Source organism: Triticum aestivum, chromosome 1D, assembly GCF_018294505.1.
Source record: "Triticum aestivum cultivar Chinese Spring chromosome 1D, IWGSC CS RefSeq v2.1, whole genome shotgun sequence".
In the NCBI taxonomy this organism is placed as follows: domain Eukaryota; kingdom Viridiplantae; phylum Streptophyta; class Magnoliopsida; order Poales; family Poaceae; genus Triticum; species Triticum aestivum.
In genome coordinates, this window is record NC_057796.1 from 42519527 (window position 1) to 42591615 (window position 72089).

Genomic DNA, 72089 nt, shown 5'->3' on the forward strand with positions numbered 1-72089 from the left:
TATTGTTAATTCTTATAGAAATCTTCCAGTGCCAGAGTTTATTGAAATCTGTTCAGTAAAACCATTGTACTGTACCTGTAATAAAATAACTACTCTACTGTTGCACTAGCCACTGGATTAGTGTATATTTGTAGTATTCGAAATTTCGAATGGTGTTGCATTAGCGTATGGACATAAATAAAGGGTGGCAAGCTTTCCCAGATATGTGCTCAAGAAAACTACTACCTGTTTTTCTAAATACTAGTAGACGTTTGGGTACTTTAAACTGAACCGCAAAAACCTCTTATATTAAGGAACAGAGGGTGTAGAGTTCACTCAAATTATCCCGGTAAAGCTAGTCACACCTTTGTTAAAATTAATGTTCATTATGTTATCGGAGGAGGTCTGTAAGTTTGTCTCTAATGCCTGTCGACTACATACCTGACATCATGATGTAATGTTAAGTCATTTCCTTTTGTACAGTGTCACTGAATTGTCAAGGCGGTGATGGCATTTTATTTTAGTTGAACTGCACAAAATATGCTTAAAAGAAGAGGAAAGGTCAGGAATCGATCATTCTTTCAGAAAGAACTATATATGCCTTTCTGACATCAGCCTCTGTTGCCTTATTTATTCCTTCAAAAAGGTGGTTAGAAACAGTCTTGCTACCTTTTCCCATTAAGAAATTGGAATGCTTATATTTGTGAGTCTATGCTTCAACTAGTGCCACTTTTATAGTAATCACACTTTCAATATCTATGCAAACAGGGATGCTCGAGTTTAGTGGAACTGCACAAAAAGTCCAACTGGTTCAACATTAGGAGCATGTTTTCTCCCAAACCTTTATATCCAATTGGTGGCACTATGAGCTGTTCATTAAGAAGGTACATGGTTTGCTACTATCTTGCTACTCTTTTTGTACTGTCATTAGATAGTAATACTAGTGGTTTGCATGTGAATTTATTGGCAGGGTGGACCTACATTGGAGGTGCAGGACATGATTCAATGACTGGATGCTCAATTTCGGTTGTATCGATTTCACCTCTTCCATCACTGCGAACATGGATATCCTTGGTCTGATGAAGAATAGGCGCTATATTTCTGCTCTGAACAAGCAAATCAATTCAGTATGAAATTGTCCAGGGCAAAACATGACTGTATCAAATTGTCCAGTGCAAAACATGACAGATCTAAGCGGAAGAGACATGTTTAAACCGAAAATACAAGGTGGGGTATATGTTTACTAGCTGCTTGATATTTGTGCAGACAGAGATGTCTGCCCGTTGCTATTTAGCAAACACACAAAGTGACCGCAATTTTGGTTGAACTGCACAAGAGAATAGTATAGTCACTGCATGCAGTGCCATTTGAAAATAGACACAGAAAGATTGGATAGTCACTTCATGGACTGCAGAAAAGTAGTACTGTACTATTTATTGGCCAACACTAGGTGCTTCATTGCTTTGGTCTGATTATACAATGGGCATCATTTTGCCTAAGTTAAAGTTTGTATTCCGAAAATAGTCTCGCCGTGTGATCAAGAGAAGACCAAATCATATTGCAGTGGATGTTCCTCCATCATGTGTGGTTCATTCCCATGGTTCCAGCTGTTGGTGAAACCACTTACGTTTGCAAGAGGAATTGTAGACTTCACAAACAAATTTGTCATTCAGTCTGTACTGAATGTTGGCCAAGAGAAGCATCCATGTTAGTAGGAAGAACATATGTTTTTTCTAGATCTTTGCTTTTGGAGCTACATATTTGTATATGATCTGTGAATCATTGAGATGCATTAACATGTTGATCTTATGTATGGGAATCGTACTAGTTGGTTTTAGTTGTGGCTGATCTTTGCTTTTGGAGCTACATATTTGTATATGATCTGTGAATCATTGAGATGCATTAACAGTTCCTTATATCTGTTCGCTCAGTGTTTACAAGTTACCGATCGATCACTAGCTAGCCTACTAATGCGCTCCTGGCTATTTTAGTTGCGACGCAAGATCCGAAGTGGCAGTTTTTTGAATAGAAATGCCTACCTCTGAAGAAACTGACAAGCTGCTCTGAAGAAAATGCCATGCGAATCTGAAGAAACTGCTAGCAAAAACGTTCGCAAATGCCTTATCTCCCAGCTAAAGTTCATCAATTAATGCCCTCGGCTGCGACTCGTTGCATGCTGCTCCGCGTACTGGCTGCGAGCGATTTTGAGTGCCCGCATGCAGCCGGCCGTAATTAAGGCAGCTAACTGATGCGAAAAAAGATGCGCTTTAATTGTTGCGGGCCTTTTAAATCCGTGGAATCATTATTGACAAGGAGGGAGATGATTCGAGTGCACTCGTTTGACCGTAAGGCCGGCGTGCGACCCAGCACGGATGGGACGGGACGGCACAGTCAGAATTTCAGTTTCTCTAGTTTTCCACGGCAAGCTGGCGCGCTAAGCCATGCCTGCTTCATTATGCATTGAATTCCGATGACCGTCGCGCTACCTTCCGCTTATAAGTACTGTTTCTCGGCCTTCTATGGTGGCACCGTGACCCAACTCTCCCTATCCTCATAAGCCCCCACCGGCCCGACGTTGCTCACCACTTATCCTCACTCTCGCCATGTCCGCCATGCCCCCGCCCGTCCGCAATAGGCGTGGCTGGAGGCGGTCACCGCCGGAACTAGTGTTCGGTTTTTCACCAGAAGGCAGACGGAGGGAGGAGGCATTCTATCGGTCTTTAGATGGCAATGCTGAGATCGAGGACTTGTTGGAGCGTGACCGCCTGGCGGAGGAGCAGGAGTTGTTGGAGCGCGACCGCTTGGCAGATGAGCAGCGTATCACCGATTTGCGCCGCCAGCGGGACATGGAGCAGCAGCGCACCGACGCTCTGAGTCGCGAGTAGAGCGCCCGCACGTGGGCCGACTACGTGGAGGCCGGCGCCCGGCAAATAGCCCTGGAGGCTGTCGGGCACGCACGCATTCGCGACGCTGATTTTTACTACCAGCTCGTCAAGTGGGTTTCCCGCTTAGAAGCTGAAGCTTCGGTGGACCACGCCGCATGGAAAGGGCCAACGCGCGCGAGCAACGTGCCCTATCGCACCTCTGGCAAGTCCGAGGCGAGGCGGAGGACGCCGGTGCCGGCGTTTAGTGTGTACCGCAGATGGCGGCCGGCATCGTCTAGTTAGCTAAGAGTAAGTTAGTACTTGTACGCTACTAGAGTATTAGTGGAAGTAGATAGTTAACTTGGCTATGATGGTTGTCAACGTGGAAGTTTAGTACTCTATATGTGGATCAGACCTGTTACTTTGCTCTGAATGTTAAACTTTCCGTTTGAACATATGGAATGGGCTGTTATTTTTTTAAATGGGTTGTATTTGTCCTCCACGGGTTTAGAGGCTGACTTGTGGGCCTACCAAGTTGACGCGTACACAACCAGGAGATGATTGTACGTGGAGAGGATGACAGCAGGGACCCGCCAAGGTCATGGCAGTACGCAAGCAAAGTGCCTCCTTATTTCAATCCAATAAAAAATGGCTCCTCGTAATGGATTTCTGACATCTGGGTCCCATGCCATTGTCAACGTAGTCAATAAACGAGAGAGTTGCATAACGAGCGGCTGACATCAGGGACCCAGCAGCTAGCCCAGTTATTTTTGTTTTGGGTTAATTTGATAAATGCCACTCCAAATCTGGTGTTTCTAAGAAATGCCATTGCAATTTCCAAACTTTGAAAAATGCCATTTCATGCCATCCCCAGTGGCATTTTTCGAAGTCTGGAGTGGCGTTTTTCAAAGTTTGCAAATTGCAGTGGCGTTTTCCAAAGTTTGCAAAAATTGCAGTGGCATTTTTCAAAGTTTGGAAATTGCAGTGGCATTTTTATGAATCGCCATATTTGTTGTGGCATTTATCTAATTTGTTTTTGAGATGGAAGCAGGGTGTCAACTGGGCTGTGCGGGGCACTCTGGCATGTCTAGACAGCCTTCTCTTTTATGTTTACCACAGACCAGCCCAGTAGTTTTTTTTTCTTTCTGAAAATGGCTAGCCCAGTTTTTTTGTGATTTGCCAAGTAAGTCGCTTTGTCAGGCCTATTGGGCTGCAAATCTTTCAAGACGAGGAGAGCTTCATTCGGCTGGACGAGAAAATAGCCTATCAGTAATGAGAAATGAGCTGTACATTTTTAAAACACACCAAACCGGCAATTACTTTCAAATTTCTTTTTTTCATTTCAAGATTTTAAATTGCATTAATTTTGATGCGTGGACAATTTGTTGGATTTTATATTGATATACATTTATTTTTAAAATCAGTTTGAATGTGACTCGAAATTTCAGGATTAAAAACAGTTCGGACCGCACCGAAATATGCAACATTTCGTATAATTTTTTAACTGTGGCCGCAATATGGGTTGTAATGCTAACAAAAAGAATATGGGCTCCAAAAAAACCTTCAGAATTAGCAAATGGGCTGTAAACTATTAGAAATAATGGCAGATGGGTTGTATGCTGTTTTCCACAGATTTGAGGCTTTCCTAAAAATAGGTTGACGCACAAGCAGTGACTGTTGGATGTCCATCCAACGGCCGTCGTGCTTCTTCAATCTCTGCTCTTCCTGCTCCAGCCGCTCAAACAAGTGCCGGCGGGACTGCCTGCTCCCTCCTCCCCGCGGCCGGCTGTGCTGCCGCGCAGGCTTCACCGCCCCACCATACTCCCATCGCTGGCCTAGCCATCCCTCTACTCACCCACACCTGTTGTTATTCTCCGGCGACGGCAGACGAACCAGTAAACCCTCGTATAGTCGTACTCCCCTACGCGTGGGAAACAACTGCTGAGTCTTCCCTGCCTCCGTGTCGTTCCCTTCCTAGGCCTAGCCGTCGTCCACCGCCCTGGTGCTCCCGGCGCGGCCTGGTCAACGTGGTCAACGACCGACATGCATCTGAAGTGGACTGTACGTGGAGAGGCTGACAGCTGGGTCCACGGCCGCATGCAAGGAAATGCCTCCTTATTACGCGCAAAATAATGATTCCTCCACCTGACATCTGGGACCCACCGAAAGGGCCTCTGTATTTCGCGAAAAAACGTTACCGCCGCTGACAGCTCGGACCCACCAGCTATATCTTCGCACGCAAGGAAGTGCGTCCTTATTACGCACAAAAAAATGAATACTCCCCCTGCTAGCTGGGACCCAGTATAGTGGCAGGCTGACTTGTGGGCCTACTAAGTTGACGGGGACGGAGGGCTTTGTCAACTTAGTCAATATGCACGATTCTAGCTCCAGTGACCGTATGATGTCCATCCAACGGCCGTAGTGCTTCTTCAACCTCTGGTCTTGTTGCTCCAGCCGCCCAAAGCAGCGCCGGTCGTGCCGCATGCTCCTGCCTCCCATGGCCGGCTGTGCTGCCGCGGAGAACTCACCGCCCCTACTATTCCCACTGCTGGCCAGGCCCTGCGGCGACGACGGCCTCACACCGCAGCCGAACCAGTGAACCCTCGTACTCCTCTCCGCGCGGGCTTCCACTGCGTCTTCTGTGACACCCAAAAATTTTAATTGGATTTTTCAAACTTTTAATTTTTATTTGAGGAGGGTATTTAAATTTTCTTCTAAAGAACCACCCTCTCAAAAAATTTCTTTTATGGCAAGTGTTCTATTTGGATCCACCCAAGACTTGATTTTGGTCTTGGAGGTTTTTCCTTTTATTTGGACTCAAAACCAAATGCTTTTCACTTGGGAAATTTCTTTTGAAAAATCTTTTAAATAGCCCCATGGCTTTTTGAAGTGATCTTTTGCCCTTTCAAAAATCTCTCTTGCCATGACCTAAGTGGAAATCCACTCCCACAAACCTTCCCTCATCTTTGGATCATGATTTGCATCAAATCCAGCAAGTTGAACCTCCCCATATGATTATTTTCCATTTAAATCTTATCAAAACAATTTCTGCCCTCCATTCTAGCTATTGGAGATTTACAAAGGAGCTACCATTTCTGTTTTGATTTTTGCCTCCAAACCTTTTCCCCATCCTAGTCCTTTGAACCCTCCACCTAGATCCATGAAGATCCACTGGTCTTCAGTTCAAAATTTTCAAACTATACTTGCTGCAAGTTTGGACCAGATTTGCCAAATTTGATGAAATTCATTCAGATCCTTCTCCAAAAATTCTGGGAAAAATCAGGCAGCCTCTGGGTGCATTGAGAGGTCACCTCACCAAGTCCCAGCCCCAGGAAAATTTTTCTTCATGCCAAATCATTTCGTCGAACACCTACTGGACACTGTTGCTGTCATTGTTCAGTTAAGTTCAGAGAACAGTTTCAGTGCACTGTCGTTTTCTTCAGTGTTCGTTGTCCATCTCGCCAGTGACCGCGTTGGCGCCTTACTCCCCGTCCCCTCCCCCTTGTCTCTGCACCGCACGAGCGCCTGGATGCTTGCGGGCGACGGCGACGTGCTGGAGGTGGTGCGCCGCCCCGTGACCGACGCCAGCGGCGGCTTTGCGGCCGCCAGAGAGAGGCGCGGCGCAGACGGCGCCACCCAGCGCCGCCCAAGCCACCGGAGATCGCCGCGTGGTCTTCCACTCCCCAGAACGCGCTGCCACTCTCGTCACGAACCGCTGGGCGCGGAGCGCGCTCTCTGCCGCCGTCGTGCCCGTGAGGCCACCCCACCGTGGACCGGCGCCATTACGCCAAGACCGACCGGGATTAGCAGGGGAACAGCACCAGTACATCTCACTGATGCTGCCTGGCCACCTAATCCCCCGGCCAAGCAACTGCCTCGCCGTAATTGCTCGCCGGAGCAACCCCGTTCACGGCCATCCCCTCGAGCCGCCTATAAATAGAGACCCCGAGCTCCAGCTAGTACCCACACCACCTCTACACCCCACCTAGACCCTGCCTAGCCACTGGGAGAGCCCCGGGGAAGTCGCCTTCCTCAACTCCGGCCGCCGCGACCCGCCACGGGATCCAGCTCGATTCGCTCCCATCTCTTGCCAGTAACCCTCTAATGCATCCCTACTTCTGACCCGCGCTTCAATTCGAAGTTTGCAGCACTCCACCGGAGATCCCCACCATCGCCCGAGCCGCCGTCCGTCGGAGAAAGTGTCGCCGTCGACGTGGTGCTCTCCGACGTCCAAGTCCACCACCCACCGACGCGGAAGGACACGCTGAAGCTCTTGGTACACTCCGATCTCCCTGTCTCGCCGTGGTTCGACGCCGGCGACCACCGCAGTCTTCGGGCGCCGGCGAACTTTTTAAACCTGACATGTGGACCCCCCCTGTCAGCCTCTATTCTCTTCCCCCGCAAACCGTTTTCCGTTGGCGCCTTCGGGCAAAATACGTTTTCCCTTAGAGCTGGCGCGTTCCTTTCCGAAGCGTTTTCTGTTTTCTCAGTTTAACCCCTGGAACTTTTCTGTTTCATTACAGATGAGTCCCTGGACAGAAACCCTTATAACTTTTTAATAAAAAGTGATTTTTGAGTGATTCTTTTTCTGACAGTCTTAAAATTTTGTCTAGTTTTTTATGAGATTTATTTGGAAAAATTTTGGAACAACTTTTATGCACGCGTTGGTTTTCACGTTAGTGCCCGTTTTCGTTATGTCGTAGGTTCCGGGAGAGGTGACGGAGCCGCGAACTTCGCCGAGCTAGGCTTCGACTTCTCCGAACCAGGCAAGCATGTTTGAACCTTTGATATGATAGGTGTTTTGCATGGTTGCGTGAAAGGTTGTGCATGGCATATGAGCATCGGTGGGTATCACGTTGCATGTGAGGCAACTACCCGTGTGTTCCAAAGTTACTGAGATCTCTGATGAGAGATGGCCTAGTCATGTGGTGACATGAAGGGCAGTGAGGTGGTATTGTTGTAGCATGCCAGCCTTGCGTCTTCCGTTTAAATTCCGACGTTAACGTGGACGGAGTCACGTTATCGTTCTTTCCCCTTCCGTGCTACCACATGTTTTCTGCCAGAATGCGGTTTAGTAAGTTGGTAACCTCTTTCCGTGTACACACCAAACAGAGGGGCCGGGATGATGGTTCCATGGCCCTGGATTAAAGCCAGTCATCCGGTCAGGGGGCATGGGTGTTTCCGGTTGGGACCGAGAGGGGGGGCACCCCTTAGAGCGCGCGTATAGAAATTTGATCCCATGCTACGCGAGGTTGTAGCCTCCCCGTCTCAAGGTTTTTCTTGAACGTTGCCGAGGGTGATTCCTGGCTTCGGAATGTTGAATGGGTGTGTACTGGTTAGATGTGTGTCTTCCAAAACACCGTAAGCGGAACTAGTCCCCGTGACTACTGAAATCCGTTGACTATGGTTAAAGTACAAACTCTGCAGAGTCAAATCCTTCCGAGTCATCGTATCCTTGATCAAGTAGAGTGATCAGTATATCCATATCTATCTTCGTGGAAATTTATCCCCGGTGAACAAGCTCAATTGGTAAACCCAGTTTAATTGTTATTCCTGTGGATGGACTAACCTTTTCTTTTCGTACTTGTAATGATTTATATTCTCGAACTACTGAATTATTGAGCTATGGTATAAGCCCTTTATGTGATGTCGCTCAGACGTCCGACTGTGGCATGATTATCTTTTACTTTCAATATAAGCCCTTTATGTGATGTCGCTTCAGACGTCCGACTGTGGCACGCACTGTCATTTATTTTTCCATCATAAGCCCTTTATGTGGCGTCGCCCCGACGCCCGACTGCGGCATTATTATTGTTCTTGCATTTTCCTCTCGAGGAGTCATTCAGACCCTCGTTTGGCACCCAGTATTTTTACGGCATTGTACTTCTTGCATTTTCCTCTCGAGGAGTCATTCAGACCCTCGTTTGGCACCCAGTATTTTTGCGGCATTGTATTCCTTGCACTTTCCTCTCGAGGAGTCATTCAGACACTCGTTTGGCACCCAGTATTTATTTTGGGATTTCGGGAGGACTACCGCCCGACTTCTCTTTTATTTCCCGTGCATTATTACCTCTATGTCTGAGTGCACTTGTTAACCTATTCATATGCATCATGCTTACATTTGTTATATCTTATGTCCGAACTGTCTTGCGAGTACTTTCATAGTACTCACCTGGCTTGTTGATTTGGCCAGATGTTGACGAAGGCGATCTCTTGGATGAAGAGTTTGATAGCGAGTCCGACGCCTAGAGGAGTCCCAGTCAGTCCCGTGCGATCCTGGATATTGGTCACTTGTATTATATACGCTTCCGCCACCCGCAATAAAACTCCTCGAGCTTCACTCCGACACTCGAAGAGCTATAGTTTTCAGGAGTCATATCACCCGCTCCGCTGTGATATTTCCACCACCGTTGTTATCGTGAGTTAGTAGTAATGCCACCTTATCCGCCGTTATGTTTTATCGGCGTGCATGTAATAAACCGTTGAGCAGTCTCCGCTCAACCTTGTATTATATTCAGTACTCCTGGTAATTTTCTTCTGTGACCAAGATATTGTCTACCAGTGAGAAGGAATTCTTCTTCACTGGTCCGTAAAAGGGATTGGTCTCTCAATAATTATTTTACTGAAAAACCGGTCGTGACATCTTCCCCGGCTGCGCGTCATCCCGTTCCTAGGCCTCACCGTCGTCCACCGCCCTGGTGCTCTCGGCGCGGCATGGTCAACATGGTCAAGGAACGGCTTCCATCGGACATGGACTGTACATGGAGAGGCTGGCAGCTGGGTCCACAGCCGCAGCAAGGAAGTGCCTCCTTATTACGCGGAAAATAATTATTCCTCCACCTGACAGCGGGGACCCACTGGACGGGCCACCGTATTTCGCGAAAAAAACGTTTCCCCCTGACTGCGGGGACCCACCAGCTACATCTTCGCACGCAAGGAAGTGCGTCCGGGCAAAAAAAACGATTCGCCCCCCTGACTGCTGGGACCCACAAGCTACATCTTCGCAGGCAAGGAAGTACCTGACAGTCGGGACCCACCCAGTCGAAGCGTACATAGCATTGTCATTATGGTCACGAATGTGTACGTACATACTGGTCGATGTAGAGGCGCACACGTGTCGTAGTAGAGGCGCGCACGTGTCGTAGTAGAGGCGCGCACGTAGCATGTACACGTACCTACAGCGGCCAGTGTGCAAGAAAGAAAATACGGCCACGTACGTACATACGGGCAGGGTCTCGAACGCCTACTCACGCATACGTACGGCCAGGGCTCGTGTACATGGCTGGGTCGGAACGGAGAAACAACATCGTCGTCGTGTTCATGGGGAGCCAACCGGCTGGGTCGGAACGGAATGCGTCGTCGTGTTCATCGGGAGGGCTTGGACGGAACAGCCGATGGAAACGAGGCCTGGCGTACCACAGAACGGAGGAAACGGCCTTGTGTTCGACCGGCCATGTTTGAAACAAGATGCTGTTCATCGGGAGGGGTCTGGCGTACCGCAAAATGGAGGAAACGGACCTCCTACGGTCGAAACGGGGGTCCTGTTGATCGAGAGGGGTGTGGCGTGCCGCAAAACGGAAGAAACGGACTTGTGTTGGAGCGCTACGGTCGAAACGGGGGTCCTGTTCATCGGGAGGGGTGTGGCGTACCGCAAAACGGGACTCCACGGGACACTGTTCATCTCCACCGTCGACCCCCTCTAGCCTCCACGGGCTACTGTTCATCCACCGTCGACCTCCTCCAGCCTCCACCTGCGACTGTTCATCCACGGGCTCCTGTTCATCCAGCCTCCACCACGCGCTACTCCACCGGCTACTGTTCAACCAGCCCTCTCCACGAGCTCCTATTCAACCACCCCTCCACGGGCTACTGTTCATCCAGCCCTCCACCGTCTACTGTTCATCCTGCCCTCCACGGGGTGGTCCTGTTCATCCTGCCCTCCACGGGGTCCTGTTCATCCAGCCCCAACCGGCTCGATCGATCGGGGTCCTGTTCATCCAGAGGCAACACCACGGGGTCCTGTTCATCCACCCCCACCGGGAACTGTTCATCCAAACCCCCCCCCCCCCAGCAACGCTCACTGTTCATCCAGAGGCAGCATCGATCGGCTTCAGTTAATAGCCATCGATCGATCGCTCGGGTTCAGTAACGCGTAGCCTGCAGTGCAATCACTCGGGTTCAGTTAGAGCCCAACGCCTCGCTCGGGTTCAGTTAGAGCCAACGCCTCGCACACACGCGCGTACGTGTACGAGAGAAACGTGCATCGCTCGGCCCCCGACCTCCCACCATAACCGGGAACTCCCCGAAATTTTCCTCGCCCTCGCTTCTACCACGGTTTTTTCCGTCATGGACGGCCCAAAGAATGTCATGCAGCTGCATCTCCGGCCCGCCCAGGACGAAAAGCCCATTTTCTGTCATGATTTTTTGTCATAGAAATAGGAGCCCACCACACCTATGATGATACCGGGTTTTGTCACAATTATCGTCATAGAAGTGTCATATGTATGACAGAAAAAAATTCGTTCGGCCCAAAATGTCACGGATGTGTCTTTTTTTTGTAGTGATAGTCTTGAATAGTGGAGATACAAGGTGCATGACATGTCCTTCCCACACACACCAAGCAAATGGGTTCACAAGCACACTCAATATGCAAAATGAATAACCAACACTTGTGACATCCCATGGTGAAGAAAGAAAATGATAGCTTTGTCAAGAGGAGGGATACCAATCGAAATGGCAAAAGCCTCATCAAGACAAGCAAGAGAAAAACAATATCTTCACCACAACAGAGTGCATCAACATGCAACGATATAAGATCCGCACTCAAGGTAAGTCCTTTCACATAACCACCAAGGAAAGGTGGACGTGAAAGAATAAGGATATCAACTATAGATGTAACTCCTCTCAAGTGTATAAGATTCTAGGTGGATGAAAATCATGATGATATCAATCCAAAAGGAAGGATATACACACCAAATAGTTACAAAAAGGAAAGAACAAGATATCCACAAGGAATTCATAAATATACCAATAAGAAATTTGCTTGAGAGCATAGCACATGGCTAGATATGGTCTTATTGTATATAAATGAATTCCAACCACACGAACATCAAAGACATCGCAACTAGCAACAAGAGATCATTGTTGGGATGCTTTGAGAAAGGAAACAAGTATCACAAGATATGAAATGAATATCATGCCAAGATGCAACCTACACAAGGTTGAATGCAAGAGAGGAAAGCATGAATAGATACTTGTTACCAAGATAGCATTGGAAGGATGCAGAAAATACCAATTGAAGGTATTAGATAGTAGTTCATTGAACATCCTAGCTTGACTCCAATAAGCACATGGTGACACCACCTTCCTTGTGAGTGAGTCGAGCGTCCAATGTTTCTCTAATTGTTCCTAGAACAACAACACAAACAAAATGGTACCCAAACTCATTGGGACCAAAGAGTTAGAGAACCAACAATACATAGGACAAACTCCACATAAATATGTGCATATAGATATGAAAATGAATTTCATGCACATCTCATCCAATTGATACTAGGTGGAGTTTCCCCTATATATTGGGTCAAAGAAAGAAAGCATACCAAAGAAACTACATGAAGTTAATATGCATGCTCAAGACTTTCAAGAACCGAAACCAATTGACAAAGAAATACCAAGTGAAGAAAAGATGCCAAATGAATAAATCATCACTTGGAGGATATCCATAACAGATACATCGAGGAATGAGATATCCATTGATACAGACTAAATAAAAGATATCGAACTCCCAAAAGAGAGAATGGTTCCAAACAAACCAAGCTCTCTACAAAGTTTCATGATGGCACAAAGTACCAAAAAGAAAATGAATTGCCTTCCACCAACTCACACTTGATAAGGATCACAAGATGAGTGTTTTATAGAAAATATGATAGCTCCCCCAAGATTAGTGCATTATAGAGAATTTGCATTTGAATACAAAATGCACTAGGTGGGATCGCCACTTTCACTATATCTAGAAAACACTAGACAAGATCAAGAAATTAACAAGATCCATGACACGTCCATTTTGCATCATGCTTTTATATCGATATTTATTGCATTATGGACTGTTATTACACATTATGTCACAATACTTATGCCTATTCTCTCTTATTTTACAAGGTTTACATAAGGAGGGAGAATGCCGGCAGCTGGAATTCTGGGCTGGAAAGGAGCAAATATTAGAGACCTATTCTGCACAACTCCAAAAGTCCTGAAACTCCACGAAAGTCATTTTTGGAAATAATAAAAAATACTAAGCGGAAGAAATATGTCAGGGGGGCCACCACCTGTCCACGAGGGTGGGGGCGCGCCCTACCCCCAGGGCGCGCCCCCTGCCTCGTGGCCCCCCTGTTGGCTCTCCGGTGGCCATCTTCTACTATATGAAGTCTTTCGTCAAGGAAAAAATCATAAGGAAACTTTCGGGACGAGACTCCACCGCCACGAGGCGGAACCTTGGCGGAACCAATCTAGGGCTCCGGCAGAGCTGTTCTGCCGGGGACACTTCCCTCCGGGAGGGGGAATCATCGCCATCGTCATCACCAACGCTCCTCTCATCAGGAGAGGGCAATCTCCATCAACATCTTCACCAGCACCATCTCCTCTCAAAACCCTAGTTCATCTCTTGTATCCAATTCTTGTCTCCAAGTCCGGGATTGGTACTAGTAGGTTGCTAGTAGTGTTGATTACTCCTTGTAGTTGATGCTAGTTGGTTTATTTGGTGGAAGATCATATGTTCAGATCCTTTATGCATATTAATACCCCTCTGATTATGAACATGAATATGCTTTGTGAGTAGTTACGTTTGTTCCTGAGGACATGGGAGAAGTCTTGCTATTAGTAGTCATGTGAATTTGGTATTCGTTCGATATTTTGATGAGATGTATGTTGTCTAGCATCTAGTGGTGTTATGTGAACGTCGACTACATAACACTTCACCATTATTTGGGCCTAGAGGAAGGCATTGGGAAGTAATAAGTAGATGATGGGTTGCTAGAGTGACAGAAGCTTAAACCCTAGTTTATGCGTTGCTTCGTAAGGGGCTGATTTGGATCCATATGTTTCATGCTATGGTTAGGTTTACCTTAATACTTTTTTTGTAGTTGCGGATGCTTGCAATAGAGGTTAATCATAAGTGGGATGCTTGTTCAAGTAAGAACAGCACCCAAGCACGGTCCACCCACATATCAAATTATCAAAGTACCGAACGCGAATCATATGAACGTGATGAAAACTAGCTTGACGATAATTCCCATGTGTCCTCGGGAGCGCTTTTCTCTATATAAGAGTTTGTCCAGGCTTGTCCTTTGCTACAAAAAGGATTGGGCCACCTTGCTGCACTTTATTTACTTTTGTTACTTGTTGCTCGTTACAAATTATCTTATCACAAAACTATCTGTTACCACTTATTTCAGTACTTGCAGAGAATACCTTGCTGAAAACCGCTTATCATTTCCTTCTGCTCCTCGTTGGGTTCGACACTCTTACTTATCGAAAGGACTACAATAGATACTTGTGGGTCATCAAGACTCTTTTCTGGCGCCGTTGCCGGGGAGTGAAGCGCCTTTGGTAGGTGGAATTTGGTAAGGAAAAATTTATATAGTGTGCTGAAATTTACTGTCACTTGTTACTATGGAAAGTAATCCTCTGAGGGGCTTGTTTGGGGTATCTTCACCCCGACCAGTAGAGCAAAGAGTTGCTCCTCAACCTACTGAACCTACTGAAAATGAAAATGTTCCCTTTGAAGTTCCTTCGGGTATGTTAGAAAAACTGCTAGCTAATCCTTTTGCAGGAGATGGAACAAAGCATCCTGATGAGCACCTAATCTATGTGGATGAAGTTTGTGGATTATTTAAGCTTGCAGGTATACCCGATGATGTTTTAAGAAGAAGGTCTTCCCTTTATCTTTGGAGGGAGATGCATCGACATGGTATAGGCTATGTGATGATACGGGGTCATGGAACTACAAACGATTGAAATTGGAATTTCATCAGAAGTTTTATCCTATGCATCTTGTTCATCGTGATCGCAATTATATATATAATTTTTGGCCTCGCGAAGGAGAAAGCATCGCTCAAGCTTGGGGGAGGCTTAAATCAATGTTATATTCATGCCCCAATCATGAGCTCCCAAGAGAAATAATTATTCAAAGTTTTTATGCTCGGCTTTCTGATAACAATCGCACCATGCTCGATACTTCTTGTGCTGGCTCTTTTATGATGAAGACTATTGAATTCAAATGGAATTTATTGGATAGAATTAAACGCAACTCTGAAGATTGGGATCTCAACGAAGGTAAGGAGTCAGGTATGACACCTAAGTTTGATTGTGTTAAGTCTTTTATGGATACCGATGTTTTTCGTAAATTTAGCACTAAATATGGACTTGACTCTGAGATAGTAGCTTCTTTCTGTGAATCTTTTGCTACTTATGTTGATCTCCCCAAGGAGAAGTGGTTTAAATATCATCCTCCCATAGAAGTAAAAGTAGCTGCACCTACTAAAGTTGAAGAAAAGACTATCACTTATAATGATCCTGTTGTTCCTACTTCTTATGTTGAGAAACCACCTTTCTCTGTTAGGATAAAGGATCATGCTAAAGCTTTAACTGTGGTTCGTAAAAGCAATATTAGAACTTATACACCTCCTGAGCAAATCAAAGTTGAACCTAATATTTCTATTGTTAAAGATCTCTTGGCTGATAATATTGATGGGCATGTTATTTATTTCTGCGGTGAAACTGCTAGAATTGCCAAGCCTTGTGCTAAAGATAAACATAGACCTGTGGTAGGCATGCCTATTATTTCTGTTAATAGGAGATCACTGTTATCATGGCTTATGTGATATGGGTGCTAGTGCTAGTGCCATACCTATTGACTTATACAAAGAAATTAAGCATGATATTGCACCTGCTGAGTTAGAAGATATTGATGACACAATTAAACTTGCCAATAGAGATACTATTTCACCAATGGGAATTGTTAGAGATGTTGAAGTCTTGTGTGGGAAAACTAAATATCCTGCTGATTTTCTTTTTCTTGGTTCCCCACAAGATAGCTTTTGTCCCATTATATTTGGTAGACCCTTCTTGAACACGGTTAATGCTAGGATAGACTGCGAAAAGAGTGTTGTTACTATTGGCTTGGGTGATATGTCTCATGAGTTTAATTTCTCTAAATTTAGTAGACAACACCGTGAAGAAGAATTGCCTAGTAAGGATGAAATTATTGGTCTTGCTTCTATTGCCGTACCTCCTAGTGATCCTTTAGAACAATATTTGCTAGACCATGAAAATGATATGTTTATGAATGAAAGAAGGGAAATAGATGAAGTATTCTTTAAACAGGAACCTATTCTGAAACACAATTTGCCTGTTGAAATCCTAGGGGGTCCTCCTCCACCCAAGGGTGATCCCGTGTTTGAGCTTAAACTGTTGCCTGATACTCTTAAATATGCTTATCTTGATGAGAAAAAGATATATCCTGTTATTATTAGTGCTAACCTTTCAGAGCATGAAGAAGAGAGATTATTGAAAACTCCGAAGAAGCACTGTGCTGCTATTGGATATACTCTTGATGATCTTAAGGGCATTAGTCCCACTCTGTGTCAACATAAAATAAATTTGGAAGAAGATGCCAAACCAGTTGTTGATCATCAACGAAGGCTGAATCCTAAGATGAAAGAAGTGGTAAGAAAGGAAATACTAAAGCTCCTTGAGGCAGGTATAATTTATCCCGTTGTTGATAGTCAGTGGGTAAGTTCTGTCCATTGTGTCCCTAAGAAGGGAGGTATTACTGTCGTTCCTAATGATAAAGATGAATTGATTCCGCAAAGAATTATTACAGGTTATAGGATGGTAATTGATTTCCGCAAATTAAATAAGGCTACTAAAAAGGATCATTACCCCTTACCTTTTATCGATCAAATGCTAGAAAGACTATCCAAACATACACATTTTTGCTTTCTAGATGGTTATTCTGGTTTCTCTCAAATACCCGTGTCAGCCAATGATCAATCAAAGACTACTTTTACTTGCCCTTTTGGTACTTTTGCTTATAGACGTATGCCTTTTGGTTTATGTAATGCACCTGCTACCTTTCAAAGATGCATGATGGCTATATTCTCTGACTTTTGTGAAAAGATTTGTGAGGTTTTCATGGACGACTTTTCCGTCTATGGATCCTCTTTTGATGATTGCTTGAGCAACCTTGATCGAGTTTTGCAGAGATGTGAAGAAACTAATCTTGTCTTGAATTGGGAAAAGTGCCACTTTATGGTTAATGAAGGTATTGTCTTGGGGCATAAAGTTTCTGAAAGAGGTATTGAGGTTGATAAAGCCAAGGTTGATGCTATTGAAAAGATGCCATGTCCCAAGGACATCAAAGGTATAAGAAGTTTCCTTGGTCACGCCGGTTTTTATAGGAGGTTCATTAAGGACTTCTCAAAATTTCTCGGCCTCTGACTAATTTATTACAAAAAGATATACCATTTGTCTTTGATGATGATTGTGTAGAAGCATTTGAAATACTTAAGAAAGCATTGATCTCTGCACCTATTGTTCAGCCACCTGATTGGAATTTACCCTTTGAAATTATGTGTGATGCTAGTGATTATGCTGTAGGTGTTGTTCTAGGGCAAAGAGTTGATAAGAAATTAAATGTTATTCAATATGCTAGTAAGACTCTAGACAATGCTCAGAGAAATTATGCTACTACTGAAAAAGAATTCTTAGCAGTCGTATTTGCTTGTGATAAGTTCAGACCTTATATTGTTGATTCTAAAGTAACTATTCACACGGATCATGCTGCTATTAAATATCTTATGGAAAAGAAAGATGCTAAACCTAGACTTATTAGATGGATTCTCTTGCTACAAGAATTTGATTTGCATATTGTTGATAGAAAGGGAGCTGAGAACCCCGTTGCAGACAACTTGTCTAGGCTAGAAAATGTTCTTGATGACCCACTACCTATTGATGATAGCTTTCCTGATGAGCAATTAAGTGTCATAAGTACTTCTCGTACTGCTCCATGGTATGCTGATTATGCTAATTATTGTGGCTAAATTTATACCACCTAGTTTCACATACCAGCAAAAGAAAAAGTTTTTCTATGATTTGAGACATTACTTTTGGGATGACCCACATCTTTATAAAGAAGGAGTAGATGGTGTTATTAGACGTTGTGTACCTGAGCATGAACAGGAACAGATCCTACGCAAGTGTCACTCCGAAGCTTATGGAGGACACCACGCTGGAGATAGAACTACACATAAGGTATTGCAATCCGGTTTTTATTGGCCTACTCTCTTCAAGGATGCCCGTAAGTTTGTCTTATCTTGTGATGAATGTCAAAGAATTGGTAACATTAGTAGACGTCAAGAAATGCCTATGAACTATTCACTTGTTATTGAACCATTTGATGTTTGGGGCTTTGATTATATGGGACCTTTTCCTGCCTCTAATGGATATACACATATTTTAGTTGTTGTTGATTACGTTACTAAGTGGGTAGAAGCTATTCCAACTAGTAGTGCTGATCATAACACCTCTATTAAAATGCTTAAAGAAGTTATTTTTCCGAGGTTTGGAGTCCCTAGATATTTAATGACTGATGGTGGTTCACATTTTATTCATGGTGCTTTCCGTAAAATGCTTGCTAAGTATGATGTTAATCATAGAATTGCATCTCCTTATCACCCACAGTCTAGTGGTCAAGTAGAATTGAGTAATAGAGAGCTCAAATTAATTTTGCAAAAGACTGTCAATAGATCTAGAAAGAATTGGTCCAAGAAACTTGATGATGCATTATGGGCCTATAGAACTGCATATAAAAATCCTATGGGTATGTCTCCGTATAAAATGGTTTATGGAAAAGCATGTCACTTACCTCTCGAACTAGAACATAAGGCATATTGGGCTATTAAAGAGCTCAACTATGATTTCAAACTTGCCGGTGAGAAGAGGTTATTTGATATTAGCTCACTTGATGAATGGAGAACCCAAGCCTATGAAAATGCCAAATTGTTTAAAGAAAAAGTTAAAAGGTGGCATGACAAAAGGATACAAAAGCGTGAGTTTAATGTAGGTGATTATGTATTGCTATACAACTCTCGTTTAAGATTTTTTGCAGGAAAACTTCTCTCTAAATGGGAAGGCCCTTACGTTATCGAGGAGGTCTATCGTTCCGGTGCCATAAAAATCAACAACTTCGAAGGCACAAATCCGAAGGTGGTGAACGGTCAAAGAATTAAACATTATATCTCAGGTAATCCTATAAATGTTGAAACCAATGTTATTGAAACCGTAACCCCGGAGGAATACATAAGGGACACTTTCTGGAACGTTTCTGACTCCGAAAAGGAATAGGTATGTGGTACGGTAAGTAAACCGACTCCAAAATAGTTTTTGAGGCAATATTTCTCCATTTTGGAATATTTAGAAAAATAGAAAAATAAGAAGCAGTCCGGGAAGGACACGAGGCCTCCACGAGGGTGGAGGGCGCGCCCTACCCTACTGGGCGCGCTCCCTACCTCGTGGGCACCTCGTGTGCTCTCCGGACTCCGTTTTCTTGCACGATACGTATTTTGGTCGGTAAAAATTCATTATATAATCTCCCGAAGGTTTTGACTCCTGTATCACGCAATTATCCTATGTTCTTGTTTCGAGCTGTTTTTCTGACAGATCTAGATTATCATGACGTCTCCAAGTGCCCCCAAGGACAAGTTCTTCGAGAGGTCATCAACCCTTACCTCGCGGAGGTGCTGCGACACCCTCAAACCATTGAGATGCGTGATGGGTTGCTGCACATCCGCGATGTTGAGGGACCGAAGGGGACCGGAAGCATGGAGACGAGGCTCGAAGCAATGGAGCAACAAGTTTTCAAGTGCCAGGGGATGGTGGAACGTGGACTTAACTCCAACCACATGATGATCGCGGAGTTCACCAACAACCACAAGCTGGATGCCAACAACATTGGGGATACCATCTTCAAGCTTCACGAGAAGATTGAGCACCTTCAAGCCCAAATCTATGACCTGCAAAACCAAAACTGTGAGTATGAATATAGATTCAAAAGGATGAGTTTGGCTGCAGATTTGAGGATCCCGGAGACTCGATCATCCTTCTATGACGGTGAGCCTATGCCTTGGAAGATGGACGACAAGCCCGCATCATCAACAACCCCGCCACCTTCCTCACCAACAAAGGAGACATAATCACACGGGTATGGGCACTCCCATTAGCAACTGCCAAGCTTGGGGGAGGTGCCCCGGTATCGTATCACCATCACACTCCTATCTTTACCGTTTTTCTTAGTTCGATCCTATTAGTAGTACCTTGATCTAGTAGAATAAAGTTTATGGCATGATCTAGTTTTGAGTTTTGCTTTATGATCCCTCTTTGTAATCGAGTCCGTGAGCTATATATAATAAAGATTAGTGTTGAGTCAAGGGCTTGATTATTTTACTATGATCTTGAGTGAATAAGAGAAAAAGAATAAAAAGAAATAAAGAGATCATATTGATCTTATTGAGAGTAATGACTTCACATAGAAAGAGTATGATGATTAAAAGTTGTTGAGAGTTGGCAAACATAGTTTTGGTCATCGTTGCAATTAATAGGAAGTAATAAAGAAAGAGAGGTTTCACATATAAATATACTATCTTGGACATCTTTTATGATTGGGAGCACTCATTAAAATATGACATGCTAAAGAGTTGATGTTGGACAAGGAAGACAACGTAATGGGTTATGTTTTCTTATATCTGAGATAAAGTATATTGTCATGGATCATCCAACATGTTGAGCTTGCCTTTCCCCCTCATGCTAGCCAAATTCTTTGCACCAAGTAGAGATACTACTTGTGCTTCCAAAAACCCTTAAACCAGTTTTGCCATGAGAGTCCACCATATCTACCTATGGATTGAGTAAGATCCTTCAAGTAAGTTGTCATCGGTGCAAGCAATAAAAATTGCTCTCTAAATATGTATGATTGATTGGTGTGGAGGAAATAAGCTTTATACGATCTTGTGATGTGGAAGAAATAAAAGCGACAGACTGCATAATAAAGGTTCATATCACAAGTGGCAATATAAAGTGACGTTCTTTCGCATTAAGATTTTGTGCATCCAACCCTGAAAGCGCATGGCAACCTCTGCTTCCCTCTGCGAAGGGCCTATCTTTTATTATTATCTTCTACCTTATGCAAGAGTCATGGTGATCTTCACCTTTCCTTTTTACATTTTATCCTTTGGCAAGCACAGGGTGTTGGAAAGATCCTGATAGATATATCTAATTGGATGTAAGTCAGCATGAGTTATTATTGTTGACATTACCCTTGAGGTAAAAGGTTGGGAGGCGAAACTATAAGCCCCTATCTTTCTCTGTGTCCGATTAAAACTCCGTAACCACAAGTATTGCGTGAGTGTTAGCAATTATGAAAGACTAAATGATAGTTGAGTATGTGGACTTGCTAGAAAGCTCTGACATAGACTCTTTCTGATGTTATGATAAATTGCAATTGCTTCAATGACTGAGATTATAGTTTGTTAGTTCTCAATAAAGTTTCTTATTCATACTTTTGCATTGTGAATATATTATTACTTGAGCATAAGAAATCATATGACAATATTCATATATGTTGCTGTTATGAGAATAATCATGATGCCCTCATGTCCGTATTTTATTTTATTGACACCTCTACCTCTAAACATGTGGACATATTTATCGTTATCGGCTTCCGCTTGAGGACAAGCGAGGTCTAAGCTTGGGGGAGTTGATACGTCCATTTTGCATCATGCTTTTATATCGATATTTATTGCATTATGGGCTGTTATTACACATTATGTCACAATACTTACGCCTATTCTCTCTTATTTTACAAGGTTTACATAAGGAGGGAGAATGCCGGCAGTTGGAATTCTGGGCTGGAAAAGGAGCAAATATTAGAGACCTATTCTGCACAACTCCAAAAGTCCTGAAACTCCACGAAAGTCATTTTTGGAAATAATAAAAAATATTGAGCGGAAGAAATACGTCAGGGGGGCCACCACCTGTCCACGAGGGTGGGGGGCGCGCCCTACCCCCCCAGGGCGCGCCCCCAGCCTCGTGGGCCCCCTGTTGGCTCTCCGGTGGCCATCTTCTGCTATATGAAATCTTTCGTCAAGGAAAAAATCATAAGCAACCTTTCGGGACGAGGCTTTGCCGCCACGAGGCGGAACCTTGGCGGAACCAATCTAGGGCTCCGGCAGAGCTGTTCTGCCGGGGACACTTCCCTCCGGGAGGGGGAAATCATCGCCATCGTCATCACCAACGCTCCTCTCATCGGGAGAGGGCAATCTCCATCAACATCTTCACCAGCATCATCTCCTCTCAAAACCCTAGTTCATCTCTTGTATCCAATTCTTGTCTCTAAGTCCGGGATTGGTACTAGTAGGTTGCTAGTAGTGTTGATTACTCCTTGTAGTTGATGCTAGTTGGTTTATTTGGTGGAAGATCATATGTTCAGATCCTTTATGCATATTAATACCCCTCTGATTATGAACATGAATATGCTTTGTGAGTAGTTACGTTTGTTCCTGAGGACATGGGAGAAGTCTTGCTATTAGTAGTCATGTGAATTTGGTATTCGTTCGATATTTTGATGAGATGTATGTTGTCTAGCCTCTAGTGGTGTTATGTGAACATCGACTACATAACACTTCACCATTATTTGGGCCTAGAGGAAGGCATTGGGAAGTAATAAGTAGATGATGGGTTGCTAGAGTGACAGAAGCTTAAACCCTAGTTTATGCGTTGCTTCGTAAGGGGCTGATTTGGATCCATATGTTTCATGCTATGGTTAGGTTTACCTTAATACTTTTGTTGTAGTTGCGGATGCTTGCAATAGAGGTTAATCATAAGTGGGATGCTTGTTCAAGTAAGAACAGCACCCAAGCACCGGTCCACCCACATATCAAATTATCAAAGTACCGAACGTGAATCATATGAACGTGATGAAAACTAGCTTGACGATAATTCCCATGTGTCCTCGGGAGCGCTTTTCTCTATATAAGAGTTTGTCCAGGCTTGTCCTTTGCTACAAAAAGGATTGGGCCACCTTGCTGCACTTTATTTACTTTTGTTACTTATTGCTCGTTACAAATTATCTTATCACAAAACTATCTGTTACCACTTATTTCAGTACTTGTAGAGAATACCTTGCTGAAAATCGCTTATCATTTCCTTCTTCTCCTCGTTGGGTTCGACACTCTTACTTATCGAAAGGACTACGATAAATCCCCTATACTTGTAGGTCATCAATCTACAAGTGGTATGGAAGACAAAGGGAGTTGATACATTCATTGGCAAGAGATAAGGCAAAAAGAAGCAAACACCAACGTGAAGATGATCAATAATTTTTACCACACATAAGTGTACCAATTGTCAAAAGACAAGAAGTATTTGAAAATAATTTCCGGTGGTAGATATCAAGGATATTCGACATCATCTTCACACCAAACACACAAGCAACTTGCAACTTTTAGAGCTAGCATGCCACCTAGGAACAAGATAATCGACAATATCAATGCTAGGTGACAATATCTCAAATGTGCACATTTTCTAGGCTTGTAATATGCACATAGCATATTACTCCCCCATAATGTAATACCAATTTAGAAACATTAAAACTATGCACTTTTCCTGCCCTCTCAGGCTATTAGCGTTTGTATCCGTTGGATCAGCATTTCTGGGCATTCTCGGCCATCAGATCACACATCCAGTCTTCCTATCGATCTTAACGAGAGCTAACCTTCTTGGGCCGCTGCTCTGGTGGCTTTTTTGGGCGTCTCAGATTCAATTGGGCCTGCTGGGCCTATAACAGCGCCTTCATTCGCCTTCCTCTCCCTGACCTCTCGTCTCTCTCTCACAACAGAAATCCCCATCTGTGGAACGATGCCTCGTCTTCACCCAGCCACCGTCATCCTCTCACGTTTTACCAATTTACCCTCAAGATGCAACAGGGAGGGGCTGCACTCTCAGATCGGTCGAGGCGCTACACCACCGAGGCCAACCAGATTTGTTTCTATGTCATGTAGGTGGCGCTGCCGCCGGATCCAACCTCGCTCAAGCACCCGGGAGGAGGTATGTTGAGCACCTCCTGTCAACCCTAAACCGATCTGGTGGTTGTTAATCCACGGTGCAAGGAGCTCCTGCAGGCGGTTTAGAGGGGCTGGCATGGAGACGAGGGGAAGGGTGCGTTGTCAGGTGACCACGGCGTGGTTCCAGTGTGTCGATGGTGACATCACTGTAATTAGTTATGTAACATGAAGCTTTCATGGATTTATTTTTGAGGTTTGATCCCCCCTTTATTCCATCTTACCTATTTAAACAATTTAACAGATTGTTGATTTGGTTTTTGTTCTGCAGGAATAAAGTTTGACACAAAACATCTTGTATGAAGAAGATTTCATTGGTGTTCCACGTACTGACGTGCAGCAACAGGTAAGGGGAAGAGGAGGTTCGATGATGGTACGAATGGCAATGGCGGCAGCCTATGTTCCTTGTTAAGTCTTCACATCGCTTGTTTTCTTTGAACCATTCGGGCTTTGATTTATTCAGCCATGTGCATGTCATGTGTTTGATGCAATGCACAGGAATAACCATGCACTCGGTGGACTTTTTGTGTGTGTGCGAGGATTGTGTGAGGAGTAGAAAGTGGAATCACTATATAGATAACATCAATCTTCATAACCGAGTGTCGCAACTAAGCCGCATGTGAAGCTATCATAAATTTATGTTCTATAGGTACAAACGTGTCAGCACAAAACTTATCAGAACTGATCAATTCCTTCCCAAAGGTACCTAAGTTCTCAGTATATGTTTGTCGCATGGCTTTTTTCAGATCTGATATATTTTTATACTCTTCGTGCAGACGGATAAACCTGCCAATCAACGCCTCCCAGGGACTGTTGAACATTTTGCTTCTGTATCCGGTGACGAACTGAACCATGGTGCTCACATACGAATCCACACTGGGGCACTTACCACTCCATACAATCAGGTACCAATGGATTTTGAAGCCGTCACAAGGGTTCTCTCTTTGCATCTTTCCTTGGCAAGTTCTTTTTTATGCGGGATTTCCTTAGCTATGTCTGTTCTCACTTCTTCCTACAGATAGGTCAATCTCACAATGAAAAACATACAAGGACTCTTTGAACCACAGTTCCTGAAGCTTATACAGAACTAACTACAAAAGGTAGAAGGGTACGTCCTACATCCAATTTCCTTGAGAATGATCGCAAAATCTTCACTCAAAAAAAGAAAAGAAGCCACTCTCGGTGAATCAGATGCAGATCCTACAACCAAATTACAACTGGTGTAAGCTGTCTTTCATGTCCACAATCGCCACATCGTGATTGCATACTGACTAGAAATAACTTCTCATATGCTTTTTAGGTGGCAGCAAAAGGATATGTATTGAGGCGTGTACTGTTAATAGAGATCACAAGTGCACTTTGAGTGTCTACTGGAACTCTTCATGAATCCACCATCGATATAAGAGCTTGGACTGAGAGAGAAGTACGCCCAAGTGAGGGCAATGCTTTTACAAATAAGTAGAGATTCTATGGGGACACTGCACCCACCACATACTACTTTTAAGTATCTTGACCTTTTGTTGATTTGTGGCTGCTATTATATGAGCAGGCCAAAGTTGTTGATTTTAGTAGGTAAGGCCAAAGCCAAAGCTGTTCCTGAAACTTACGTCGGAGGGCTTCCTCTTTCTAGAGGAGAAAAAATGGCAGAGTTATTATTTTTCATAATGTGCATGTTCCGAAACAAGAAGTGAGTGCTCCTGTGTAGGTTATTTTCTATGTTATATATTTATATTAAAAAGTACTTGATGGGATCACCAAAATAAAGATAATTAGCTTAAAAATCCCACAATAATTAGAAATATCCGACCTTTAATTTGGCGTCCATATTCCCATGTAACAAAGTACAACCGTTAGATCTTCATAATCCAGGTGGGACCATGAGGACTTCACGTTCAATTTCACATAAATCTCTGAATTACAACATTAACATTAGAGTTGAAATAAATTACCCACCATTACCCTTATGTTTCCTAATACCCCTTGCAAAAAGATGGAAAGAAAACAAGGTTAGGGTTTCTATACCATGTTCTCACGCATGCCTTTTCCGCATGGGGGAGATGATGAAGCAAGTTGAATCGATCCTGTCCTCTCCTAATCGATTAGGATTATGAAGCTAACACCATAGCCAGCTAGCTAAATCCAATGCCCTGAGTGATTCACACGTACGCATGCACATCAGCCGACAAAATTGATTGATTTCCTGCTAGCTAGCCAACTCTGATGCCCGCCGGCAACCCGGCCACCATGTCCTTGCGCACCGCCTTGAAACGTCAAAGCAGCATGTCCATCTTCTCACCAAGAAGCAATAAATACCATGCTGCAATTACCGGCAACCATATCAGCAGTCACAACTCACAAGGCCCATTGGCCCAAGCGCCACCGCCGTTGAAAACTCCCAGCACCATGTTCGTCCTCTGATCGTCATGATGGGTCAAAGTGCAGCCGCGGGCCAGCGATTCTCTGCTATCTTTCCCAAATTGGTGAGATTCTCTTCTAATTTTGTCCCACCAATTGATTGCTCACAGGCCTGATTTTTACATCTTTGTTATGCATCTCAGATCATCGTTTTCGAGTTCCATGGAGTCCCGTAGCAGATTTTTCATTCATGTGGAGAAACTAAAATTTTGATATGGAACAATACCAAGGGCCATTACTTACTGATCACCACCAATATGTGCTGTGTTTGTGCATGCACAGGCTGGAAACAACAATCTATCTGTTTGACTGAAGAACTAGAAGGTACATACAAGCTTTTGATAATTTCTGCTGTCTGTCCAAGCACTCATTGAAGTAAACGACCACCCTAAATTAATTTGCTAGCTTAAGCCTCCGGTTGCTTGGAGACTGCGAGAGAGTGCCCTTTCTCTTTTAGCATGATTTGGACAGCTGCCAGAGTTTGTACGGGATGCTTTCTAATGCCACGTATATCTACTACTAATAGATCCATCAGATCAATGCTCCCTCCGTAACAATAATATAAGACATTTTTGGACACTTATTATTTATCTTATGCACACACACACATGTACTATCTATGAAATCAGTACACATCAACTTTTTAATGAATGTATTTATCTAAAGCATGTAGAATTCTAGATACGTGCCGTATGCAAACCAATGAGAGAGACGAACACTCTGCGCCCAATGAACTTGTGTTAGCAGTTAGCACTACACATCTGAGCCAGCCCATAGCGTCACATACGCCCGTCCGCCACAGTGCCATTGGCTACATACGTTTTCATTCTTCCATTGTTGTTAGGAATAATCGTAGCTAATATATTTCATTTTATTCCTCTATACACTACCTGACATAATTATTATCCTTTTAGTAAGAAATCAGATTATTCAATGATTCCCTTTATGATGATATTAAAGCTCAAATAAATTATATGGCCTCTTACTGATTGCATATTGTTGGGTACCTTATGCTTATTGTGCTTATAATGTCCTCCCACGAGCAGCTTCTTATAAGATACTTCAGATGCACTTCTATTTAGTATAATACATTCTTGAGCTTTAATTTATCACCTGCTATATAGAGAGTAGTCTGGCGCTGGCACTGGTGGCCAACCAATTCCGGTGACTGAAGGTAATGAAAGGTATTATATCAGGTTGGAAGACATGGCTAGGATTATGATCTCCTCTTACACATCAGTAGTCAGTCCATTTTCCTTACTACTCCACCTGATTCATATTACCTGTCGCTCAAACGGATGTATCTAGCACTGAAATACGTCTAGATACATCCGTTTGGGCGAGAAGTAATATGGATACGAGGGAGTAATGTTTTCCATAAAGAAAAGCCTTCACTACTGTTGGCAACCATGGCCTCCATGAGTAAAGTTATTTTTCTTTACAAATGTTCAGGTTCAAGCATGCATGCAGGATGATGTTGAGTTCTACTCTTCAGGACAGGGATCAATACGTTTGCCAGGGGCCTGTGAATTCCTATTTAATCGGGTCAGTGTAGCCGGTTGTAATTAGTTGTCTCTCTCCAAATTACTTCTAATTAGTTATACCCTCTTGCATCGTCTCTATTGTCAAAGCCTTATCCATCATTGGATTCAAAACTAACTGTTACCAAATTACTAGTAATATTTTGTACACGCTGACTCACCTTGCCAGGAATTTCGTGCATTGCATCCATGGCTGCAGCATGACAGTTGGACCTAACCATCAGCGCGAGAGGATTAGGAAAAACGGATCTGAGCCATGTTTGATTGAAGGGCAAGTTAATCTTTATGATTTATTTGCATCAGATGTTTTTTAGCACAAATCAATAACCTAAAAACAAAGATATTAGAAAAATAAACTTCAACGGCTACTCCAAATGTGGCATGTACTGTTTTCCAATATTCTCCTTCAAGAATACTCCAAACTGTACAAATATCATACAATTATAGTACTCAAGATTTTCGTAATACACTTTAATGCCTGCACCAAGCTTATCATGCATTTTTTAAATTCTCTTTCAGGAATGCACCGAATCGCTCACTAATCATACACAATTATATATAGTACATAAAGTGTGCTCTTAATTAGAAAATCATTAGAGAAACCAAAAATTATTTCTGGTGAACCATGCATGCAGAAGATCACTTCGTGTCGTCTTATGTTTATAGATGAGTTCTCATTGAATGTTTAGTTTATTCAAAAAGCAATCCTGAAATCCACGAGCAAGTACCAGCCATGGATTTATGTTCTAACTGAAAGATTTCTCATCCGTGTAACATTTCGGCCCCAAGAATACAAAAGGTGACGTGGCTATTGTAATCTCAGTACTGAATTTCAGCCATCTACATTGAGCTGGAATGCTTGGTTACACTTGCACGTTTCTAGGTTGTGTGCATCTCCTCATGCAAAGGCTGGTGTTTCAACCTCCTTTTCATTACAAAGAATAACAAAATTAGGAAATCACGATACCATATAAATAAAAAAAATGGACAGCTTCCTTGCCTGTTCAGCGCATAAAGAAAATTTGTGGCACCGAACATCATCAGGGGAGATCGCAACAAACCAGCCATTGTATTAAACTCCACACATTGGATAAAAATCGTAGAAGTCCATTGGTAAAGAAGATGAAGGGGATTCCACATTTGTACGATACATAGATTAGCAGATGTGTTATGGCCAGCTGTTTAATAACACATAAATTTTTTTTTACTTCAAAATATTCTTAGTGAACATATGAGCTATTCCTTAAAATACAAACATTTTCAAGTTCGTATTTCTATCCTTATTATCTATTTTTAATTATTTGTATGTATGATTTCCTCCTCTGGAATTAAATGCACAGCTGATAAAAGGAAATCACCAAAACTATATCTTCTCCATGTAAACAATTAAGTTGACTTTATATTATAATGTTATAATCTAATGTATGATGGATAAATAAATGAGAAATACAGTTAGTATGGCATGCATAATGAGAAGGTAAATGATAAATGAATACCATATACATAGAAAAATCAATAAATACGTTATCATTATTTAACTTTATGAAAGTCTAGGCCGCGCATCGAGCGGGCCACTGTGCTAGTTGCACAAAAGTTGGATGATGGAGACGAATCAGGCGGGTCTGTGCTTGTGCTTTAACGTACGTACTTGTTTCCTCCACCAATATCTATTTCTAACCAATGCATCATGTACTGCAAATGGATTGGGACTAAGGTGGATAGAAGGAAGGGCTCACCATTGACAATATTCACCCAAGGAAAAAAATCAAGACGGAGTCTAATACTCTGGCACAACAGAACTAGAGGATAGGACTCACGTGTACCTTCCCCCAACACACTGTAAAACAATGCGTCAGGCGCACACCTAATTGTAACTATTTTGGAGATGGTGAAAATTTCTACACCCAATAAGGATATTGATTTTCATGATAAAGAGTTAACGGTTGGTTTTCTAGACTGGGTATGGAAGTCTATGTTAAGCATTATTGTTTTTGTAAGAGTCCTACTTGAAACCTTGCCTTGCGTGGTGCTCTGAGTTGAGCACTTATCTTCGAATACATCTTCCAATCCTGAAAACTGAAACCTGTGTTAGTCCTGGCCCGCAAGTCTATAACTGGTACCACTCTACTTTGCATACCAAATAAATCTCACATTTTCTTTATTGATGAATATCGTGCTCCATTTTTGCATACTGATGAAAACGGGAAATGTTTCCAACTTTGAATACTGACAAAATATGACTATGTTTACACACTTACAACAACATCTATCTATGGTAATACCTATCATTCCATCGTAAAAAAGGACTGGCGCGGCAACGCACGCCATCAGTGATCTAGTAAAAGCTTAACAAGAGGCGATAAGGGAATCCAACTAGAGATAATTAATGGACTATTTAGAATTTTAATTTCTCATGAAAAGACATACCACATAGCGACTAGATAATCTTGTAATATCAATACTAGATGGTATTACTCATGTACACATGTTTTAGGATTGTGAGGTGCACAAGGCACATCACTCCCCCACAATGGGACATTCCATTAATCTCTCACAAGAGCCAGCTAAGAAACAAACAAGATGCACAAAGGCTCAACGAACGACACACATGTACATGAAGTGCAAACCAACATACACATACTTGATTACTCAAGATAAGCAATTTGGAGACACAACATATACAAACACATGCAAGAAACAAAACCAAAACATGCAAAGGGGCAAGTAACTTTCAATGTAAACAATTTAAGTACAAGTTACTGGAAGAAGGCACATTGGATATAGTATAGACACTTGATAACCCAGTTGACTTGGCTTGAGACAATAAGAATGATGAAGTCCCCTTAATTCTTCATAATGTAGCCAAGTCTCCAATGCCCTCCAACAACACCTATTGATCAAATTTGAGATTGTTGGTCCCCAACCAAGTTGGGTCCTAAGAGGTTAGTCACAATAGGCTTGGCAACCCAAATGGTTCTTTTCTTGACACCACTTTGAGCACCAACAAACTTGGCAAACACATTGCCAACCTTATCCTTTCCAAGTGAATAGATATCATCAATAATAATTGGGTTGGATAAGTTACCACTAGTGCATGAAGAAGCAATGTGACCTTTCTCACGACATAGGTAGCAACGCCTACTCTTCACTTTCTTCTCATTTGATTTCTCAACTTGAGTACAACCGGGAACTGTTCATCAAGAGGCAGCATCGATCAGCTTCAGTTAGCAGCAATAGCGAAGGAATCACTCGAGTTCAGTTAACAGCAAGGGATCGACCGGGGTTCAGTAACGTAGCTAGTGCAATCGCTCTGGTTCAGTTAGAGCCCAACGCCTCGCTCGGGTTCAGTTAGAGCACAACGCCTCGCACACACGCGCGTACGTGTACGAGAGAAACACGCAAACCTCCGTGCATCGCTCGGCCCCGGCCACCCACCGTAACTGGGAACTCCCTGATATTTTCCTCGCTTCTAACACGGTTTTTTCCGTCATGAACGGCCCAAAGAATGCCATGCAGCTGCGTCTCCGGCCCGCCCAGGACGAAAATCCCATTTTCTGTCATAATTTTTTGTCATAAAAGTAGGAGCCCACCATATCTATGATGATACTAGGTTTTGTCACAATTATCGTCATAGAAGTGTCATAAGCATGACAGGTAAAAATTCGTTCGGCCCAAAATGTCACGGATGTGTCTTTTTTTGTAGTGGAGGAGGCATAGCTCGCTGGGCGGTCACGGCACGACATGGAAGGCCGCAGGTCGGGCGGTGCGGCGCCCTTGTCATGGCGGGGTTCAGGTTGTGCCATATCTGGGCTGGCGGGGTGCGAGGTCAGCGGCTGGAGCATGGCGGGAGGCCCGGTGGAGCGGCGGTGGTTTGGCGAGGACTTGTAGCGGTGTGTGGCGCGTTCCTGGTGGCGGTGGCGCTGTCTGGAGGCGCTAGCGCGAGCCCATGATCAGGCAGGTGGCGGCCCTATGGACGCTCGGCCAGGATGGAGTCCTGGGGAGCAGCGAGCGGTTGGCCACCACTGGGCAGCATGGTGAGCGACGGTGCCCTCCTCCGATGGCACTGGCATGAAGTGGTGAGACGGACCTGATCGTCACAAGGCCGTCCCTTGGAGCGGGCGATGACCGTCGTGGGCGGTCATGGACCTTGCTGGAGAAGTGGGGTGGCTGCGGTTCTTCTTCCAGGCTGGGTGTTGGTGGTGTGGCCGCGGTTCCCCTTGCTGTGCGACCGGTTGTTGGTCCATGGCTCTGCGGCTACATCAGCAAGGTGCTTGCGGTGGCGGCGGTGCGAGACTAACTGGACGTTGTTGTCAAGTCCTTGGAGGTGTGGAGATGGGCGAGACGCGGATGAAAATCTTGCACGGCTTTCGCTGGGCCGACGGCGGTGGCAACCGTGGTTGTCATTCCCCTCCTTGGAGGTGTCGCGGAGGCGTGTTCGTCATCTCCCTCGCTCTCTTGGAGTAGGTGGTTGTCTCCGGGCGAAAGCCTCGATTAGGTTGGATCGGCACGATGGCGGCGTCCTCGACGTCGTTACTCCGTTGGGAGCATTGTGTTTGGAGACATGGCTACTTCCTCGTTGTTCTACTCCGGTGCTTGCCGCTGTCCTTTCTTGATCCTCGGCGGCGCTATGTACGCCCGTCGCTGGTGTGTCCAAGACGGCGCCTTTCTCGGGTCGGAGCGGGTCCTGCCACCCACTTGCCACTTCCTCTTAGGCGATCAGAGTGGATGGTGCGTCGACAAGTGAAGTTCTGCGGAAGATGATGGTCTTTGGAGGTGTCCGGCGTTAGTCGAGACGCGGTGTTGTGTTTCAATTAGGATAGGCTCTTGCGTTGTAGTTTGCTTTGCGGTGTTGTGTTTGGCCTGTTCAGATGTGGTGTTTGTGCTATTCTCGCTGTTCGTAGTGAGTGTAGTTTCTTATAACTGAAATTATGCTTTCTATAAAACTATGGTATGCCTAGGCGTACTCTCGAATAAGAAAAACATCAATACCTATAAAGCACTAAAGCAGCTTCCAGGTGACTCAAGCCCTCCGTTTTATATTTTTTTCGTCCCATAATATAAGAGCGTTTTTGTAAATAATGCTCTTATATTATGAGATGGAGGAAGTATTTACTTCTATATGTATTTTTACATGAATTTTAAACCCCTTTCATAATAAATTAGTAGACTAGTCCATCTATTTTTTGTAAGTTTAAATTTCGTGAATTTGAAAGTTCGGAAAAGTTGAAGTTGAATTTCGGAAAAATATTCCTTTGAGCCAGAGGAAACAGGGCAGGTAGCCCAGCAGCCCACAACTACTCGTACACCTTCTCGCACACAGCTCTTACCTCATCCGTTACTCAAAAAAATAAAATTTCTTACCTCATCCTCGTCCCCTTCTCTGGTCCTTCACAGGCGGCGACCCATCTCGTTCGCCGGCGGTGACCCATCTCCTTTGCCGCCGCCGGGAAATAAGCTGCACCGTGAGTCCTCCGTTCTGCACCTCCTCTGCCCGGCCCTCGTTATTCTCCTACGCTCCTATGTATGGTTGTACTCAAGGCCTTGCCATATTCTTTATTTCAGATCTGAGCTTATTTCCTCCTCCACGCTAGACCTCTCCCGCCATGTAGCAGCTGCCTTCTCCTAGTGCAGATCACTAGACCGCAGCCCTGCCTGCAGGTGTGCTATTTTCTTCCCCATAAGAAACGATTAAATATCTTATGAGTACCTTGTCCAAATAATTTGCTAAAAAAACTTCAGTGAATTTTATTCTCTGTGTTCCCTATGAGTTTAGGTTAAAACTGTTAAAACTACTAAGCTGCATCTTATTCTTTTGCAAAATAAGTTTGTGTAACTAAACTATTTTGTCTTTTTAAGTGTCTTTGTTTCCTTTTTTCCTTTCAGTGGCAGTAAGTTGACATAAAGACATGGACCTTCACAAGGAAGTCACTGCTGCTAGGTTAACCGATGATCTAGGGCGCATACTACACGTCATCCGGATGATGCCGGGTTGAAATAAGCCGCCTTGCCCGCCGTTGATTAGCGCCAATACAGTATGATTCAAGCCGCCGGATTCACTGATGACTGGACGTCTGGACCACGGCATGAATTCCATCCCAACTTGCACAGCCTTCAGGCACCAACGCCACATCCCACACGTGCATAACTCTAGCGAGCAGCAGCTAGCCGGCTTAGAGAACGTAGCAGCAGCCACGTCGCCGGTCACCTCACAGCAACACGGCGAGCTTGGCATACATCGTCCACGGCAGCAGCGCCGATGAGCTCCAGTGTTGCAGCAACGCCCCTACTGCGATCACCCTTTCAAGCACCATTGATGCTCCATTGCTGCACCGGCCATACTTCGCCACCCAGCTATGCTCCATTGCAGCGTCGGTGATGCTCCGACGGCTCGGCGATGCTCCATTGCAGCACCGACGATGTTTGGACGGTCCGACGATGCTTTATCGTAGCACCGGTGATGCTTCCATTCAACGCCATCGATGTTTCGACGGTCCGACCAATGCTCCATCACGGCACGGATGATGTTTGGACGGTCCGATGATGCTTCATCGTAGCACCGTTGATGCTCCCATGCAACACCGTCGATGTTTCGACGGTCCGACGAATGCTCCATCACGGCACCGGCGATACCCCGACAGCCCGACGACCCTCCATCGCAGCGCCGGTGATGCTCCATTGCAGCGTCGGCGATGTTCCGGTTGTCTGACAAATGCTTCATTCCGACACCGGTCATGCTTCATTGAAGCTCGGTGACCCTCCTGTAGCACCGCACGACGCTCATCCCCTTTCAGCATGGCGGCGGTCAGAGAGTCGGCGATGCTCCATCATGGCACCCACCGACGATGCCCCGGCAGCCCGGCGACCCTTCTTCGCAGCACCGACGATGCTCCATTGCAGCGTTGGCGATGTTCCGGCTCTCTAACAAATCCTTCATCACGACACCAGTGATGCTTCATTGAAGCTCGGTGACCCTCCTATAGCACCGCACGACGCTCGCAAACAACGCCGCATCCCCTTTCTGCATGGCCGCGGTCGGAGAGCCGACGATGCTCCATCAGGGCACCGACGATGCCTCGGCAGCCCGACGATCCTCCATCGCAGTGCCGGTGATGCTCCATGCAGCATCGGCGATGTTCCAGCTGTCTGACAAATACTTCATCGCGACACCGGTGATCGGTGACCCTCCAGTAGCACCGCGCGACGCTAGCAAACAACGCCGCATCACCTTTCAGCATGGCGGTCGGAGAGCCGGTGATGCTCCATCGCAACACCGCGGCTGCACAACATCACCAGAGTTGCAGCTCCATTGTCCACCCCATCTCGGATGCCGTCGCCACAGGAGTCGTCGTAGAGCCGGCAATACTCCATCGTAGCACCGCCGCACACATCCCACCCTCGTCAATGGTGTCTTGTTGTTAGAGCATGCGCCGCCCTGTCGCAGCATCCAACACCACGGATGCTGCTTTGCAAACACGATTTGAAGCTCCGGAGGTCTCCTGCGGCACCAAGCGCGTCCCCGAAGCACCGCTGGACGGCGAGCCCTTGCAGTCGGGCTTGATTAGCGGCTTAGCGCGCAGCAACCGGCGCCTCGTCTGCAGCCTCGTGGCCCAGCCCCGCAACACCAGCGATGCCTGCGACGGCACAACTCCACTGCAGTGCAACTGACCTATGCTTCAATCTCCATCCCGACCCTGGCTGAATCGCGGCCGTCACAGAACCCCCGTGGCCCCGTCGGGCCTCGTGGCATCTATATGCGCGGCATGGGCGGCGGTGGCCGAGGGGTTACAGCAGCTTGCAGCATAGGTGCTCGGGGGTGGGGTGGAGTTGCGGACTTGCGGTCTGCACTGCAGCATGATTTGAGTTGGCGCGGCGGCTACAGCAGATGGCGGCGTCGTTGCCGGAGAGAATAAGAGAGACGATAGAGACAAGGGAGAGGATAAGATACGAGGTTTCTGGAGGGGTTGGAGGAGGAGATGCGCGTGAGGCCCGCAGCCACGTGTCGAGTGGAGGAGGCGACTTACGCTCCCGTGAAATCAATCGGCTGATTTAAAACGTTTCCCATGATCTAGTGGTCGATATCCTCTCGCGGCTGACGTACAAGTCTTTCTGCCGCTGCAAATGTGCTATAAGGCCTGGTCCGCCTTCTCCGCTGATCCAGACTACTGCAAGAAGCTGCCCAAAAAAGTAACCACTGGCCTTTTGTACCAAGGCCACAATAAGTCTGCAATCCCGCTTGTTAGCCTGTCCCAAGATGATGGAGAAATCGATGGAATTCTTTCTGACATGCCACAGTATGAGCATTTGGAATTTCTTGACTGCTGCAATGGTCTTGTCCTCTGTAAGTACAGGAGCAGCTATACCTCTCCAGGCATTTGTCGCTTTGTTGTGTGCAACCCAGCAACACGAGAGTGGAGGATACTTCCTGACACTCATGCTGGAACTGATAGCCGTCGTGATGCAACTATTTTGGCATTTGATCCTTCATGGTCACCACACTTCTATGTCTTCAACTTTAATCAGCATTACCACAGTCCGATGAGCAAACTTGAGATCTTTTCTTCTGATGGGTCCATGTGGCTTGTGGATGATAAATGGGATTCTTATGTAAGTGTTTGTTGGAGATCTCACATATTTCTTGATGGAGTGTTGTATGCGGAGACTACTGGACAAGACGTTTTGGTGTTTGGAGCCTTGGGGTCAATGAGTAATGGCAAACTGCCCTATCATCAGATCATTGAGAAGCCATCTGACACTTTTTATGTGGGTACTTTTACCCATGGTTGCTTTGGCAAATCTTTAGGGAACTTGCACTACGCGATGCCAGATGTGAGTGGTCACTCAATCGTGATTTGGACTCTAGATGAATATGCTCATGATCCAGGGACTTGGTATGTGAAGTGTCATATTAGTATGACAGATGCATTTGGAAGGGATGACTTTGTTTACTATGACAATGGTGGTGATGGTGGTGACAGCCACTGGTTTTGGAACTGTGATTACTGGATTCTCGCTCTCGATTTGGAGAGAGACCTTGTTTTCCTCTCTGACCAGAAGACAAATAAAGTTCTTTCTTACAACATCAGCACTGGGGAACTCAAGGAGATACGAGACCACTTTGAGCGGTTTCAATACCATGTCTATGTACCATGCTACTCAAAACTTCCAGCTCAAGAATCTTCTGTGTAGTGAATGCCGTCTTCTTTTCTGTATGCCAGTGGGACCGTTCCCTGCTTTATGTGCTGAACCACCTTGTAAATTATGCTAATCGGTGTTATAATGTGTGTCCAGGCCAAGAACCTTCCCCTTTTTATTTTGTTTGGATTCCAGGTTTTTCTACTAACCTAAAATGTTCCCAGCTTACTACCTTTTTTAAGTTCAGTATATGTAAGATTACATGTCTCTTTATGCTCCATTTGCCGTTGTGGTTGTTTTTTCGTAAGCACTTCTACTTCTGTTTGTGGATGTAAAGATCTGTTTCTTAGATATGATAACAGATCTTGTTAACACTTGAATTAGCATTACAGCCCTACATTACACCTGGATCTTTTCTTTGCGGGGCAACATGTACACGTGTACCTTATACGAAGGTAAACTTCAGTATAGCAAAGACCTATTCGTACATTTCGAATAGCAGCTGCTGGTGGTTCTCGAGTGCAAGAAGATGTGGTCTCTGGCCGGTTCTTGGGATTTCTGCCAAGCATGCATTCTGCAAGATGCAAGTCAGTCATCAAGCTTCTTCCTGTCCAAGCAATCGGCGTGTACTTGAGCCAGGAGGAGAGAGTTCAACCCATTTTCTGAACTTGAGACCTGTGGCGTTTTTTGATCCACGAAGGACCTGTGCCATTGCTCGCCTGGATGAAAGATCATTAGGAGAAAAAAGAAGAAATTCAGAGCGCGCGCGCACACACACACGAGCCATCATTTGTTGGTCGAACTGAAACCATGTGATAACTGATACTAGTTGTGCAATGAATTAATGGTGCTCACGGCATTCGACAGCAGATGACAGAAACGGCGAGCAATGAGCATGGCCAGTTCATTGTGTCGATTTTCAGCGTAATTTGCTGATTTTTCCCTCTGGCGATGTGCATGTGTTGTGCAGCTGCATATTTTTTTCCTGGGAACGTGTGGCTGCCATTTTTCCCCCTGTTTGTGTGTTCCTGATATCGGTGAGTTCATCAGTTCGTACCATATATCTGGGCATCTGGGGGGGGGGGGGGGGGGTCTGATGTACTCTGTATTAGTAGTTCATTCTGCCCCCCTCCTCTATGCCAACAAGCAACGTATGTACGCAACAAGCGAGAGGATTTAGGGCACGCAGGTCCGGCGGCACGCGGATCCTGTGCCATTGATCTGCGTCAAGATTCACGTATTCGGTGATGTATAGACAGAGTTCGCTTTTTTCCTTTTCTGTATAATGCATTCGTATATAATGCGGATATACCTGTTAGTGTGTTGTCGTATACCAGTTCCGTGGCGCCCCTTTTCCCTTAACGGTGGAAAACAGGAACTAACAAATACTTATAAAACATATGAGAAAAATGATTCATCTTGCCATTGTACTGTTGTTCTTGTTGGTTCCTGTTTGTTCTTGTCTTCCTGTTCATTCATAAACAACATTCGCCTTTAGGCATGAATTCAGTCTGGGAGAGGAAAGAGATCATCTTGTGTCCTTACAAATTGATGGCTTCGAAGATATGAACACTCACAACAATATATTTGGTGCAAAAAAGGTACACTTTTGGACGAAGGCTCCATTTTCTTATGTACTCATTGGTTACGATCATGTTTCTTCAAGAATAACCTTTTAACGTGTCGTATAGTTGACGAATCAGGAAAAGGGCTATAGCTAATATGGACATTAATGGCGCACCACGTATGTGGTGCGCCACTGCTATATACAGGTGCGCCATTAGTGTGTCCTCATTACTAATGGCGCACCAGACACACGGTGCGCCATTACTAGCAAATTTTATTTTTTTATTTTTCCAAAACTATTAATGGCGCACCAGGGCACAGTGCGCCATTACTAGTTTTAACTAGTAATGGCGCACCACACGCTCTGTGCGTCACTACTAACAATTTTTTTTACTTTTTTTTTTTCAAAACTAGTAATGGCGCACCTGTGTGAAGTGCGCCATTACTAGTTCAAACTAGTAATGACGCACCACAACCACAGTGCGCCACTACTAACAATTTTTTTTTGCAAAACTAGTAATGGCGCATCCTTAACTGGTGCGCCATTAGTAACCAGGGTTACTAATGGCGCATTTTTAGGTGGTGCGCCATTAGTAACCTGAGACCAGCTAGATATTTTGAACAACCACCTATCACACTCACTTTTCCCACTTCATTCTCTCCACCTCCTCCTCTAAGCTTGTCTCGGCTGCCTCCTCCTCCTCACCTCATTTGCACCATAGATTCATCCAAATTAAGTGGTTGAATTACCTTTTTTTGATAGGTAAGTAAGGGGAAAGCTTTCTTTATGTTATAGATCTACTTTTTTCTCCCTCCAACAACGTGCACATGCACTTTTTATGGCCTAGCTAGATCTACGTATGTTTGTGGTGTTGCATATGTTTGTGGTGTTGCATATATGTTTGTGTTTGCAGGTACCGGTATTTGAAATGCGATAGTTGCCAATATTTTGCCGGAATGTTGATTCATTTCCGTTTCGGCGAGAATTTGGCACTATGCATTCTTTTTGGTCCTATTTTTAGGCAAAGTCATGCCAAATTTTTCTTGGTTCTAAAATATCGTTTTGCTCTACCCCGCAGGCGACCATGGTCCGCACGATGACCGAAGGCATCGTGAATAGGTTTTTGAGCTCCGCGAAGGCCGAGATGCTTCAAAAGAACGAGACAGAGATAAGATGTCCGTGTCGAAGATGCAAGCTGAAGAGCCTTATTGCGGACCCGGATTCGGGGCAGGTGCTGGACCACCTGCTCTTGCGTGGTTTCATGGATGGCTATCGGTGGCAAGGTGATGAAGATGACTATGAAGTCGTCCATGGGGGCCGGGCAAGAAATGAGGAAGGGCAGCAAGACAACCACCGCGACTAGGGCGGGCGAGAAGACGAAGAATCTCCAGGACATGATCACGACGGTGATGCAGTACACAGTCATCATGTAGAAGATGCCGGACATGATGATGAGGAAGATCAAGACGAAGGGCATGATCATGAAGATGAAGATGCCGGAGCAAACGACGATGGACCATCAATGGGCTGGGTGCAGGACCCTCATATTCAAGAGCTGCTTCTCAAGCAGACGGATAACGCAAGAGCTGCCGCCCGAGAGAAAGCCAAGCTGGATCAGCTGGAGATAGACGCGGTTACTCCATTGTATGAAGGATGCAGGCCCGAGGATACCCGCCTGAAAGTAACGCTCATGGCTCTAGAGATGAAGGTAAAACACAAAATGACCGACGCATGCTTCGACGAGAACATGTCATTCTGGCATGAACGTCTTCCCAAGGGGAACAAGTGCCCGACCAGTTTCGAGGAGGCGAAGAAAATCGTGTGTCCTCTGGATTTACCGCACGTGAAATACCATGTGTGCATGAACAATTGCATCATTTATCGGGACGAGCACGCGGAGTCTACCATATGTCCGGTGTGCGGCGTCACTCGATACAAGAAGAGGAAGGAAGCTCCTCGAAAAGTGGTGTGGTACTTCCCGATCACTCCTCGTCTGCAGCGGTATTTCGCGGACCCTAAGCTAGCGAAGCTCCTGCGTTGGCACGCGGATAGGGAGGAGAAGAAGCGAGAAGATGACGGAAATGATCCGGAGATAAATAAAAAAGACAAGATGCTGAGTCACCCTAAGGATGCGAGCCAGTGGCAAGCGTTGAACTTCGATCACCCGGAATTTGGGGACGATCCAAGGAACATCGTGCTGGGCGCGAGCACCGATGGAGTCAATCCGTTTGGTAGCCAGAGAAGCACACATGAAGAGGAAGTACATTCACATGAGTATGCTAATTGAAGGGCCGAAACAATCAGGGAACGACATCAATCTGTATCTGGGGCTGTTGAAAGAGGAGCTAGACACGCTGTGGAAAACGCCAGCCAATACGTGGGACGCCGCAGAGAAAGAATATTTCCCTATGAGAGCCGCACTGCTCACGACGGTGCACGACTATCTCGGTTACGGATATCTCGCGGGGCAGGTGGTCCACGGATTTTCTGGATGCGTCAGGTGCATGGATTTTTAGATGATGATTGTTAGATGTCCTTGATGTAGCCGGTGTGGTGTGAGAGAACTGGGTGTGGTGGTGGGTCCCTTGGTGTCAGTGAAGGTATTGGGTGGTGCAAAACTCCAGTTGCTTTGGTGCAGTTCTTGATGTGATGTGTGTAGCTCAAACTAGAGTTGGTGCCTGTGCCAAACTCCAAACTGAGCAATTGGCCACTGTGATCCTGCTGCTTTGGATGCTCCTAGTTCTGATATGCTTGTTTTTTCTTCTGGCCACTGGCAGTTTTTATGCTGCATGACACTCCTAGTTCATGGGGTGGATGGTCCATGGCTCATAGCTCAGAAGATGGATATATGGCTATTTAATTTGCAGACAAAATTACAGAATTAGTACATCATGTGTTAGTTGTCTATTGGATATCTGTAGAGCCACTGGATGCATATGAACTGCACTACTTCCTGATGTCTGACCAGTGTAAAATAACCAGGAAGTGCAATGTAATCAGAGGGCATAGAATGCTCTGTTTTTTAGGCAAATGCTAGTAACTTGTGCTTTCATATCCTAGAAAAAATAAGAGATCTTGAAACGAATGAATACTACCGGCGCCAAGCCAGTCGTGCCGGTGCCAAGCCATGGCAAGACCCCTGCAACGCTACCGGACATGCCGGACATGCATATGGCACAGGATCCGGACATGCATATGGCACAGGATCCGGACGACGACGACGACGGCGGTACATTTACCAACGTCGATAAGTACTTCAACGAACATGGGTACGGTGACGAATTCTTGGGGCCTCCTTCTCAAGAACCCAACCCTGCAAAAGACGATCTAGCTGGTACCGCGGAGAAACCCAATTGCAACAGGCGTCGTCTGGCGTTCAGTTCTCAGGAGGCGCCTCCAGCTGCCGCCTTCACCGAGCCTCAAATAGCCGAGGTGCGAAATATTATCAGCCCCAACACAGTCAAGAAGGCGGTCTCTGAGCAGAACTCGATCCCATTACAGCAGAAGAAGAAGGGACGGAAAATAAAGACTAACAAGGGTGCGAGCCAGCCGGCACCGAGTACGATCCGTGCTCAGGACTGGCCACCTTCACCTAAGGATATCTCGAGGAGGGTGCATGTGGCGGGTAGGCCGATGCTACCGACTAATCTGCTCAATGCTACAACCGGTGCTATGCGGAGTCTGCATGACAGTGTTCTTTCTTTGGAGAAGCGGCGTCTCTCCGACAATGATGTCGCATACCCGGTTTTCGTGGCCAAGGTGCCAGAGGGCAAGGGCTTTGTGGATAGCGCCATCGGGGGTACGATCATCCTGCGGTTTGATGACATCTTCGCTATGTTTAACCTTCATCCGCTGCACTACACCTTCGTTCGGCTATTTTCGCTGAGTATGGAGATGCAGATCATTAGAGACAAGACCCCGGACATCGTGATAGTCGACCCCTTCTACATGCGTGCCAAGATCTTGGGCAGCGCTGGGGACCGGCAAGTCACGAGTTCATACCTCGAAGGCGTCATTCTAGCAAACCCAGATAAGGATAACTTCCTCGTGCCTTACTTTCCCGAGTAAATCATCCCCTCATCGCCCCGTAACATATGATTTCTTAGATTTCGATCATTCTTTTTTTTCTAACATTCCGTGTTTTGTGCAGTGACACACATTGCACACTCATCCTCTTAAGCCCGAAATATTCCATGGCCATGTATTTCGACTCAGACCGTCAGTCGAAGAAAGACTACACAAATATCAAGAAAGTTCTTGATGATGTTCTCCCCGACTACGTCAGATCTGGAGGCACCTTCAGCAGGCCAGTTCATAGGTACGGCAAGCACGTGTTCACCCAAAATACGACGTTCCCCTGCGTCAAGCAGCCGCCTGGCGGTCAGAAGGATGCCTACTACGCCCTCCATCACATGCGGGCGATCGTACGGGACCATAATCACCTTCTGCTACCAAATAATCTCAAAGATTGGGCCGCACGCTTGTCGGCAATCCAGGACGCGGACATCAGACAAGAATTCTTTCGCATCCAGTCGGAGTTTGCGGAAATCATCCATCAAGATGTCCTTCGTACCTCGGGGCAGTTCTACCTCAGATATCAACCGTCCAACAGTGAGATAGAAACAACGCTACAAATGCAGGCTGACAACGCCCGTGATTTCATGACCATCACGATAGACGGCGGCTTCATCCACGCTCCGGTCCCTGAGTCGAGTCGAAAGTAGTGATGCTATGTAGTTCTGAAATATCGATTAGCTCATGTTGTAATTAAACTTTAATGAACTTGTATGTCTCTTTGGTTTGGACAGTCGCTCAACTTATATGTAATCGATGCTATTTATTAGTAGGACCATGAATCGTGCTATTAATGTCTTACTTTTCTTTTTCGATCCTTTTGTTGCATACTTATGTATTGCTTATGTATTGTCTGTGAATTGCTACTAACGTTTTGTTTGGCTAGTGCATAGAGATGGTCGTATGTCGTGTACAAGGGTAAGGTTCCCGGAGTCTAGACGACTGGGAGGAGTGTCGGAGACAGGTTCACCGTTTCAGCGGTAACAGTTACAAAGGGTACACCACTAGGGCGGAGGCAGAAGCTAGATACGCGCGCTATCTAGCGGGAGAGAGGAGGGAGCGGAGGAGGAACCGGATGAAGACCAGTTTCATCGCGATGATGCTAATCGTGATGACCACAGCTCTCTTCTATGTGATGGTAGTTTAGATGATCGATATCGACTTGTAATGTGAAGACAAACTCGCTACTCGCGGTCTCGAGACTTGTAATGTTCTAACTTTGTTCGGTCTTTTGAATTCGGAGACTAATATGATGAATTGTATTCGGAGACTAATCTTCTATTGTATTCGATAAATCTGCTGTTTATATGTTGTGTTGTCTATATTCTGTGCAGTAATATATTTTGTAACCTGTGCAAATATCAGAATTTTTTTCCTAATATTCATACTAGTGGCGCACCACACAGCACTTTAGTGGCGCACTGCAATAAACACACTAGTGGCGCACTATCTAGTAGTGCGCCATTAGTAACCCAGAGCACAAGGTAAATATGGCCCCCTAGGAGGCATAGTAATGGCGCACCAGGGGACATACTAATGGCGCACTGCCTGGTGCGCCACTATTGTCTGGTATACTAATGGCGCACCAGGAGTGCGCCATTAGTATTAGTTACTAATGGCGTGATGATAGTGGCGCACCTGTAGTGCGCCATTAATGGCCAAAACAGGTGCGCCACTAACAGGCCTTTTCCTAGTAGTGAATCTTATGTTTGATATTTGTCTTCCTTGCTTGTGTTGTTGGGAAACGTAGTAATTTCAAAAATTTCCGCACACGCAAGATCATGGTGATGCATAGCAACGAGAGGGGAGAGTGTGTCCATGTACCCTCGTAGACCGAAAGCGGAAGCGTTAGCACAACGCGGTTGATGTAGTCGTACGTCTTCACGATCCGACCGATCAAGTACCGAACGCACGGCACCTCCGAGTTCTGCACACGTTCAACTTGATGACGTCCCTCGAACTCCGATCCAACCGAGCTTTGAGGGAGAGTTCCGTCAGCACGACGGCGTGGTGATGATGATGATGTTCTACCGACGCAGGGCTTCGCCTAAGCACCGCTACGATATTATCGAGGTGGATTATGTTGGAGGGGGGCACCGCACACGGCTAAGAGATCAAGAGATCAATTGTTGTGTCTATGAGGTGCCCCTGCCCCCGTATATAAAGGAGCAAGGGGGGAGGCGGCCAGCCAAGGAGGAGGGCGCGCCAAGGGGGGAGTCCTACTCCCACCAGGAGTAGGACTCCTCCTTTCCTTGTTGGAGTAGGAGAGAAGGAAAAAGGGGGAGAGGGAGAAGGAAAAGGGGCTGCACCCCTTGTCCAATTCGGACCAGAGGGGGGGTGCGCGGCTCCTTCCTTTTGGCCTCTCTCCTCTATTCCCCTATGGCCCAATAAGGCCCAATACAACTCCCCGGCGAATTCCCGTAACTCTCCGGTACTCCGATAAATACCCGAATCACTCGGAACCTTTCCGAAGTCCGAATATAGTCGTCCAATATATCGATCTTTACGTCTCAGCCATTTCGAGACTCCTCGTCATGTCCCCGATCTCATCCGGGACTCCAAACTACCTTCGGTACATCAAAACACATAAACTCATAATATAACCGTCATCAAACTTTAAGCGTGCGGACCCTACGGGTTCGAGAACTATGTAGACATGACCGAGACACGTCTCCGGTCAATAACCAATAGCGGAACCTGGATGCTCATATTGGCTCCCACATATTCTACGAAGATCTTTATCGGTCAAACCGTATAACAACATACGTTGTTCCCTTTGTCATCGGTATGTTACTTGCCCGATATTCGATCGTCGGTATCTCAATACCTAGTTCAATCTCGTTACCGGCAAGTCTCTTTACTCGTTCCGTAATACATCATCTCGCAACTAGCTCATTAGTTGCAATGCTTGCAAGGCTTATAGTGATGTGCATTACCGAGTGGGCCCAGAGATACCTCTCCGACAATCGGAGTGACAAATCCTAATCTCGAAATACGCCAACCCAACAAGTACCTTCGGAGACACCTGTAGAGCACCTTTATAATCACCCAGTTACGTTGTGACGTTTGGTAGCACACAAAGTGTTCCTCCGGTAAACGGGAGTTGCATAATCTCATAGTCATAGGAACATGTATAAGTCATGAAGAAAGCAATAGCAACATACTAAACGATCGAGTGCTAAGCTAACGGAATGGGTCAAGTCAATCACATCATTCTCCTAATGATGTGATCCCGTTAATCAAATGACAACTCATGTCAATGGCTAGGAAACATAACCATCTTTGATCAACGAGCTAGTCAAGTAGAGGCATACTAGTGACACTCTGTTTGTCTATGTATTCACACAAGTATTATGTTTCCGGTTAATACAATTCTAGCATGAATAATAAACATTTATCATGATATAAGGAAATAAATAATAACTTTATTATTGCCTCTAGGGCATATTTCCTTCAGTCTCCCACTTGCACTAGAGTCAATAATCTAGTTCACATCACCATGTGATTTAACACCAATAGTTCACATCACCATGTGATTAACACCCATAGTTCACATCGTCATGTGACCAACACCCAAAGGGTTTACTAGAGTCAATAATCTAGTTCACATCGCTATGTGATTAACATCCAAAAAGTACTAAGGTGTGATCATGTTTTGCTTGTGAGAGAAGTTTAGTCAATGGGTCTGCCATATTCAGATTCGTATGTATTTTGAAAATTTCTATGTCAACAATGCTCTTGCACGGAGCTACTCTAGCTAATTGCTCCCGCTTTTAATATGTATCCAGATTGAGACTTAGAGTCATCTGGATCAGTGTCAAAACTTGCATCGACGTAACCCTATACGACGAACCTTTTTGTCACCTCCATAATCGAGAAACATATCCTTATTCCACTAAGGATAATTTTGACCGTTGTCCAGTGATCTACTCCTAGATCACTATTGTACCCCCTTGCCAAAATCAGTGTAAGGTATACAATAGATCTGGTACACAACATGGCATACTTTATAGAACCTATGGCTGAGGCATAGGGAATGACTTTCATTCTCTTTCTATCTTCTGCCGTGGTCGGGCTTTGAGTCTTACTCAATTTCACACCTTGTAATACAGGTAAGAACTCTTTCTTTGACTGTTCCATTTTGAACTACTTCAAAATCTTGTCAAGGTATGTACTCATTGAAAAAACTTATCAAGCGTTTTGATTTATCTATATAGATCTTGATGCTCAATATGTAAGCAGCTTCACCGAGGTCTTTCTTTGAAAAACTCCTTTCAAACACTCCTTTATGCTTTGCAGAATAATTCTACATTATTTCCGATCAACAATATGTCATTCACATATACTTATCAGAAATGTTGTAGTGCTCCCACTCACTTTCTTGTAAATACAGGCTTCACCGCAAGTCTGTATAAAACTATATCCTTTGATCAACTTATCAAAGCGTATATTCCAACTCCGAGATGCTTGCACCAGTCCATAGATGGATCGCTGGAGCTTGCATATTTTGTTAGCACCTTTAGGATTGACAAAACCTTCTGGTTGCATCATATACAACTCTTCTTTAATAAATCCATTAAGGAATACAGTTTTGTTTATCCATTTGCCAGATTTCATAAAATGCGGCAATTGCTAACATGATTCGGACAGACTTAAGCATAGATACGAGTGAGAAACTCTCATCGTAGTCAACACCTTGAACTTGTCGAAAACCTTTTTGCGACAATTCTAGCTTTGTAGAAAGTAACACTACTATCAGCGTCCGTCTTCCTCTTGAAGATCCATTTATTTTCTATGGCTTGCCGATCATCGGGCAAGTCAACCAAAGTCCACACTTTGTTCTCATACATGGATCCCATCTCAGATTTCATGGCCTCAAGCCATTTTGCGGAATCTGGGCTCACCATCGCTTCCTCATAGTTCGTAGGTTCGTCATGGTCAAGTAACATGACCTCCAGAACAGGATTACCGTACCACTCTGGTGCGGATCTCACTCTGGTTGACCTACGAGGTTCGGTAGTAACTTGATCTGAAGCTTCATGATCATCATCATTAACTTCCTCACTAATTGGTGTAAGCATCACTAGAACTGATTTCAGTGATGAACTACTTTCCAATTCGGGAGAAGGTACAGTTACCTCATCAAGTTCTACTTTCCTCCCACTCACTTGTTTCGAGAGAAACTCCTTCTCTAGAAAGGATCCATTCTTAGCAACGAATATCTTGCCTTCGGATCTGTGATAGAAGGTGTACCCAATTGTCTCCTTTGGGTATCCCATGAAGACACATTTCTCCGATTTGGGTTTGAGCTTATCAGGATGAAACTTTTTCTTATAAGCATCGCAACCCCAAACTTTAAGAAATGACAATTTTGGTTTCTTGCCAAACCACAGTTCATACGGTGTCGTCTCAAACGGATTTAGATGGTGCCCTTTTTTACGTGAATGCAGCTGTCTCTAATGCATAACCCCAAAACTATAGTGGTAAATCGGTAAGAAACATCATAGATTGCACTATATCCAATAAAGTACGGTTATGACGTTCGGACACACCATTATGCTGTGGTGTTCCAGGTGGCACGAATTTGTGAAACTATTCCACATTGTTTTAATTGAAGACCAAACTCGTAACTCAAATATTTGTCTCCACGATCAGATCGTAGAAACCTTATTTTCTTGTCACGATGATTTTCTACTTCACTCTGAAATTCTTTGAACTTTTCAAATGCTTCAGACTTATGTTTCATCAAGTAGATATACCCATATCTGCTCAAATCATCTGTGAAGGTCAGAAAATAACGATACCCGCCGCGAGCCTCAACACTCATCGGATCGCATACATCAGTATGTATTATTTCCAATAAGTCAGTTGCTCGCTCCATTGTTCCGGAGAACGGAGTCTTAGTCATCTTGCCCATAAGGCATGGTTCGCAAGCATCAAGTGATTCATAATCAAGTGATTCCAAAGCCCATCAGCATGGAGTTTCTTCATGCGCTTTACACCAATATGACCTAAACGGCAGTGCCACAAATAAGTTGCACTATCATTATTAACTTTGCATCTTTTGGCTTCAATATTATGAATATGTGTATCACTACGATCGAGATCCAACGAACCATTTTCATTGGGTGTGTAACCATATAAGGTTTTATTCATGTAAACAGAACAACAATTATTCTCTAACTTAAATGAATAACCGTATTGCAATAAACATGATCAAATCATATTCATGCTCAACGCAAACACCAAATAACACTTATTTAGGTTCAACACTAATCCCGAAAGTATAGGGAGTGTGCGATGATGATCATATCAATCTTGGAACCACTTCCAATACACATCGTCACTTCATCCTTAACTAGTTTCTGTTCATTATGCAACTCCCGTTTCGAGTTACTACTCTTTAGCAACTGAACCAGTATCAAATACCGAGGGGTTGCTACGAACACTAGTAAAATACACATCAATAATCTGTATATCAAATATACCTTTGTTCACTTTGCCATCCTTCTTATCCACCAAATACTTGGGGCAGTTCCGCTTCCAGTGACCAGTCCCTTTGCAGTAGAAGCACTTAGTCTCAGGCTTAGGTCCAGACTTGGGCTTCTTCACTTGAGCAGCAACTTGCTTGCCGTTCTTCTTGAAGTTCCCCTTCTTTCCCTTTGCCCTTTTCTTGAAACTAGTGGTCTTGTCAACCATCAACACTTGATGCTCTTTCTTGATTTCTACCTTCGTCGATTTCAGCATCACGAAGAGCTCGGGAATTACTTTCGTCATCCCTTGCATACTATAGTTCATCACGAAGTTCTACTAACTTGGTGATGGTGACTAGAGAATTCTGCCAATCACTATCTTATCTGGAAGATTAACTCCCACTTGATTCAAGCGATTGTAGTACCCAGACAATCTGAGCACATGCTTACTGCTTGAGCTATTCTCCTCCATCTTTTAGCTATAGAACTTGTTGGAGACTTCATATCTCTCAACTCGGGTATTTGCTTGAAATATTAACTTCAACTCCTGGAACATCTCATATGGTCCATGACGTTCAAAACGTCTTTGAAGTCCCGATTCTAAGCCGTTAAGCATGGTGCACTAAACTATCAAGTAGTCATCATATTGAGCTAGCCAAACGTTCATAACGTCTGCATCTGCTCCTGCAATAGGTCTGTCACCTAGCGGTGCATCAAGGACATAATTCTTCTGTGCAGCAATGAGGATAATCCTCAGATCACGGATCCAATCCGCATCTTTGCTACTAACATCTTTCAACATAATTTTTCTCTAGGAACATATCAAAAATAAACACAGGGAAGCAACAACGCGAGCTATTGATCTACAACATAATTTGCAAAATACTATCAGGACTAAGTTCATGATAAATTTAAGTTCAATTAATCATATTACTTAAGAACTCCCACTTAGACAGACATCCCTCTAATCCTCTAAGTGATCACGTGATCCATATCAACTAAACCATGTCCGATCATCACGTGAGATGGAGTAGTTTCAACGGTGAACATCACTATGTTGATCATATCTACTATATGATTCACGCTCGACCTTTCGGTCTCTGTGTTCCGAGGCCATATCTGTTATATGCTAGGCTCGTCAAGCTTAACCTGAGTATTCCGCGTGTGCAACTGTTTTGCACCCGTTGTATTTGAACATAGAGCCTATCACACCCGATCATCACGTGGTGTCTCAGCACGAAGAACTTTCGCAACGGTGCATACTCAGGGAGAACACTTATACTTTGATAATTTAGTGAGGGATCATCTTATAATGCTACCGTCAATCAAAGCAAGATAAGATGCATAAAAGATAAACATCACATGCAATCAATATAAGTGATATGATATGGCCATCATCATCTTGTGCTTGTGATCTCCATCTCCGAAGCACCGTCATGATCACCATCGTCACCGGCGCGACACCTTGATCTCCATCGTAGCATCGTTGTCATCTCGCCAATCTTATGCTTCTATGACTATCGCTACCGCTTAGTGATAAAGTAAAGCATTACAGGGCGATTGCATTGCATACAATAAAACGACAACAATATGGCTCCTGCCAGTTGCCGATAACTCGGTTACAAAACATGATCATCTCATACAATAAAATTTAGCATCATGTCTTGACCATATCACATCACAACATGCCCTGCAAAAATAAGTTAGACGTCCTCTACTTTGTTGTTGCAAGTTTTACGTGACTGCTATGGGCTGAGCAAGAACCGTTCTTACCTACGCATCAAAACCACAACGATAGTTTGTCAAGTTGGTGCTGTTTTAACCTTCGCAAGGACCGGGCCTAGCCAAACTCGGTTCAACTAAAGTTGGAGAAACTGACACCCGCCAGCCACCTATGTGCAAAGCACGTCGGTAGAACCAGTCTCGCGTAAGCGTACACGTAACGTCGGTCCGGGCCGCTTCATCCAACAATACCGCCGAACCAAAGTATGACATGCTGGTAAGCAGTATGACTTATATCACCCACAACTCACTTGTGTTCTACTCGTGCATATAACATCAACGCATAAAACCAGGCTCGGATGCCACTGTTGGGGAACGTAGCAATTTCAAAAATTTCCTACGCACACGCAAGATCATGGTGATGCATAGCAACGAGAGGGGAGAGTGTGTCCATGTACCCTCGTAGACCGAAAGCGGAAGCTTTAGCACAACGCGGTTGATGTAGTCCTACGTCTTCACGATCCGACCGATCAAGTATCGAACACACGACACCTCCGAGCTCTGCACACGTTCAACTCGATGACGTCCCTCGAACTCCGATCCAGCCGAGCTTTGAGGGAGAGTTCCGTCAGCACGACGGCGTGGTGACGATGATGATGTTCTACCGACGCAGGGCTTCGCCTAAGCACCGCTACGATATTATCGAGGTGGATTATGGTGGAGGGGGGCACCGCACACGGCTAAGAGATCAAGAGATCAATTGTTGTGTCTATGAGGTGCCCCTGCCCCCGTATATAAAGGAGCAAGGGGGGAGGCGGCCAGCCAAGGAGGAGGGCGCGCCAAGGGGGTGTCCTACTCCCACCGGGAGTAGGACTCCTCATTTCCTTGTTGGAGTAGGAGAGAAGGAAAGAGGGGGAAAGGGAGAAGGAAAAGGGGGCTGCACCCCTTGTCCAATTCGGACCAGAGGGGGGGTGCGCGCCTCCTTCCTTTTGGCCTCTCTCCTCTATTCCCGTATGGCCCAATAAGGCCCAATACTTCTCCCCGGCGAATTCCCGTAACTCTCCGGTACTCCGATAAATACCCGAATCACTCGGAACCTTTCCGAAGTCCGAATATAGTCGTCCAATATATCGATCTTTACGTCTCGTCCATTTCGAGACTCCTCGTCATGTCCCCGATCTCATCCGGGACTCGGAACTACCTTCGGTACATCAAAACACATAAACTCATAATATAACCGTCATCAAACTTTAAGCGTGCGGACCCTACGGGTTCGAGAACTATGTAGACATGACCGAGACACGTCTCCGGTCAATAACCAATAGCGGAACCTGGATGCTCATATTGGCTCCCACATATTCTACGAAGATCTTTATCGGTCAAACCGTATAACAACATACGTTGTTCCCTTTGTCATCGGTATGTTACTTGCCCGATATTCGATCGTCGGTATCTCAATACCTAGTTCAATCTCGTTACCGGCAAGTCTCTTTACTCGTCCCGTAATACATCATCTCGCAACTAGCTCATTAGTTGCAATGCTTGCAAGGCTTATAGTGATGTGCATTACCGAGTGGGCCCAGAGATACCTCTCCGACAATCGGAGTGACAAATCCTAATCTCGAAATACGCCAACCCAACAAGTACCTTCGGAGACACCTGTAGAGCACCTTTATAATCACCCAGTTACGTTGTGACGTTTGGTAGCACACAAAGTGTTCCTCCGGTAAACGGGAGTTGCATAATCTCATAGTCATAGGAACATGTATAAGTCATGAAGAAAGCAATAGCAACATACTAAACGATCGTGTGCTAAGCTAACGGAATGGGTCAAGTCAATCACATCATTCTCCTAATGATGTGATCCCGTTAATCAAATGACAACTCATGTCAATGCCTAGGAAACATAACCATCTTTCATCAACGAGCTAGTCAAGTAGAGGCATACTAGTGACACTCTGTTTGTCTATGTATTCACACAAGTATTATGTTTCCGGTTAATACAATTCTAGCATGAATAATAAACATTTATCATGATATAAGGAAATAAATAATAACTTTATTATTGCCTCTAGGGCATATTTCCTTCATGTGTTTGTTGTAGTCAATCGTTATCTTGGAATAGGTTTTCTGTTCGACATATTGAGTGTTCATAATATGAAATTGCATGAACATGAACTTTATGATTCATCCAAAAACAGTGTATAAGATCTGTTCAAATAAGTTACAAGTGAGGAAGCTTAATATTATGAAGGTTTAAAGGCAAGCTACTCCTACTGAAATTAAAGTAGTATTTATCTTATGAATTTGTCAATAGTTTAACTTTATTAATAGTCATGTCGAAATCATTGTGATGTGTGACTATTTGGAGTCTTTAAAATAATAACTTTAATACTACTTGAATCTTATTGATCATAATTTTTTACATTGTATTTTTTTCTTTGTCTTTTGTTAACACGAATATTACCTGAATGTTATTGTTGTGGCACTATTGGAGATATTGACATTTAGTATAGTGCAACATTATGGCCCGGATATTAAAGTGCGCAAAATAATGTGAGTACTTTTACTTATGTATAAAAAGTTGATTTATGCTACTTGGTCTGAAATTTAAATGTATAGAAATGAATTGCGAATAAAAAGATAATGAAACCTAAGCATTTCGTAGATTTGATTGATTCATATATCATTATCGTAATATCATTATTAGTAAAAGCAATTGTTTGGAGTGATTGACAGTAATTTTGTCTTTGAAGGTGAAAAGTTTTGAAATGCAATGTTTGCACTTGATAACATTATAGGGCGTCATCCAAATTATTAACAAATTGTAGTTCATACGATTTTTAAACGGTAAACACTTAACCCAACAATCTGGAAAGTATAAATAGTAATGATGTCCAAACTAAACGCAAAGTTGTAAACACCAAGCATACAATTTTTAGTAAGGGAGTTGATGTGGATCGGATCATAACCAAGGCATCAAAGAGTGAGATTCATGCTAGCATAAATGTTAAACCATTAGAGCAGCCAAAGGAAGACATGGGAAAAACCATTATCTATGTTGGGAAGCTTCCAATGCCTATTTTGGGAGAAATGCCACATCGGATTTCCAGCTGCAACTTCCTACCTAAACCTAATTAATTATAGGTTCTAGCACGTTTTAGGGGCTGGATGGGATGGTGTTTGAAGCCATCGTTCATGCAGAACAAACTGTGCATCATTTGAGGTCATGACTCAAAAATTATGCAAGTTCCCATGCAAGCTGTGCAGGAATTAACTACAATCATGGCGTTCAACAAGTGCTCCTGCTATCACAGCTTGGTACTCACAATTTTAGCCTTCATTTTGAGTTGATTTGACACCTAACTATTAGGTACTTCTAGTGCAAGTATTCCGGAGCTGTTCCATGTGAAGGGGGATGAAATTTCTGAGTTTATATGTTAGACAGTCAGTGAGGTTGTGTTGTGAGCACTAGTTTCATTGAGTGTTACTCTTGTGTGTGAATTGAAGGGTCTGCCCTTAATTCGTATAGGATCCTTGTGGTTCTCGCTTGTGATTCCAGCTAGGTTTACAAGTTTCGTGGTATGTGTTGTGTCCTTGTAAACCAAGCTAGTTATCCGCTGCAATATATTTGAGAGTGTTTACTACTTTATTTTAGCTTTTAAGAGAGATAGGGTTATTGTTTGTGAGTTGTTTGTTACCATGAAAGATCGTTCCAGCGGCGTCCCACATCAGAAGTCTACTCGAGTACGAAAATGTTCGACACCGGAGCAGATCCATGGGTCGAACATGTATTCTTGTATTTGCTTCATGGGCGCCTCATGGACTGGAAGACAAATTCAAAGCGCTCATCGGTTAGTGCGGTTAGCAGGGTTGCAAACTACAATGACAACCTTTTTAAGTTGTTAGTCAATGCCTTTGGGTACTTGGGGTAGACATGCATGTCCTCGAGCACGGGGTGATTGGACGACCTTGACAAATTAGAACTTTTAACTTATGACGAGTATGAGGAGCTGCTTCATGCCGTCCTTAAGCCTTTAATGTATCGCAACAATACTCATGTGAAGTAAGTGGTACCTTGTAGTTTTCATCTTGGCATGGTTTGAATGTTAATTCTTATGCGTGCAAAGTTAATATTATTCTTAGCTTCCTTTTAGGTATGCAGCCATTTTACCAGCTTACAAAACTGTACATAAGAATGATAAGTAATATCTTCTGAGAGGCAACTGATGGATCATCCTTGTTTTTGTACTAAACATTTTTACTTAATCATAATTTATATTATCACCAAACTTATGACGCTTTCTGTTAATACACCCTTCACATACTACATTAAATGTTATTTTCAGTTATAATTAATTATAACAACAAAACGATCTCACCATATTACGGCGCATATTTTCATATATTATTAAGTCGATATTATTATATATTTTTAATTTAATTTATCATATAGGGAAAAAATCTTTTATCACCATATTAATACATAAGCAGGTCAAAATGATCAAGTTAACATCACAAATTAGTTGATGCTCCTAGTATTTATAGTGTACTTATACGTGTACTGGTATATCATGTTCTTAAATATCTATACAACTCGTTTGAGAGTATTAGATTTATGAATCTTACAAATGATTAAGAGAGGTTTCTAGAGTATAGAACTACCTTGTTTCGGTGTGAAAGAAATAACTCTCTAGTGTATGAGGTGAGAACAAGCAATTTCTCCTGGAATCCCTCGCTTATTGATAGTGTTGGTTTCTTGGTCAGCATAGTCCTTTCTTCACATACATCATGATACTTGGTATTGAGACCACCATAATACCGCTTGTAACACACATGCATATTTTGAATACAAACTTAGTCATGTTGTAGTGTTGCTTGTTTAATTGTGTATATTTGTGGACACAAGCAACTAATGTAAGATGTCTAGATTATGTACCCAACCCATAGATACAAGCAACTTAACCCTCTCAAATTAGCTTGGAACCGAGATTCTAATATAGGCTGATATGACTCATATCAGAACATGTGTGTCTTGTCCCTACTGATATAAAATATCATTTCAAAATTTCCTTTGCACATAAATTGATCCATATATCGACCGGCGCCAATTTTTAACACGATATCTCCACATATATTTATGGAATCGATTCTTTCCTTTCTAAAACACTGTAAACAATATTATAAATTTGTGAATTCATTAAGTAGTCAAATTTATGCATTTTTTTGCAAGGACACATGTCTAACATACTTTCTAATATTACATTAAGGAATGCATGCAATCACTGGTTAATCCTCTCGAACACAACACAATCTAGCAAGATATTTTTGTCTCCACACGCTGATTTTGAACTAATATATTGCGCTAACATTGTACAAGCCAGATTGCTTCGTACGATACCGTTAGGCACGGACCCGTCGATATGTGGTTGGGTGCATTGTAGATAAAGGAACCAAATAAAGCATCCTTACCCGTGTATGATGGTGTAACATCAGTCTTATTTTATAGAGCGGATCTTTGGAATCTAGGTACACTGGAGCCCACTTCACAAAATTTTAAAAAATAGTATTTTAAACTTTGAAAAATTACAAAGTCCCACACATATATAGGTATTGGCTAGAAATTTACACAAGTATATTTTCATGAAATAATATGACCATATGTGACGTGGGGGTATATGTGAACATGAGGATGCTCCACATTAAGTTTTGAAAGTCAAACTCTAGCATTCTCATTTTCTTATTTTCATGCATGTTTTAAATGGTCATATTATTTTATGAAAAATTGCATGGGAAAGTTTCAACTCAATACACATGTGCTTGTCTGTTTAGAATTTTAAAAACTTACCAATGTATTTTTGGCAACTTACAGAAAGTGAATACGCCAGAACCCATGATCGTTCCAGTATTGTTTGTCTTCTTTTAGTGAAGATAAATAGAATAATCACATAAAATAAAGAAAAATGCATTCTTTTAACCAATCAGCATTAGGACAATCTCTCTTAGCCACCAGTTTTATAACAAAAACTCTAATCACAATACAATTCTTTTGGCATGCAAGAATTGTTTACTAGAGACATCTCTAAGTAATTACATTGCATAACATGTTTTATTGCCATCTCGAAATGATGTGAACAACTATTAAAATGCTACCTTCTCAACCGAAAATTGACTTCTGAGCATGGGTGCAAGGGAGCACTTTATTTTGAAGTTCAAAACAACACATTTTTACGGTTTGAATTTTTCCAATTTTTTGGGTGCATGAACATATAGCTATGCAGTATATCAGGCCAAAATTTCAGCAATATACATGCTTGCATGTAAAGAATACAAAAAAGACAAAATACATGAAAATCAAGGGCCGCTTGTTTTTGGGCAGAAATTTTGCCAACGTATTATTGAATGAAATTTCACAGGTACTTAAACCACATGCATGCGTATTCATGTAGAAAAAAACAAATTTTTTCAAATCTTTTAAGCATCTTTTTGGAGCAGTTCAAAATAAAGTGCTCCGTTGCCCCCATGTTCTGAAAATCCATTTTACTTCTCAACACCTTATATACCCCATATTGCCTAGCCTAGGGCTGGCTTGCAGATGAGTAAATTTGTGCATGGTTCCACAATTTTCCTACTCACCTCGTGGGCAAACACAAGGACCTTTCCTCCTGGAAAAGTGAACTAACGAACTATCGGAGTTATTGATGGCAAGAGCGATCGCTTGCAAATTTGTGGCTGTCATCCAGTGGCTAATACAATTGCCAAACCTGTTTCTTGAAGAAGCAACACAAGAGTTGGCCACAAAGCAACACAAGAGTTGGTCACAGTTTCATATGAAACATGATGGCAAAGGTTCTGTCTCCAGTAGTTTAGTGTTTCTAGATGAGGATTGTTTGGTTAATCACATCATAACAGTATCGTTCATCAGTACGTCCATGCTATTAGCGTCATCATCCCAGGTCGTTTCAGGTTTCCTCTTGCAATTGAGTCTTGGAGCTAGAGCTGGAGCCATACTGAGAAATTTGGAGATCCTGCTGTGCACAAAGGCGAGCTCCATAAATTTCCCTGGGAGGAACTGTGTGACTTGTTGTGCTGTCTTGTTGGACATGTCAACCGCAATCACCAATGCGGCCTTATGATAAGAATGGACCTTGGTCATGAAGTAGACGATGTCTTTGCCGTCGTCATGCAAGCTGATCACAGGCAGGCTTGTGTGGAGCTTCTCAAAGGTGAGCGGAAGAGGCGGGCCTTGGTCGCCGTCGAACTCATGCGGTGGCAATATATTGGAGAAGCGCCGGGTGTATGGTGCTGCCAATCTCAGATGCATGAACTACCTCGCTGTCCTGGCGCCAGCCAGAAGAAGGATGGGTAGTGTCCATGCTCCATGTGGCTGCCTTCCAGCCATGGTAGGAGGGAACAGTCCAGTCCCCCCAGTTGCTGTCCTCGCAGTTTAAGGTGACATCCAGATGCAGCTGGGCGCACTTGATGCGGCGGCCACCGTCGATGATGGCTACATCGCGGAAAGCCTGTGGGTAAGACTGGACCATGGTGACAGGGTTGGGTTCGAGGGGCGGCGGCAACGGATAGTAGCGGAGCCCTGGGTTGCTGTCGAGCACGTTGCACTGAAGGATGCCCTGCTGCAGGTCGACGAAGCACATGGTGGCGTGTTCTCCGCCGATGGAGATGGCCTTGTTTGTGACAAAATCAAAGCCGCCGCCGCCGCCGCCGGCTCGCTGTTGCTGATGTTGGAGCAGCAATAAGGGGGCCTCCTGGTCCTGGATGGACCACTTGTTGGTATCGGAGCTGTAGAGGTAAAGGTCGAAGAGGTGAGCGGTTGCTGATGGTTTGTGTTTGCGGAAGAGCCCGGCGACGACGTAGGAGACATGCTCCTCCGCCTCCTGGGCGCGGTAACTGCGCAGAAAAACCCCGCCTTGGAGTTTGGGTTGGGACTGGGGGCGGGGCCGCAGGAGGAGGCCGAGATGATAGCCGTCGTAGAAGCGGTGCAGGGACCGCGGGGCGGGATCCGGGTCAGGAAGCCGCTTGAGCGACGGGTCCATGCCTCTGCTGGCGTCGCCGGCGTAATAGATGTAGTGTTTGCGGCCGCGGCCTGACGAGGACCGTCCGATGTCGATGGCGAGGAGGGCAAGCCTGCCCTCCGTGGCGACGATGATGGGCTCATAGGCAAACTGCGATCCGATGCAGTGGGCGCAAAGGTAGGAGACTTGCGGCGGGTCGCCGACGACGAAGGTGACCTGGATGGTGACGCCGTGATTGTCGGTGTTGTCCGTGGTGTTGCAGGTGGCGGTGCTCGCGTTGGTGACGTCGGCGATGTAGGCCACGCGGTCGATGAGGCATGACGCCGGCGGAGGATTGTTCCCGCCGTCGACGACGGCGGGGGGTTGGGCAGGTGGATTCAGCGAGCCGCGCTTGAATTTGCCCATCTCCGCTCGTCCGGTGTTCTTCTGCTTTGCTTTCCTGGACGGACGGCAGGTGGATTCTTAACGACGAGAGGTCGTCCTAATCGAATAGGGAGAGGAGCCGGAGAACGAGCACGAGATGGACTGGAGAATCTGAACGAGGGAAGAAGGGGACTAGCACATCGCCCTTCTACCTCAGATCTCCGATCCACCGTCAGATCTCTACTCCACTTGCAATCTTTTTTTGGACGTCAATAACTCCCGCACGTTCGGTCTGGGCAGGTGCCAGACGGAACGTTTCGTTCGGTAGCAGGACGGCATCCACCGAACAATCAAATCGAACGAAAGATGTTCCGCAGGAGAAACTACCCAGCCCCAACACCTTCTCCCCATGGCCTACAGGCGAAAAAAATAAAAATAAAACATAAAGCCCACTTGGCCCTGATTTCGGCTGTGACTAATAAAGGTCAGAATTTGCCATGCTCCTGAAAAATTTGCAATGGTCCAAAAAACTAAATTGTTGAAAAATTGCTCCGTTTTAATGCAAATGGCACAAAAGAAAAGGTTGAAGGCCAAAAAAATATTTGTACATGGTGGCAACGAAAATGTAGATTGAAAAAATGTACGGTATATTTACATGAAGATGTGTGCGATGAAAATTGCCACAATTGCCATGTCAACAAAAAGATGAAAATGCCATTACAAAAATAAAAAAAAGGGTAAATGTTGCCATGGCAAAAAAAACATGAAAAAATGTCATGAACGAGCCAAAAACGCAAAAATAATGCCATGGATGTGAAGTATTTATACCTTGCAAAAAATTAGAGTAAACTTGCCATGCTTCTTAAATGTAAAATTGAGAGATAAAAAGTTAAATTTGCCATGTGTGATGGCAATTAAAATTACCGTGGTGATGAATGTAAATTTGAAATGGCAAGTGAAAATACATTTTGCGATGGCAATAAAAATGAAGAATTTTACATGCCCAATTTATTTGAAGTAAAAATTCGCATAGCAAAAACTTCCATCGTTCCACGAAAAATAAAAAAAGTTCCCATGAGCTATTAAAATGACATGTAAAAAGTAAATTTGACATGGCAATGTAGGTACTATTTTGCCGTGATAAATGAATGCTAATTTTCCATGGCAAGTGAAAACTATATTTTGCCATGGCAATAAAAATGTAGAATTTGCCATGGGTGTGTAGTTGTATTTGCCATGCCAACAAAGATAGAATTGCCTATAAAAACAGCAAAAATATATAAATTCATACATTTGTTCATGTGCCTACTCCAAGAAAAATATTTCAAATTTTGCTATGATGTATGCTCATAATAAAAATTGCCACGGCAAAACTACCATGGCACCATGAAGAACAAAAAAGTTGCAATGCACTATAAAATAAAATGTAAATTTGCCATGGTAATGTAGGTACTTTTGCCATGGTGATGAATGTAAATTTGCCATGGCAAGTGAAAGACTACATTTGCCATGGCAATAAAAATGAAGAATTTGCCATGGCGGTGTAATTACAGTTGCCATGTCAACACAAAAGATGAAAAATGCAAAATATAGTGCATTGACATGGCAAAAACGATCTGTAAAGAATGAATAGCAATTTGCCATGGCAACTATTTACTAAACAAAAGCTATCATGGCAACTATGCACTGACAATTTGCCATAGTATATAAAAAATCATATAGTGGAAAAAATTTCCATGCCCCATGAATTACATTTGACAAGTTTAATGAACCAAAAGTTGCCATGCATGCAATGTAAAATTTGCCATGGCAAAATAAAAAAGTTGATATCGTCTTGCCAAAATTGTAATTCATAGGGCATCTAGTGAATTGTATTCTTTCGGGCATCGTCTTGAAAAAAGAATCTTGCCATGGGCATTAAACTGAATTTGTCGTGGGACATCTAGTGAAATTTGCCATGGTAAAAAAAAGTGGACATCGTCTTGAAAAAAGAAACTTGCCATGGGCATTAAACTGAATTTGCCGTGGGACATCTAGTGAATTTGCCATGGCAAAATCACTGCCATGATAAACTAAATTCGCAATGGCTTATTATTAAAATTATCGTGGTCCATAAACTAAATTTGCCATGGCCAATTTAGGACAGAAAATGATATATCATGTCCTAACAAACTTGCCATGCCATCTAGACAAAAGTGTGATTTCCCTATAAGAATGTTTGTTAATATGCATGTACAGTGGCCATGGGAAAAAGACTCATATTAAGTTTCCCATGTCAATACATCTTAAGTTTGCAAATAATGGCAGAAAGACAACAAATCTTTAAGTTTGCCATGGCAAACTCGATCTTGAGCTACCCATAGCAAGATATGTTGAAGATTTGCTATGGCAGAATCACATTATAGACAATTTACAGAAATGGACAACCATCAGTGAACAAAACAACTACTTCCCCTATACATGGTTAGATCAGAGGAAAAGACCCATCAAAAACACCATGAACAAAACAACTACTGTACTTCCCAATATACATTGTGAATCTGTGATGCATCTACTCCACCAACAAAGTGTGAGGAAACTAAAAGATCCATCTCATCTCTGCCTCAATTTTCAGCCATATCACACCCCAGACTGATCCGGCTCGAATTTGCCATCGTTGACAACATACCTAAAACCCCCAAACGGAAATGACCTAGCACGACAGAGCGGGATTTGATTTATACCTCCTGGGAGAGAATGCGTGGACGCTCTGCTTCCCTGGAGAAGAAAGACCATGAAGAATGCAGCTTCAAGACGCCCCCCTCTTCATTCATCAACAATTCTACAAGAAACAAATACATCCAAACAGCAGATGAAATCAATATAAGGTTTGCATAAGAAATTTGTCAAATTGTGAATGGGCAACAACCATACCAGTGTGATGTGTTGAGACATGGGCGGACTGGCTGCAGTCTGCACGTTGGACCTAAGCTTTGCTGCAAGCCCAAGGCACGGCGCACGCCTCCACGGCGGATCAGAAGCAGACGAGGAAGCGGCGCGCGAGCCCTTGACGACGGCGCGAATCCGCCTTGCCTGGTGTGCGCAGACTAAGGTAAGGTGAGGAAGGGAGGGCTGGCACAGCCGTCTCCTCACGCACGGAGGTGAAGTCGTCGTCGTCCCGGGTTGGGGGACGCATCGCCAACCCTCTGCCGCGCATGGACTCCTCGACGTCGTCGCCGGCATCCGGCCACTGCGCGTCGCCCAGTTGGATGGAGTGGTGCCGGCCGACGAGTAGCTTGCAGAGGGAGGGGGATTAGAGCGCAGTGGAGGGCCGACGGTTAGCGCCGCGTGAAGAGCTCGTAGAGGGACACAGCCTCGATGCTCGCCGCGGCGATGAAGGCGAGTAGACGGCACTCGGCCTCCGCCACAACCGCATCCCCTCGAGCTGGAGCTGCTCCCGCGCGTCGCTTGCGGTGTCGCCCTGCCGGTGCCGGAGAGGAGAGGCCGATGGCGATGCCCATAGACGCGGCGAGCGCGGAGACGCCCTGCCGGCGCTGAAGAGGGGGTGGGACGGTGAACGAGGGCGGATGGGGAGGCGGCTCGGTCGCTGGTGACGGGGCGGCGGCGAGGTCGCTGGTGACGGCGACCAGCATGACCACCGGCGCGTCGCGCGGCGCGCTGGATCGGCGGCCGGAGTTGGGAATGACGCGAGGCAGTGGAGTGGCGCGGGGGCAGCGGGGGAACCGGCTCCTCTACCGTGCCGCTGGGCACGGCAGAGTGCCTGCCTTCTTACGTAACAGGGTGCGCATATGGGCCTTCCTGATGCATCACGCGGCAGCAGGTCAACAAATTAACTATTTTCCTTTGCTGTTGCTAAAAAAAAGTATTTTCCTAGGCTAAAAAACTACTTCCTTCATCCCAAAATAAGTGTCTCGAGTTTAGTACAACTTTGTACTAAAGCTAGACAAAGTTGAGACACTTACTTTAGGACGGAGGGAGTAATTAACTACTTCCCAACTCTTAAGAAAACTATTTCCCTTGTCTAAAAAACTATTTCCACTATGAAATACTAATTTACTGTTATTGTCTCAAAAGGCTAATTTACCTACTTCATCCGTTCCTAAATATAAGTCTTTTTAAACATTTTAATATGGACTATATACGAACCAAAATGAGTGAATCTACACTTTAAAATATGTCTATATACATCCGTATGCTTCCATATTAAAATCTCAAAACGACTTATATTTAGAAATGAAGGGAGTATTAATTAATATAGATGAGCAACATTCTAAAATGAAAATAAACTCATACTAGAAAAATGGTTTTGTTGGTATTATTTCGTCTCATTTTTTTCTTTTAGCCAACATGTTGAAGCATACATGTATTAAAATTTCTAAAAAGAATCATAAAAAATGGTTTTCTATTTTTATTTGTTATTTTTTATCAGTTTTATTGGTATGTTTATTATTTTGGTGGATTTTTTTCATGCTACTTGCCGCAGAGAGGGCAATCCAGATGCAAGTCGTGCGGCAGGGTCATATCCGGGTACGGCAGAGGCTGCCTGCACTGCTAGTGTCACCGCGCCTGGTGCACCGGAATGTGCAGCCGCTGCCTGGCGGGGCGGGCAGGCGTCGGCGGCGGAGGAGGAGGAAGCACCGGGGGTGAGCTTCCCGTTGTTCTTGCCAGAGCTGCCGAACAAGCCCATGGCTAGGGTTTGATGTGTCGCCTGTGAGGGAGCACGCGGCTAGATAAGGACGGCCCCCGTAGCTTCTAGTCGCTGACGCGTAGGCCTGTGGTAGGTGGCCGCGTTAAATACGACCGTGTGCGCTGAAAAAATCACTAAAGAAATACGACATCTTGAAGAACATTTACTCCACAATTTGGACAAAAATGGAGTTGTTAGGTTGGGATTCTGGGTAGAAACTGGTGATATTTTAGTGGGGAAATTAACGCCTCAGATAGCGAGCGGTGGTTGGCCGGTCGACATGTGAGGCCGCGGCGGATACAGAGGGGACGCGAGGCATGTCTTTGACCTCAACTGCGTCCGCGCAGATACGAAGCGGACACATTTTGGGTTTGGATCGGCGCCTTGGGCCGGCTTTTTTATCGTGGCGACCCAAAGATATGGGCGGACGAAATGGGTCGCGCTGTTGGAGTTGCTCTTAGTATTTTATAGAGAAAATAGTTTTTTAGGGGTTGGGAAATAGTTAATTAGTTTTTTAGGAACGAGAAATAATTAAAAAAATGAAGGTATGGAAATAGTTAATTAGTTGACCTGTGTAGCCCTGAGGTATCTTTTTTTTTTGTGAGGAAACTGTGATGCATCAGATGAACAGCTGGGCTGTTAAGATAGACTTTCGGCTAACAGTGAAGCCCTTCTGGGCCATATCAAATGCACACGCTGGGCCTAAGAAGGCACGGCACTCTGCCGTGCACAGCGGCACGGTAGAGGAGCCGGTTCCGGGAGCGGGTGAGGTGATAAGGGAGGAGAGGTAATGCGGCAGGGAGAGGATGCGTTCGGGACGATGGATTCCTATCCCGAACGATTTCGCTGACGTGTCTGTCACCCCAATGCTTTAAGATTTGTACCTCAATCCAGCGGTCCAAAGCACGTTCGGGACGAAAGCAGAAAACATGGCACGTTCGGACGTTATTGATTCCGTTTTTTTAGTAACCCACTTGCAGCTTTTCTTTACGGATCACAATCATTGGTCTGGCCCAAACCAAATAAGCCCAGCTTCCGTGTGAATCCTTTCGTTTGTGAAAGCAGAAGTTTTGAGAGCAACTAGTTAACGAGCGCTCCTTCAGGAGCCTCGCAACGATCAGCGTCACTTGGCGCGCTCTCAGTCATTCACCACATGTCGTGCTCTGGACGCTTTCTCTGGATTTTGTTTTTTTATTTTTCCGTACGTGTTTTCGGCTTTTAAACGGTTTTTTGTTTGGTTTTTGTTGACGTTTTGGTTTTTCCCGGTCTTCCTTAGCTTTCTGATAAAAATAATTCAAATTTTTTTTGCGTGAAAAAAATGTGTTTTCTTTCTTTTTACTTTCACGAAAGTCACGGTTTTTCTTCCGCGAGAGGCACGGTTATGCTTTAGCGAGAGTCACGGCCGTGCCTTGTGGAAACGAAAAAAAGGCGTTTTCCTTTTTCTTTTTCTTTCGCGAGAGTCACGGTTTTCCTTCCGCGAGAGGCACGGTTATGCTTTCGCGAGAGTCACGGCTGTGCCTCTCGGAAAGGGAAAAAATACGCGTTTTTTTGTGAGAGTCATGGTTTTGCTTTCGCGAGATGCACGGTTGTGCTTTCGCGAGAGTCACGGCCGTGCCTCTCGAAAACGAAAAAAACGTATTTTTTGTTTTTTTCCTTCCACGAGAGTGACGGTTTCGCTTCCACGAGAGGCACTAGCGTGCCTCTTTCAAAAAGGGAAAAAACTTGCTCCCGGTTCGGTTTTTTCATCCGGTCTTTTGTGAAGAAAAAAGTTCGTTAAAACCTATCAACATGGGATCTAGTTTTGAAGATCTTGACGCGAGGAATCCAATGGTGAAAACGGTTCGAGATTTGGACGCACGGTTTGAGAGATAAAACGTTTTGAATAAACGGATCTACAAAAAAAGGGAAAACTCCTAGGTTGCAACAAGTGGTGCGCTGCGTGTGCGCCACTTGTCGCGACCTGGGAAGGTGGAGTGTTCTTTGCAACGAGTACTCCTTAATTAGTGATTTCGAGAAGTTTTTCAACGACGCGCCAGTCAGATGATTAATAAATTCATATTATGAGTAAAAATGCACCAACCAACCTGTGAATCGGGAGCTCCTATGTACCGCATGCAGCGGAAAATACATGCCCCATTGCACAGGTGCGCCCGACTGGGCAGGCCCATTGTGGTGCATCGTGAATGCGGTGGCAAAAAATCGCCAAAAAAGTTTGTTCGCGCTTGAGGGGAATCGAACCCGAAACTACCTGCTCAAGTGTGCTCGCTGCTAGCCACTACAACCGAAGCGGACTTAACACTATTTGAAAGAATCCCGAACATTATTAAAAAAATTGAGTTATTTTCTGAACTTACAAACACTTTTCGACAAAGCAGAACAATTTTCCGAAATGCCAAACACATTTCAAATTTTCTGAACTTTTTTCATAAACCTGAACATTTTCCATATTTTTGAAAAAAATCAAATTGGATTTTTTAAATTATGAACGTAGTTTAAATTTTTAGAAAATTTCAAAACAGAGAACAATTTTGAAAATCCCAAACAAATTTGAAACACGAACAATTTTTATAAAAGAACAAAAATTAATAAATCATAACATTTTTTGAAATTTGTGAACAATTTTTGAAAATAGGAATATTTTTTGAAATCCTGACCATTATTTAATAAGGTCTGAAAAAATGAACAAAAATATTTTGAACAATTTCTGGAAAATAGGAACATTTTTTTTTCCAAAATGTGAACATTTTTTGAATTTATGAGCAATTTCCGAAAACACGAGCAATTTTTTAAGTTTCTGAACAATTTTTGAAACATTAATTTTTTTACAAAAGAAATAAAATTTTGAAGAAAGAAACGAGAAAAATAAACATAAAAGGAAAAGAAAAGAAAAAAGAAAGTAAGAAATAAAAGAAAATAGAAAAAACAGGAAGCCGGCTCAGGGAACGTTTAAAACAAAAAAAGCTGGGAGACTCTACAAGTTTCCCAAAATTGAAAACGCTGGAACGGGTTAAGGGGCCGGCCCAGGTTACCGCTTGATCGGCACCTCTGTGCGAAGGTCGACTGTTCGACACAAAACTCGTCAAATAGGGTATTCCCTGTGAATCACCCCCCTCGATACCTCCTAGATGCCGCTCTCTGCAGAAAATAGTTGGCATTTCGCACAGCGGGTCTTCGACTGGGATAGCCCATGAACGCCACGAACTTGTAATGTAGCTCCAATTTTTTTGAACTCCCAGGAAATCAAACCATGAATCTCGCACAACAGACCACACGCTCCATTTGGGTATGCTATTTCAGAGGATATATGCGAACATATGAATCAGATATGAGATATTCTTAGTCCCTTTTACACAAGGAAGGGAGTCAATGGTCGCGATGAGCTTCCACTGCACTTTGAACACTTGAATGGCGAGCTGCTTGGGGTTCAGCCTGTTGATGTCACAACCTTAGCATTCAGAGTACTGATCCGTTGTTGCTTTGGTCTGACCTCCTGCATGACTAGAGCAACTTTTAGCAAAGGAGTCTACTCGACTACAAAGTCTTTGAACTTGGATGGACCATCACTTCTTTTTTATACTAAAGATTTTTATTTCATCAAAATTTATATTGTCACCAAACATATCCATTTTATACTCATACAACCTTCGACATAATATATTAAATAGTATCTTCAAGTATATAATTAATGAGAACTATATTACAGTGCCTATTTTCATAAATTATTAAGCCAATATTATTTTATCTTGTTAATTTAGTTTGACATATATAGGAGAAACCTTTGCTCACCACATTAATATATGAGCATGTCAAAACAATCAAGTTAACCCCGAAAACTAGTTGATGCTTCTAGTATTTTTAGTGCACTTATATGTGTACTCTCATATAGTGTTCTTAAATATCTACACAACTTGGTCGAGAGCGTTAGATTTATGAATGTTACAAATGATTCTGAGAGGTTTCTAGAGTATAGAACTACCTTATTTTGGTGTGAAATAAATAGCTCTTAGGGTATGAGGTGACAACAAGCAATTTGTCCTCGAACCCTCTCTGCCACTCTTGCTTGTTGATAGTGTTGGTTTCTTGGTCAACATAGTTCTTTCTTCACATGCATCACAGTACTTGATATTGAGACCACCGTAATATCGCTTGTAACACGCATGTGTATTCTGAACACAAACTTATTCATGTTGTCATGTTGCTTGTTTAATTATGTATATTTTTGTACACAAAACAACTAATGTAAGCTGTCTAAATTATGTACCCAACGCAGAGATAGAAGCAACTTAACCCCTCTCAAATTAGCTTGGAACCGAGCTTCTAATATAGGCTGATATGACCCAAAATCTGAACAATATCATTTCGAAAGTTCATTTTCATAGAAATTAATCCATGTATCGACCGACATTGCCAATGTTTAACATGATATATATGTTTATTTTGAGTTCATCAAGCTATCAAATTTATGCATGTTTATTTTGTAACGACACTTGTCTAATTCTAATATTACATTAAGGATTGCATGGGTTTTTTCTTTCTTTCCAAATCAGAGCTAGTCAAAACCCTTGGAATCACTTATTTGTTATGCTCAAGCACTTTTATTTTCCATTTATTTGCTTTAACGAGGGACTGTACAGACAAAAATAACCAAACACACATATATTTTCCCGTTGTAACTACATAATCATATATATCATCTAATATCCGGCATCAAATATGGTGAAGCCAAACATTCCTCAAAGCCAACCTCTGGTTAATCCTCTCGAGCACAAGGCAGTCTAGCAAGATATTTTTGGTCTGCAAACGCTGTTTTTGAAATAATATAGTACGTTAAAAATGATGAATGTACAAGCCAGATTGCTTCATGCGATACTGATAGGCACACACCCGTTGTTAAGTGGTTGGGTCCCTGTAGATAAAGGAACCATACAGAGAGTACTTAGTGCATGTATGACGGGGTAACATCAGTCTTACTTTATAGAACGGGTCTTTGGAATCTAGGTACACTGGAACCCACTTCATAAAACTTTGAAAAATAGTATTTGTAAGTTTGAAAATTTTAAAAAATGTTCCCACACATAGGTATTGGTTAGAAATTTACACATGTATATTTTAATGAAGGTATATGAGAACATGAGGATGCTACAGTTTAAGTTGTGGACGTTAAACTCTAGCATTTCTTGTTTTCATGCATGTTTCAAAGTGTCATATTATTTTACAAAAAATGCATGGGAAAGTTTCAACTCAATACATATGTGCTTGTTTATTTAGAATTTTTGAAACTTACAAATTCATTTTTGCCAAATTCTAGAAAGTGAATACACCATAAACCATGATTACTCTAGTATTGTTTCTCTTCTTTTAGTGAAGTGGAATAGAATAATCTTCTAGAATAAAGAAATGTCTTGTTTTAACCAATCGGCACGTTAGTACAAGATGTTTTTCCTCCATTATGCAGTAAGTTCTCTCTTAGTCACAAGTTTTATAATAAATTGTAATCACGACACAATTCTTTTGGCATGCAAGAATTGTTTACTAGAGACAACTCTAAGACTATCCATTGTGGGGAGTAACTTAGACTAGTAATATGTATATGGTTTTACTACCTCTACAGTGGGAAGTAACATATGTGTGGTGTCATGCAAAACTTTATTTCTGCACAAAAAAACATGGTAGTTCTGCTAAAAACAACATCAGTCCGGGTTAGTTTTATTCAAATCATGCAAATTAGAGTCCAAAACAAGAGGAAAAGTAGATACGACGGAGACGTATCACGCCACGGCCGTTGTAATTGTCTGTGGCATTGCAGGTGGCGGTGCTCCCGTTGGTGACGTCCAGATGTAGTCCCCCCAGTTGCTATCCTCGCAGTTTAAGGTGACATCCAGATGCAGCTGGACGCACTTGATGCGGCAGCCACCATCTGAAAGTGCTAGTTATCGACTAGAGGGGGGTGAATGGGCGTTTTTTTATGAAAGTCTTCAAAACATGAGGTCTTTGAAGACAACAGATAAAGTGAACCTATATGATATGCAGCGGAAGATGAACTACACTAAGCAAGCCATAGTCAATTGATCAATACAGTGAAAGCACGAAGACTATTAGCAGCTAGGTAGTATGGATCGGAATGGAAGATAGTATGAAGCCAAACAGATAATAGTCTTCACACAGTGAAGTCCAACTAATCAGGCAAGCAAGCAAAGACTTCACGAAGACAAACTGAAATGTAAAAGGGTAGGGATAGAACCAGTGGCTTGGTGAAGACAATGATTTGGTAGACCAGTTCCAGTTGCTGTGACAACTGTACGTCTAGTTAGGGAGGCTGAGATTGAACTCAGAAGACCGTGTCTTCACCTTATTCCCCTTGAGCTAAGGACACCCAGTCCTCGCCCAATCACTCTGATAAGTCTTCAAGGTAGACTTCCAAACCTTTACAGACTCCATTCACTGGCGATCCACAATGACTCTTGGACCCTCAGAATGTGACGCCTAACCGGCTGGAGGATGCACAGTCCTCAAGTGTAACAAGTCTTCAGGTCATGCGGACAGAAAGACTTCAGTGATGCCTAACACTCTTTGGCTCTGGGTGTTTTGGGCTTTGTCCTCGCAAAGATCTCTCTCTCAAAGGCTTCGGAGGTGGGTTGCTCTCAAACGACAAAAGCCGTGCACTAACTCTGAGCAGCCACCAATTTATGGTGTAGGGGGTGGGCTATTTATAGCCTGGAGGCAACCCGACATGATGTCCGAAATGACCCTGGGTCACTAAGGAACCGACACGTATCCAACGGGCGGATTTCAAACACACGCGGCAGCTTGGATTGGGCTACAAGCAAAGCTGACTCATCCAACTCTGGATAATATTTGCTCTCATTGTCTTCGCTCGAAGACATAGGATTTTGGTTGAGCATCACGTCAGTCTTCTGACTTTGTTCACTTGGACCCCACTTAACAGTACGGTGGTTCCTATGACTCAATAAAGAAGAAAATGAAACTACGAAAGAAACTATGTCTTCGCACTCCATAGTCTTCAAGTGAGTGCCTTCACAGGTCATTATCTTCAACGTGAATGTCTTCACGAACCACCATTATCTTCAATGTCTTCATACAATTTTAGGGGTCATCTCTGGTAGGTAAACCGAACCAGTGAGGGACTTCTATCTGTGTTATCCTGCAATTCTCACAAACACATTAGTCCCTCAACTACGTTTGTCGTCAATACTCTGAAACCAACTAGGGGTGGCACTAGATGCACTTACAATCTCCCCCTTTTGTGATTGATGACAAACTAGTTGAAGTTTTCAACGGGGATAGAAATATGTGAAAGTTAAAGTACGTGATCATTGTCTTCATAAGTTGAGAGAGGCCCCCCTAAAGATGTGCATATAAATGTTTTGCTTTTGAATGCAAATGCACATGGCAGGTTTTACTTTGTGGAGATCCTCTTCAACACATGAAGATAATTCATCATGCATACATGAGAGTAATGAAGGTAATGAAATGCATAATGAGAAATGGGCGTCTGCAGAATGACTTCATGCGGAATTTATCATCGCATCATAAGGTAGCAGCAAGAGTGGCAAACGACCATCAAGTTTAAGTGTTACAACTCAAAACTAGCAGTTTCAAGAACGAGAGTTGTAAGAACTTAGCAAAATAAGCAAAGATAAGCACCCGACCCATATATGGACCCGCTTGAAGACTATCAACTCATATGCTTCTCCCCCTTTTGTCTGTAAGGACCAAAAAGGTTTGAAGACATACAGAACCTACTCGTACACAGTTGGTGAAGATGTTGGGCAGCAGGGTGGACATTGGAGTTTGGTGGTGCAGAGTGGCCTGATGCAGAGTCCTGGTGAAGTGAAGCCATCGCTGGTGAAGTGGCGTCATCCTCTTCATCTATGACTCGTGCAACCACAGTGGAGCCAAAGATGAATAGTCTGAATCTTCAAGTGATGGAGTTGGATGCCAACTTGCAGATTATGGAGGCCTGGAGTCAAAGTTGAATCGTTCAGTGAAGCCATCTGCTTGAAGATCATCTTCAGAACAGAGCATTGTTAGACTCTTCCAAGACCGCT

The 72089-nt window shown here is 43.9% G+C and overlaps 1 protein-coding gene, 1 long non-coding RNA gene and 1 pseudogene across 6 annotated transcripts; 2 read left to right on the forward strand and 1 right to left on the reverse strand.

Moving 5' to 3' along the window:
* Positions 1–23777: 23777 nt before the first annotated feature.
* LOC123164504 (uncharacterized) lies at positions 23778–25704 on the forward strand. 5 transcript variants are annotated; one of them, XR_006482492.1, is made up of 6 exons: positions 23778–23999; positions 24074–24171; positions 24285–24715; positions 24790–24918; positions 25032–25235; positions 25314–25704. It is a non-coding gene; the product is annotated as an uncharacterized lncRNA (long non-coding RNA). The 5 variants fall into 5 exon arrangements; XR_006482500.1 differs by having other exon boundaries at positions 23778–24209; positions 24285–24359; positions 24512–24715; positions 25314–25703; XR_006482486.1 differs by having other exon boundaries at positions 24074–24209; positions 25314–25702.
* A 7551-nt stretch (positions 25705–33255) lies between these two features.
* LOC123180175 (F-box protein At5g07610-like) lies at positions 33256–37279 on the forward strand (annotated as a pseudogene).
* Positions 37280–61652: 24373 nt separating this feature from the next.
* On the reverse strand, positions 61653–64020 carry LOC123157538 (serine/arginine repetitive matrix protein 3). Its single transcript, XM_044575826.1, has 3 exons — positions 63909–64020; positions 62247–63097; positions 61653–62154 (listed from the first exon to the last, which is right to left on the reverse strand). The coding sequence occupies exons 1-3, from the start codon at positions 64018–64020 to the stop codon at positions 62146–62148; spliced, it is 972 nt and encodes a 323-aa protein (XP_044431761.1). The 3' UTR covers positions 61653–62145.
* Between the last annotated feature and the right edge of the window lie 8069 nt (positions 64021–72089).

Coding starts and splice junctions, on each gene's coding strand:
- LOC123157538 (XM_044575826.1), bottom strand. CDS start 64,020: ATGGGCTTGTTCGGCAGCTCTGGCAAGAACAACGGGAAGCTCACCCCC. Junction 63,098..63,908: donor GGCAGCGGCTGCACATTCCG/GTGCACCAGGCG, acceptor TTACGTAAGAAG/GCAGGCACTCTGCCGTGCCC.